The sequence below is a fragment of the Chamaea fasciata genome, unplaced genomic scaffold (genome assembly GCF_029207755.1).
Source record: "Chamaea fasciata isolate MVZ Bird 193981 ecotype frontalis unplaced genomic scaffold, bChaFas1.0.hap1 SCAF_4, whole genome shotgun sequence".
NCBI classification, from domain to species: domain Eukaryota; kingdom Metazoa; phylum Chordata; class Aves; order Passeriformes; family Sylviidae; genus Chamaea; species Chamaea fasciata.
Genome location: NW_027094089.1, coordinates 76,359,263 through 76,427,915, shown reverse-complemented (window position 1 = coordinate 76,427,915; position 68,653 = coordinate 76,359,263). Strand labels below are relative to the sequence as shown.

The 68,653-nt window shown below is 47.6% G+C and overlaps 4 protein-coding genes across 8 annotated transcripts in view; 3 read left to right on the top strand and 1 right to left on the bottom strand.

The window, feature by feature from the left end:
* Positions 1-17,285, bottom strand: part of HEPH (hephaestin) — a 19,501-nt gene extending 2,216 nt beyond the window's left edge. Inside the window, exons 1-20 of one of the 2 annotated variants that reach the window (XM_066182127.1) lie at positions 17,117-17,285; positions 14,769-15,013; positions 14,070-14,282; positions 13,313-13,492; positions 12,717-12,971; positions 12,052-12,220; positions 10,693-10,832; positions 9,772-9,903; positions 9,403-9,614; positions 7,637-7,787; positions 7,120-7,332; positions 6,594-6,804; positions 6,184-6,323; positions 5,156-5,287; positions 3,619-3,725; positions 2,649-2,874; positions 1,521-1,562; positions 1,149-1,288; positions 775-937; positions 28-60 (exon numbers count right to left, since the gene is read on the bottom strand). In XM_066182127.1, the coding sequence (XP_066038224.1) occupies positions 28-60; positions 775-937; positions 1,149-1,288; positions 1,521-1,562; positions 2,649-2,874; positions 3,619-3,725; positions 5,156-5,287; positions 6,184-6,323; positions 6,594-6,804; positions 7,120-7,332; positions 7,637-7,787; positions 9,403-9,614; positions 9,772-9,903; positions 10,693-10,832; positions 12,052-12,220; positions 12,717-12,971; positions 13,313-13,492; positions 14,070-14,282; positions 14,769-15,013; positions 17,117-17,277 (3,265 nt within the window). In that variant the 5' untranslated portion in view covers positions 17,278-17,285. The remainder of the gene's footprint in view (positions 1-27; positions 61-774; positions 938-1,148; positions 1,289-1,520; positions 1,563-2,648; positions 2,875-3,618; positions 3,726-5,155; positions 5,288-6,183; positions 6,324-6,593; positions 6,805-7,119; positions 7,333-7,636; positions 7,788-9,402; positions 9,615-9,771; positions 9,904-10,692; positions 10,833-12,051; positions 12,221-12,716; positions 12,972-13,312; positions 13,493-14,069; positions 14,283-14,768; positions 15,014-17,116) is intronic. The other variant, XM_066182128.1, reaches the window with a different exon arrangement.
* Positions 17,286-20,515: 3,230 nt separating this feature from the next.
* Positions 20,516-37,807, top strand: LOC136288669 (heat shock factor protein 3-like). Its single transcript, XM_066182125.1, has 13 exons — positions 20,516-20,857; positions 22,026-22,134; positions 23,753-23,880; positions 26,736-26,860; positions 27,722-27,797; positions 28,467-28,528; positions 28,962-29,043; positions 29,327-29,460; positions 30,258-30,503; positions 31,719-31,824; positions 32,406-32,471; positions 33,329-33,395; positions 33,972-37,807. The coding sequence occupies exons 1-13, from the start codon at positions 20,516-20,518 to the stop codon at positions 34,301-34,303; spliced, it is 1,875 nt and encodes a 624-aa protein (XP_066038222.1). The 3' UTR covers positions 34,304-37,807.
* A 3,087-nt stretch (positions 37,808-40,894) lies between these two features.
* On the top strand, positions 40,895-50,752 carry LOC136288668 (V-set and immunoglobulin domain-containing protein 4-like). Of its 2 annotated transcripts, XM_066182123.1 has the most exons (10): positions 40,895-41,036; positions 41,364-41,616; positions 42,281-42,637; positions 43,205-43,486; positions 44,404-44,472; positions 45,097-45,174; positions 45,442-45,510; positions 46,221-46,334; positions 47,532-47,553; positions 48,704-50,752. In XM_066182123.1, exons 2-10 carry the CDS (start codon positions 41,562-41,564, stop codon positions 48,885-48,887), a joined length of 1,230 nt encoding a protein of 409 aa, XP_066038220.1. In that variant the 5' UTR covers positions 40,895-41,036; positions 41,364-41,561; the 3' UTR covers positions 48,888-50,752. The 2 variants fall into 2 exon arrangements, with proteins under 2 accessions (XP_066038220.1, XP_066038221.1); XM_066182124.1 differs by lacking the exon at positions 45,097-45,174.
* A 3,585-nt stretch (positions 50,753-54,337) lies between these two features.
* On the top strand, positions 54,338-62,929 carry LOC136288988 (V-set and immunoglobulin domain-containing protein 4-like). 3 transcript variants are annotated; one of them, XR_010720686.1, is made up of 9 exons: positions 54,338-54,446; positions 55,781-56,137; positions 56,749-57,030; positions 57,948-58,055; positions 58,703-58,768; positions 59,299-59,421; positions 59,695-59,716; positions 60,525-60,936; positions 62,413-62,929. XR_010720686.1 is itself a non-coding variant. In XM_066182451.1 (8 exons), exons 1-8 carry the CDS (start codon positions 54,392-54,394, stop codon positions 60,697-60,699), a joined length of 1,188 nt encoding a protein of 395 aa, XP_066038548.1. In that variant the 5' UTR covers positions 54,338-54,391; the 3' UTR covers positions 60,700-61,144. The 3 variants fall into 3 exon arrangements, 2 of the variants coding, with proteins under 2 accessions (XP_066038548.1, XP_066038549.1); XM_066182451.1 differs by lacking the exon at positions 62,413-62,929 and having other exon boundaries at positions 60,525-61,144; XM_066182452.1 differs by lacking the exons at positions 60,525-60,936; positions 62,413-62,929 and adding an exon at positions 59,826-60,304.
* Positions 62,930-68,653: the final 5,724 nt, after the last annotated feature.

The window sequence follows — 68,653 nt, the reverse complement described above, 5'->3', positions numbered from 1 at the left end:
GGTTTGGCAATGCTGTACACACCATACCTGGGGTGGCAGTCAAGTCTTCCAGCTCTGATTCTGAAAGGAAACAAAAGGAGGGTGAGAAGGTGTTGGGCTAAGCAGGCAAAGCCCAGAACAAGGCACATCTGGCAAAGATCAGACCTAGAGGCAGCACGGTTTTACAGGACAAGCAGGCTGTCCTTTGTCCTGTCCATGTTTTCCCGTTCTACCTCAGAAAAGAGAATTATTGTATCACCTGCTTCAGAGGCAGCCCCAGTCCCAGTCCCAGTGCACTAGCCTTTCCAGCCTTCAAAAGGAAAATGCTGAGGGAGAAACAGAGATGGCCCTGACACGGGGCAGGCACTGGTCATCCACAGCTGAGACACTGGGACATTCACTGTTTTGGTAATAGATCTAAAACCACATAATCATGTGGGCTCCATTGCAGCCTAACCCAGCACTGACAGTCACTCACCTCTGAGCACCTTCCAGTTCTCAGTACAAGAGCAATTACTGGCTGAGAGCTGAACATGGCAATTCAGACACAAGCTAAAAATCAAACTCAGAATAACAACATAGCTCCGGTAAACTCCAGAAGACAATTTGTTTTTAACTCCAGCTCCAGGTTTTACCATATTTAAAGGGAACATCATAATTTAATAACACTTAAGTAGTTATCTGTTCCATTAACTGTCTTTTTGTAGTATGTAAGAGAGTTGAGATACAAACACTCAGAATTTCACAGCAGTAACAGGAAGTGCTGCTGGATGTTTTACAGTGACAGCTCCCTACCTCCTCTAGGCAGGACAGTGAAGAGGATCTCCATCCCAGCATGGATATGGTCAGACACATGACAGTGAAGCAGCCATGTCCCAGGGTTCCCAACCAGCATCTCCACCATTTCAAAGGTCCCAGGGAACAGATCCACAACATCTGCTCTGTAGCTTTTGCCATTCTGCCAGAAAAGGGAGGCCATTAGCTGCAGTGCTCAATGCATCTTCTCAGGAACAAAATTCTGCCAGTGTTGCTGGGGACCACTTCAGCTTTTTAATGTTCAAAAAATCCCAAAGCTTTCAAAAGGCAGCTCCAGGGCTGCAGCCTGGAAAGCAAACAACCTGGTAATGCCAGTGGTCAGGATCTGCTTTACCATCAGCAGGTATTCTTACCTTGTATATGAAGGTCTCAGCATGAAAATGGACTGTGTGAACATCAACCTCGTGACCCATACCCAGCAGGTACCAGTTCACCCTCTCTCCCTGGTACATGGTCAGCCCAGGCAAGGTGGCATAGAGCCTGCCATTGATTGCTGTGCAGGGAATAACACAGAGGGGAAAAGGCTGTTAGTGACATTGAATGGGTGCTGCACCTCCTCAGAGGAACGTGGCAAATTCAAGGCTACAAAGCTCATACAGCACCCAGTGTATAAGCAGCTAGTGTCCCCCACAGGACAGTCCCCCCAGTTCAGCTACTAATCCACTCTGCTCACAGTCAGGACAAGTGACTTGCACTCAAGGCCTCAAATAAATCTCAAAAACTACCTTTGTTGAAAACCTGCAGTCGGCCAGCAGAAGTGGTTGCTTCTGTAAGTCAAAATGCATAAAAATGGCATTTTCAGCCCAGTGATGGAAAAACAGGTATCTACCTACATACACATAAATGTCTGAGCAATTTCCTTGATAAACATTGTAAAGGGGTAAATCCTGCCAGTGGGCAGCCCTGTGGTGCTGGGCCTCAGGCTGGCCACACACATCACATTCCAACCACTTGTATGATCCCTGCATGGCAGGACTTTATCTCCCAATTAGCACAGCTGGAAGGAATTCTGCTGTGACTGCACATGCAGGAAAAGGATCAAAACAGTGAATGAGCTGACTGCTATGGCACACACACAGAGACTCTCATGCTCAGATGACAAGAGAGGGAATAAAACGGAAAGAGGCAGGATCTGAGGGCAGAGCACCAGGTTTTTACTCCCAGGTCTGCCCTGGACACTCTGTGTAGCCTAAGACAAGTAACCAACCTCAGCATGCTGGTTCTGCTAGCTGTAATGCTGGGTTAACAATTACACCTTCATGGACATATATTTGGAGAGTCTTTATCTCACCCATACAGAACCAGTAGTAATGACAGTACACAAAATGCTCAGTATTCTTATGTGCAAAACTGTCAAGGGACCTGTTTCACTGAGGGTATTTTAGATATAATATGGAGAGAAATTAACATAAATAACACGCTAATTTAAACAAATATATTCATCCTTCTGTGGCAGAAATACCCTAAAACAGCTAAAACAACTAAGCCACATCTTGCAGCCACATAGCTCAGCAAAATAATTTGATGTCTAACATACTCTGATGGTCCCCAAGACAAAAATAATTAAATTTGTCTGACAAGTTAATTTCATGCTTTATTTTATTTCCTTTTCTGAGTCACTCAGACACATCAGAGATTAACCTCTGGCCAGGATGTTGCTATTCCTCCTTACAGGGACAGCCACAATGATCAGCCTTCTCTGCAGATCAAGGATTTGGGCTGTAGGTGTGCTGTGATATTGAGAACAGACAGTTTAATTCTGTTTGTGCCACTGATAATGGGAAAGGATGAGGACATTCACCACAAGCCAGGCTACCTACTTAGAGAGGTTGCGGAATCAACACCAACATTACCGTGCATTTTGTTGCTTTCCACAAATTTCTCATCCAGCAAGTCGATCTCCTTGTGATTTCCCTTACTGAAACATTCCACATTCTCCTCCAAGTACCAGGACTGATTTTCATCAAAGACCAGGAAGAGCAGAGCAAACTCCCTCTTCACATCCTTCCTGGTCCCACTGGATCGCAGGGCTCCTTTCCGGCAGACCTTCAGGGGCCCGATCAGCCCACTGTACATATCCTAATGAGAAGGAAGGAGAGCTCTGAGGCAAGGACCTTCTCACCCACTTCCATGCACAGTTCTTTGCCTTTCAGGAATCATCTTCTATTCCTGCATCATCCCACCTAAAACAACCAGTGCTGCTGTAAAGTATTCTTGTTGGAGAGCATCAGCCCCTGAAGCACAGGAACAGGAACTGTGCTCTTACAAATGCAAATCCAGAAGTCATAAATATGGATGGTATCAAAGCATTTTCCACTCAGTGACTGCAAAAACATCTGCAACTTGAGATAAGAAGGCCTTTGTTTCTGGGTTGAATGCAATGGTTTATTGCAGGATCCTTCAGGTTGTTGCCCTGTGAAATCAGTGCTATGACACTTCTAGCAATGATCAAATCTGCCTGCTTTATTCATGAGGTTTATTTTGGACAATTTCTGCTTTTTTATAGATTACCCCTATGGCCCTCACCAGTAGAAACCATGACCAACTGGGACATGTTCTAATAGCCTAAAAATAACTGGAGGAAGGTTGGTAGCAAGGAGAGACAGTGGAATTGTTTTATGAAGGTTTGTTAGGAAAAAGTAAGGACAGTTATCAGGACAAATTCAGATGATTTCCTCTCCAAGGAGAAGACTGGACATGTTACCAGGTGATTCTTCCACCTCTGCACTGGGCCAATCTCTTAAATTGTACCCAACTACATTGTTTTCTAAACAGGGTAAAAAATTTATAACCAGGATTTTCTGGTTATAACTTTTATTTTACCTTTACTGGGTCCACCGCAGAGTAGTAGATCCAAGGAACACAGGCTGAATCATTTGGCCCTGGACCAGATCTCTCGGGAACTTCCCAGCGGTATGTCACAATGTCACCTGAGGGACACAATGGCACTGTACACCAGCTGACACACCCACTCACTAAGCAGCAGCAAAACAAAATGGAAAAAGGAAAAATCCTGTCTCCAAAGGCCAAATTCAATTCTGTATTTGCCAGATATTGCATCTGCCTTCCCCAAACACAAAGCAGGGTGGAAGCTCCCCTCTCAGAGCAAGACTGAGAGGTCACAGGATGCAAACACTGTCTTGGTACCAGCACAGTACAGGTTTATTTGCTGCTTTCGAGACTGGACCTGACCATGGAAATGACCATTCAGATGGAGCTTAAGATAATCTTCCTTCTCTTCGAAGTGGATTTATGATGCAGAATCAAAATGGAGTTTAAAATCACCTGTTTTTCATATTAGCAGCCATTTCACAAAGACAAGATCTGACTGACAGCCTGACTGTGCCTTGGACAGTCTGGGCCAGCTGGAGGGTGTAGGAGAAGGGAATACAGGTGACCTCACCCCTGATAAGTAACAGCTGTGTTAATTAACCAGTACAGCCTTGCCCATGATGAGTAACAGCTATATCCAGTAAGGATGAATGAGATAAAAGAGGGGGTTAAGCTGGTAAGGGCAGGATTATCATGGAGGAGAAACTCTGAGGAGCATGAAGGAGGGAATCATGAAGCAAGATCCTGGGGAGAGAGAATCACAGTTTGGGTCTGCAGTTAGAGCCTGTTGCTGGAACCTGCAAGTCGTAGTCTAGCTAGGTAAAAGCCTGCATTCAGACTCCCCAAACTAATACCTTCAGTAATAGTTTAGCAGGAAATAACCAGCAGTCAGAGGCTGCAAGGGAAACCTACAGAAGGAGCTTGCTGCAGCCAGAGTTAGCGAATAGTTGGAGTTAAGATGACTAGGCTGTGAAGAGGAAAAAAAACAGGACCCCTCTTATGCTGTGTTTAACAAGCAGTCTGTGCCTTGGCTCATTTTTACTGTCTAATGAGAGGGCTGCTGCAACAGGAGGGGACCAAAAATCAAATACATTGGCATCCAGATCATGAGACAAAGTGGCCATTTCAGTCAGGTCCCAGCAAGCACCTGTGCGTTTCTCCTATTTCATACTGTTTTCATACTATTGCACTAGTGCATCCCAAAGAAGAGGCTCCCCCATCCCAGGACAAGCTGAGCTGTCACCTGCCATCACCCTCCCCTTCCCACAGACAGACCACACTCCGTGTGGTGCGGGGATAAGGCTGCACACAGAAGAATGTCCTACACCTGTCCCAGATGGCTGCCATCCCCACACAGATAGTATCACTAAAACTGTGCTGGACCTGAAAGACCAGTTACTGTCCAGCTCCAGCACTCTACTGTAACAAAACCAGGACATCTGAGGCTGCTTAAGGAAACCAGTCTGGCTCTGGGATAAAATCAGCTGAGTGAGACCACACAGGAATGCAGCTAGAGACAGGGACCTACCAGGGTTTGCCACTTGGGGATGCCCAGACTGCTGCTCCAGCACCCCATGTGCATGCACAGAGTAGGGTCGCGAGGCGTTGTTCTTGAACACGATGTTGAGAATGTCACCCACTTCCGCCCATAGAAAAGGACCTTGAGACAGGAAGAGTGTACTCTGAGACCAGCAAAATCCATCAGCACATCTCCTGGGATATTCCCCACCACCTCACCCTCAGTATCTTTTCCCCAGAAATATTAACTTACAATATTTATTATGTTCCCCTTCCTCTTCCCTACCTCCCAAAAAGAGAACTGAATGTCAGTCCCAAAGCAAGTCTTAGGAAACTGGACTGATTTTCACAATGAGGACAATGAAGATGGTTACACATCTTAACTGGGCCCAGCACAGCTAAGGCTTTATTTCTGAATACTGTTATGCTAAACATCACATGTTGATCACCCCTTGGTATTAGTTTCAAAAAATGAGGTAATATTCAACCAAGCCTGACCGCGTTACAAATCAGAGCTGCAGCCTGTTTTGAGTGGCTGCCTCAGTGGGCCTGCCCTGACACCACTTACAGCCTTGGGTTTGTAACACAGAATTCTGTCTCCACAGACCTCAACTAGCCACACAAAATGCTCCTCCACTTCCCAAAGCTGCCTGCTTTTGCTCCAGAAGCATTTCTCACAGCTACATATTTTCCCCTCTATTTCTCAGACTGCTCTGAAGTCAGTGGTTGTTTCTGTCCCACACTCAAAGAAATGCAGCTGTGAAACATGCTTTGCCCAAGCCATGAGAGAACACTGGTGCAAAGACCAGTGAAAAAGCCCAGGCTTTCCTGCAAGCTGTGTACAGGACTTTTCCAACTGCTGTCTCCAAGGTGGCAGATGTGAGTAGGAGACAGTCCCAATCTCTGCACTTACATGCACAGCAGATGCCTAAACATTCAGTGAGCCTTCAGATTACAGCTGTGAGCCACTGCAGCTTTAGAGCCCCAGTCCCATTGCTGTGTGTGAGAAGAAGGTGAACCCCTTGCACACATCCTTACCCAGTATCCCTAGGTGCTCGTCATCACTTGTCCTGGCCTTGGGGGTTTGGAAAGTGCCATCGGTGTATTCCCTGTAAACTGCTTTCTTGTACCTGGAGCCGAGCAGTCCATTCTCGTTGTTCAAAAACACGTCAGCATAGCTGAGAAATGCAGAACAAGTGCTGAAATAACCAAAACTTCATGGGGAATGAAGAACTAACTAGTGTCAGGGGGTTCATAAGCTGAAGGGACTTCCCAGAGCCAGTTTGGGCTGCAAAGGAGAGCACAATGACATGGACGGCTGCGCTCTCATCAGCAGCACCACCAGCATATGCACCAGGTGACAGGGTAGCCAAGACACCCAACAGGCTCCACCAGGGTCTGCTGGGACACCTGGGAAGCTACAGGCTTCCCCAGAAGGTGGGCTCTACCTCTCTGCAGAGTGGTTGTGTCGTTCCCTCTCCCAGCTGCGGTCAGGCGCATAGTCCCACACCAGCTCCTCTGCCGCGATGTAGAACGTCCGCACTCCCGTGTAGTGACGGGCAGAGGCAGTGCCCGTCTTTCCACACTTGGAAACACTGTACTGTTGCCTCATCCCAGACTGGTAGTGATTGCTCGTCTGGCAGTAGATCTCAAAAGTCCCTGAGGGAGGCAGGATGAACAAGGAAATCAGTTGCTTCCCCAACCAGTGTCAGTATGTGCTTGGTGTATCTCTGTGGTGCATAGGGAGCTCGGCGGCCACACGCCAAGGTTAAAAGGAGTCACTGGAGAAATCAAGCAGGAATGGCACAACAAAGTCCTGCACAAATCATCTCAGAGGAAGCTTTCTTACACAATAAGCACCTGTGGCACAGCTCACCCTGTAAGAGTTCACACCACGCTAGAGAATCTGCCACAGGAGCAAATACCACAATGGGAGACTCTTCCATCCGCCCAGTCAGCTGTGCAGGCACTCACCGCTGTTATCAGGCTGCATGTAAGCAGTGGCAAATGTGTGGGGGAACAGACTGGCTGAATCTCTCCGCATCCCGTTCATCTGCATGGTGTTTCCCTGAAACACAGCTCCATGTACATCCGCTTCACTGCCCAAGCCCAGGAGGTGCCAGGACACTTTGTCTCCTTCACACACATCCAGCCCAGGCAAGTTACCAAACATAAGTCCATTGATGGCTGGAAAGGAGAAAGCAGTTAACTCTCTGCAGGCAGGTGTCAGCCAGGAGATTTTGAGCATACCGTCCTTGTGGGACAGGCCTGCCAATCAGAGGAAGGGTTATTTGTAATTCACCCCTGAATACACTGAGAGCACACTTCTCCAGACAGCTGTGCTGCTTGTCCATGTCTCACCTGGTGCCTCCAGCCTGGCTTGATTCCAGGCCAACATAGCCCTTCCAGCCCCCAGCTCAGCCTTTACATGAACACCAGCCTGTGCTCTGCAGGTTCATTCCTGCTGTCATAGAGCAGCTTCCAACCATACCATGCATCCTGTTGGATTCCTCAAAGCCATCATCCTTTTTCACAGATGTCTCTTCCATCCTCAAGTAGTACTTTATGTTGGCATTTAAATACCAGCTGAGGTTCTCATCAAACACGTTGAAGAGAAGATAAAATTCTTTGTCGATCCCTTTCTGTAATTAAAATGATGGCTGTTAACTTCTAAAATGCAACAATTAACTATCCTTAGTGTTAAAGCTGTTTTGCTTGGCTCTTATATTCCCCTGTATTTAAAAATGTGGCTCATTGAGGGACAGGACTCTGACTCTTTACTCATGTTGAATATTCCTCTTTTATTTCACAAAAAGCACCACTATTTTCCATATTTCCCCAGAATAAAATGAACAAAACACAGCCAAGGCTATGAAGTCAGTGCCCCCCTCCTCCCCCACACCTAAGGTGTATGTCCAAACCAGACCCAGACCAGAGCCCACACACAAGGCAGGCTGATGACCACATCACATTCCTCCTGCCTCCTATTGCAGGCCTGGATTGGGGATTTTTTAACTACCCTAAATCCTTGAGAGTGTTAATTCTCCTAAGAAATGTATGGTGTTTCCCCACCAAAAGAACGCTGTGATGGTGTCCAGACTCTCCTGACTGGTGTCACTGTCCCCAGCAGCACATAGGCAGCTAGCCTGCTGAGAAGGTGAGCAATTCCCAGGCTGCAGCACACAGGTACAGCAGAGTGGCCACACCTTCCACAATTAAGCATTCATTGAAGGTTTGCTTGACACTGTGGAGCCAGTATTGCCACCCCCGGTGATTTTTCCCTGTCTTACATTTACAAAGATCTGTCTCTTTTGCTTACACTGTTTCAAAATCTGCCCATGTTTATCTTTATCACAGCTTCTTCACCTCGAGGGTTGTATGTATTCCCAATCCTCTTTGCTCAGCAGATCCACATTTCCACCCTGGGTTGCATATTGATTTCTTCTGCACTCCTAAATCATACGGTGCCCCCACTGAATGTGAGCTCCCCCAGGAAGGCTCTGAGGGCAGCAGTCCCCAGATCTGTCACTGCTCCCTGAGCCATGCTGCAGGACAGCAGTGGGGGTTTGATTTGCCATCTGCTGTCTTTTACAACAAGGCTCTGCTCCTCTCTCTGGTACCTCCCCAGGGATATCAATTTACTGTCTCCCCTAGATTTACTGCCAGGAATAGACTACTCCTGAGGAAATTCCAAGAGGAAGTTCCGGTTTCACCTCTCTGTCAAAAGCATAAGACTGTCACGGATTTTCACATGCTCTTTTGTAGCCAGCTCTGCTTGAAAATTAACTTCTCTGGCAGAATAAATGTGGCTCACCCAAACCTCAAAGCATTGAGATTTTTACCCAAGCAGAACACCTGTAAGCAAAAGTGTCTTTTCAGTGTTTCTGGGACTGCAAGGACTATTCCATGTGCCTCTCTGAAAGCAGCCTGCTACACTAGCCTTAGGACAAGAATTACCAGTAAGGTAACTGTTCCAAGGTACAGTTGTTGGGCCAAGTTTGTCTGTGAATTAAAAGCAAAGCTCAGGAACTGTTCTGAGGGCAGCTCTTGAGAGCCCAGAACACTACTGGCCTTTCCCAGGCGAGACCTGGGCACCAGCTGTACCAGCATTAACTTAGCCAAGAACAAGGCTTTGACTTTCCTGGACTTACACTACTGCACTTCATTTGTAATATGCTCCCTAATGTCCTGCTGATGCTTCCTTTCTCTACATGAAAGCAAAAACCTGGTAGAAATGGGGCAGGAAAACCCCTTTACCTGCTTGTTGTTGTCATCCAAAGTGCCTGACTTGCAGATGAGCAGAGGCCCCACTAAGCCTGAGCTGGAGTCTTTGACAGGATTGGCAGCCGAGCTGTACATCCAGGTGAGGCAGGGAGGGTCACTGGGCGTGGGCCCCACGTGCCTTGGCACAGTCCAGCGGTATGTGAAGTTGTGCAGTGGCGCCACAGAAACCCCGCTCTGGGACAGGCCTTTAAAACAGGGATTACAGGGTTATTCCCAAGTCCCTGCACAAACTCTGTTACACCTTCTCACCAGCTACTTTCAGAGCAGGCTTTACTTCATTTGTGTCAACCAAGTACCCAGCACTTCTGATGGGGGTGTACTCAAGAAAAGGGATCCACCAACCATCATGGTACCACATCCCTTCCGATGCCTTCCCATAGGACACTCCATGTGGCTGGATGCTGAAGGGCCAGGAGGCTTTGTTAAAAAATGTCACCAGAATGGTGTCTCCAACTTCAGCTTTGATCACCGGACCTAGAATATAGCAGAGAGAGCACGTCAGCAACAGAGCATTTCTCCAGGCCATCAGGCAAACCAAAGCAGATAGGGCACCTCCCTCCAAGCTGCAGGGCCAAAGATGAGAGCCAGCAGATGGCTGGCCTTGTTGCTGCTGAAGGCAGCTCAGTGGGAGCAGGGGCTGGCAAGGATTGTCTGAAAGCAGTTTGGGTCCACAGGAGAACTCAGAGGCATCACTCCCTCACACAGAGAAGCAACAGAACAGCCAGATGTGCTGGAATGCCCTCAGGATAGGCCCATGTCTCTCCCCCACCTACGTGAGGCCACGTCAGCCACTCAAAACATGTGCCTCAGAGGTGTGACATGCTCCAAGCCCACCACAGTCTGTAAGCCCATGACCCAGCTAGCCAGAGAGGAGCTATGAGCCTGTCCCTGAGCACCCACTCAGGAAAGAAAGCTCTCTGTGAGAACACGGGGTTTGCTGCATGCCTTGAAGGGGCTCAGACAAAACATATAACCAGGAGCTACTGCTGTGACCTGTTTAGCTCTAGTCACACATACTATACTGTGCCCCTCAGCCCTTACCTCTGGAACACCTTTGGAACAACCCCTGAAGTGATTCTGTCCATTCTACCACCCTGCACCTCGGCCTGCTCCCTTTGCTCTGATGTGACTGCTGTGAAGCACCTCTCATGCCCCTCCCTGCCCTTCTAAATGAGAAGGCAGGTACAGCCACTTGGCACTCCCAGCATCATCATCCTTCTCACAGACACTGACAGAGGATTTGTGTTTCTGGACGATTCTCACCAAGTATTCCAAGGTGTTTCTCTTCTTCTGATTGCTGCTTTTCCTCGCGGAAGCTCTCATCAGTATATTCCACATACTTTGCCTTCCAATAGACACCCCCAATTCGGTAGAGGCTACGCTTGAAGTACTGCTCAGCAGGACTAAATGCAAAAAGCAAATGTCAAGTCATGTCACAGAGGAATCAGCCTTGTTCCCCTGCTCAAGGTCATCAGCATCTCCAAATCAAGCAGTACAAGAGACAGCACAAGGACAAGGACAGCACCTCTAGTTTGGAACAAGCACAGCTTTGACTCTGCAAAGCTTTTTTGCCCTTACAGGGTCATCCACCTGTGAGTTCAGGGAGCACCTGTAGCACACAGCCCTCTCCCAGGTGAACCTGCCAGGTGTGATCAGCATCCCTACACAAGATGCATGAAGGAATGAGCAAATCTGCAGTGCAGTCAGTGGAAAGGCAGTGCTAGAACTCCAACCTCTTCAGAAGCTGGGGACAGCCCCAGTCACAACTAAAATAAAACAGCTGTAAAGGTATTTATTTCCTCTACTACCACCCTCACCAAATATACGTAACAAGCCTTACAGGAGAGGCAGTGCAGTTACAAGGCCAGCTCACAGGTCTAAGGTTTGCAAGGCTTGCTGCATGGCATTGGGTAAATAATTAACCACTCTACATTTCCTCTTCTCCATCTGATTAAGGTATATCCTCCCTAACAGATTACTAGGGAAGGGAAGTAATCTCTCTGGAGGAAGAAGAATCTCTCTTTCAGTTAGCTAAAGATTGAATGGGAAGTCTCTCAACTGCTACCCCAGTCACTTCACCATGGGATGGAGGGCTGCCATCCAAGTCCTTGCATCTGATTTCCTAGAGAAATTGCTTCCTGCAGCAACACCATTCTGAGGCTCATCTGCAGGCCAGCTCTGCCACCCTGTGCCTGCTGCACCAGGGGCTTTTTGAATCATTTCTCAAATAGATCAGTCTGTTCCTAGGTTAGACAGAAATGTTCTCAAATAGATTAATCTGTTCCTAGGTTAGGCTTGTTAGGTAAGCAAGCAGAAATGAAGCCCAGACACAAATGTGGCAGGTCAGACTGTACCATCTGCTGAGACTTCTGCTGCTTGTGGGTACAGCTGTGCCACACAGCACCCCCATGGGAAGGCCCCAAGGTACTGCTCTTGGTGCAGTCCAGCTACAGCAGCCTCCCTTTCTAGATGGGGTGATCAGCCTTTCCAGGAAATGTACCCCATGTGGACAGCAGGCAGGTATTTTGAAAATAAAGAAATTCCACATTTTCCTGAGCAGCCTTCCTGATACAAGCCAGACTCCCCAAACACTGCCCAGAAGCCCAGCAGCCTCTCACTCACCTGCCTGTGTCACTGAGCTGCTTCCCACTGATCCGGTTGAGTCCCGAGGGTCCGTAGTCCCACTGCACTTCCTTGGCAGCTATGAAGTATTTCCGAACTCTCCCATCCAGGCTGGGCACCGCAGCTTGCTGAGAACAGGGCCGGACTTCATAGAGTGCCCCCATCCCAGCTGTCCAAGACAAAGGTGGACACTCCCTTAGCCCCTCCAGCCAGCTTAGTGGGCATTTCCACCTTCCCTCTGCTGTCCCAAAAGGCACATGGATGGGAGAAGGCAAGTAACTCCACAACAAGGAGTTTTGTGTCAGTCAGTGAGCAGAACTTCCAGCCTTAGATATTGGATGCTATGGAAGTATGGACAGAGAGTGACTGGAGTGTTCTGCTGTCCTTAGATCTATCATGCAAGTGCCTCTTACAGGGACCAGAGCTCTTAAGGCAGTGCCTCATCTCAGCTTTCAGCAGTACCAAACATCACACCATGGGCCAAGCCAGCCCCACCAAAGCTGCCCTGCACATTAGCCCACTTCCAGTTTTACAAGACAAGGCATCACCCAGTCATCTGGGCACATTTTTCATACCCAAGGCACTGCTCCCTACCACACTGTACATCATGTACATAAAAAAACAGAGGACATAGAGTCCAGGACATATTCCACCCTCTGCCTTACCTTGTATGTGATCATTGACCTGGCAGCTCAGCAGCCATCTCCCAGGGTTCCTGGGGATCATTTCTGCTGTCACAAAAGTGGCTGGGAAGAGGCTGGCCACATCTGTCCTGTGGCCCCGGATTTTGAGTGTCTCTCCATGGAAGTAGGCTGTGTGAACATCAATTTCATTGCCCATCCCAAAGAGGTACCATGAAACAGAATCCCCAGCACACATCTTCAGCTCAGGGAGGTTGCCAAACACATAACCATTAATAGCTGCAAAACCAAGCAAGCCAAAATTAGAGAGCAGAAAAGGGGCCTTCAGAGCTCCTGCCAGCAAGTAACAGCACAGACACAATAGAAGGATGGGACCTAACCAGAACTCCCCCTCCTCTTCTGCTTTGGAGAGCCCAGCTCCACAGCTCATTCCTAAAACATAGGGTATAAAAGCTCACTCAAGACAAAGATAAAACCAAAACAATACTTCCATTATACAGAGTCATTGCCCTGTCCCTAAAATATTATTTCCTAAGTACATGATCTCAGAGCAGATCCTGGAGCACTGACACTCCTGAGTATCTCAGCAGACACACTGGCCTCACAAAGGAGGCACTGACCATGCATTTTGTTGCTCTCCTGAAATTCCTCATCATCTTTGTCTACAGAGCCAGGATCTGTGCAGAATGATGCAATGTTGTCATCCAGGTACCAGCTTAGGTTCTCATCCACCACACTGAACATCAGAAAAAAATCAACATCCACATCCCAGCGTCTTTGCGAGCTGCCAGTCAGCACTCCTGAGGTGAAAGGAGAGAGGAATGAATGGAGAAAATCACTCATGCAGAAAATCACACATCAGGTAAAAGACTAAAACAGCAGTAGCAGAGTAAGTCTTGCCACATGAGTTGGAGACAGATGCTTTCCCACCATCCTCACAGCTCACCACAGAGCAGCAAGGCCACCCCTTTTCCAATATACCCCTGCCCATACAGTTCTCTCTCCCAAGCAGCTCTGCACTGCCTCAACTACAACACCTTCAGTCTTCTCACTCTTGCTGAAACCAACCACTCACCATGTTTTTAATACATAAACTAGATCTTGGACAGGAGTCCTGCTTTTAACAGGGATTCAAGCAACTCTCTTAGATCAGGAGGCCAGCAAGCTCATCTGCCCAACTACTAAGGGATAATGACAATGCAATGACCAGAATCCAGCCAGAATTCAGGTGCTGTCCTCTCTAACCAAGTTGCAATTCCCCCTGAAGCTGGGAGCTGCACACCAGAGCACCTTCACATCCTATCCTTTTTCATGTCACCACAAGACCTTTACATTATGGAACTGCAGGCCTCAGCTGCTTTCTCTTGGTGTTTTTACCTGTTTTACACGTGAGTAAAGGCCCAATTAATCCAGATGCAATGTCCCTTGGTGCATCAATATGAGAGTGGTAGATCCAGGTCAAGCAGTTTGGGTCATCATCAGTTGGACTGTGATCTTCAGGGACAGTCCAAGTATAGGTGTAATTCTTTCCTGGGAAAACAGCATCATCCTTCTTCTGATCCTGGGGGGACATATCAGGATACAGGGATCCTAGAACAATTGAGCAATCACAACATCCATTCAAGAAGAGCCAAGATGCCCACACATGTAACCTTTTACTGAACTGAGACTCACCATCCCAAGGCTGAAATAGTGTTTAACCATCACTTCCTCAAAGAGGCACTGAGGCACAGAGCCACTGTAAGGCAACTTGCCCAGTAAACAGGCCAGCACAGAGTCAGCAGGATTATTTCTGTTCTGCCTGGTGCTGCTTTGCCTTCAATTCCGCACCATTGCCCCCACAGTCTCTACAATCTCTAGAGTTGATCAGTGTTTTGGAGGTTCTAAAATCAAGAAACCTCGGCCCAGGTCAGGACTCCAGCCCCACGACCCTGCTAACCCTACACCTGGTGTCTTTACCAAGCACCCAAATGCAGCTGCTTTCCAGCTGGGGCTTTATGGACAGTTCTCCTCCATGTATACTCCTAAATCCCCACTGAGAAAAATCTGTCTCCATGATAGCAGTAGCTCATTTACCTTCAGAGTCCTTTTCGTAGAAAACACCATGAGGATGGATTGTATACGGTCGAGTAGCAAAATTTTTTAGGTGTACTTGAATGGTATCCCCTACTTCTGCTCGGATGACAGGCCCAAGGAACCCCAGCCAGGCAGGTTTGGGGATCTCAGTGGTGTACGTGGCGTCCGTGTATTGCTTATAGACAGATTTCTTGTAGGTGCTTCCCACCCTGTCTTGCCCAGACTGCAGGAATGCTGAGGCCTGGCTGTTGAATTCAAAGGGAAAGGCACTATGAGTCACATTATACACAACAGCTGGTCAATACTGCAGCAGGGTGATGGTGACACTCCACTTTCCAGGGTACAGCTGAAAGCTTTGGCATTAGAGGACCCTGGGATGCCCTAAGCCACCCATGCATGGCCACAACCTCAACCCCACCTCTTCACCAACAGACACAAAGTGCACCCTGAACTGTGCCCTGCAAACAAGAAATGGGAAGGACAGTGCCTCCCAGACAATCCCACGTGGGTGTCACAGGGAGAACCTTTCTCATGCCTCCTTCAGCTTTCACGGGGCTCTTCAAATCTCACTTCAATTCCTTTGTGGCATTTCCAGCTAAATCACAAGGCAGGAAGAGTGGAGTCCTGAGTGCTCTGGCCAAAATTTGAAGTCTGAAAGATGATTTTCTACTTAACAGTTTACAAATTCCTCCCAGAGTGGCAGACACTTCAGGCAGGTACATGCCCAGCACATAACCAGCTTCCAGAGTTAAAACTTCATACAGGTACTAAAGTTTAACTCACAAGCATATTTGCTCTTTATGGGTAATTCTTAATAGATAAGAGATGAATCACAGTTCAGGTATTAGTGGAACCAGCCTAAATGAGACCCAAGGTCACTCCCCTCACTTCCCCCTTTGGATTGATCACTCACAGCAATAGAGCAGCCCTGGAAGGGAGGTAAATTCTAATGCACATCTCAGAGAATGAACAGTGTGAGAGACCCAAATATTAAGCTTTGGCCCCATTATTCAAAAAAAGGCAGGGTTTGGCGCTAGCTATACAATTCAGAGTTCAGCCCTTTTTTGCCAAGTCATCCCTGCAGGCAATATCAGCGAAGATTTTAAGATATTTCACAATTTGTTTTACAGATGTGCCTCTTTTTCCCCACACAGTCGATTTCTCCCCAACAAAAAAAAACCTTCTTGAAATAATTTGCTACCTCTATCAATCATATCAACATCTCATCCCTTTCTAATTGCCAGCAGCCTCATTTCTGCAATCGTTGTACAAATAGGTCCCATTAACTGATTGTTCACAGTGACAACAGTTTTTAAACTGCTTTTAAGTTCAATGACCCTGAATTTCACTTCCTTCTCTTCATGCATTACGAGAGACACCAAACAAAATCCACTGCATTCATTATCACTTTAGGAGTCAGCAGTAATATCTTTATTAATCCTGAATTTTGGGGTGTTTCCTGTGAATTTATCTACATCTACATAGCATCTCCAGACAACAGAGAGTTTTATAAACTGACAGACCTTGATGTTTCTGCACGCCTTTCCTGTTCCCACTGTGCTGTTTCTGAAGAAGGTGTCTGAACCTGAGTGCTAGTTATTATGGAAGGTGAGAACAGGCCAAAAATACCAGCTATTTGTCATAGAAAATGAGGGCAAGGAAAAAAAGCACAAATGCCTTTAAAATGCTATGGAAACGTTTTAAAAAACAAAACAAACCACACACACAAAAAAAACACCAACCAAAGAAAAAGGCTTGATGTTTTGAAAGCTAAACCCAAAACACTGTTTGTACAGTAACTTGAACCAATTATTGCAGTTTCCAAATTTACTTTTGCAAGAAAAACAAAAGTTTTTCAAACAGCCCCTAAAACCCCATGCAGGAAGTCCCATTAACTCTAAGGCTTGAAATTCCACTGAAATGAAAACAGGCTGGCTCTGCGAAGTCATTTATATAAAGATGAAAAGTCATCATGCTTCAGGATAAACAAGCCGATGACCAGCTGGAACTAAGAAAAATTAAACTCCAGGGTAGAGCATTGCAAAATCTGGGGGATTTTAGAACAATCTGTTCTGTATCTCCTCTATTTTCTGTTCCGTGTTTGTTTTCCATACACTTCTCTCTAGTGTGTGGGCTCTGGACTCTCCAGACCAACCATCCCTTTTCCCACTGACACAGGTTTTACCACAGGAGCATAAAACAAGTTAAACATTAAGCTCATAAAGATCAGAATCTACAGGAGTGTGTCTCCTGCTTGCTGAGATGCCCCAAAATACTTGCATTAAATTACACACCAAATGACAGCTTAAAGCCAGCCCCAGACTAAATTCTGTCAGAAGCGAACGTACTGGTTACGTGCAATACTCTGGTTAGCGAGCACATTCCTCCCCGTTGGAGCGTAGTTCCAGTCCACCTCGTGAATCCCCAGGTAATAGACTCGGATGATGCCCTCAGCAAACGTGGGTGACAGCATGGGGATGCAGAGCAGCAACCACCAGACTGATCCCATCGCAGCCTGAAGAGAAGCAAAGCTTTTGGAAGCTACACCTATTTGGGAAACACAAAAAGAACAAAACAGAATATGACCATTTGGTTTGAAGGTGCTGGACATTCTGAGAGGGTATGAAGAAATCAGGTGTAAGTACTATTGAGTTCATTATTCAAATATTGAAGAAGGAAATCACTCTGTAACAAAATTGATACATAAGGTAGATGGAGATCATGCCCTCGGTAATGAGCCCCCACTACCAAATGTGCTGCTCTGATAATAGTTTAATTGACCCTTTTTTCACTACTGCTCACATTCCAAATCACCACACAGGTCCACATACAAAGCTCAAGGAAATAATCCTGAGCAGGTTATCTGTATATTTTAAACCCTCACCAAGATCTCGCTATTCTAAGTCACCTGAGGAAGTACAGTTTAGTCACTATGAAGTAACTTTAAATTTTAACTTCGTTAAAGATGATTCTTAGGGAGCAGCTATTTGTAATCCAGGGGTACATCTCAAACAGGCTGCACAAGGTTTTTCCTTTCTGTTCCATTATTTTCCCCACGATTTTGATCAGTAAGTAGCTTACTCATAAAACTTCCAGTTGACACCAAGCTTGTTGGCAATAAGCATCAGAAATACTCTAAAAAAGTTGGAACAAAGTTAGGGAAACTGCCTGAAATCATCAAAACACAGTTGTGTGAATACAGGCTCAAAAAAACTCCTATAAGAAGGAGAAACTGATGCAATATGGGGCAACACAACTACACCAAAAGATAAGGAAGGATTAAACTGCATTTAAAAATCACATGAAAGTGACTACAAAAGTTCTCACACAATGATACCCTTAACAAAGCTGCATGTAGCCAACAAACAAACTGCACCTAAATGAGATGCTGAGATACAGCTCTTGAGACATGTAACAGCAAGTCAGAATAGCAGAAACAGAAAGCAAGAGAATGAGAAACATGACTTAGCAAGAAAACTCAGAAGAAACAGTTTTCCTTTTAATACAGAAAGGGATGGTGACACAGCACCATGGCAAAGGTTTTGCATAAAGAGACTGTCATTATTTATTCTTACTGTCTTTGTAACAGCAATATGAATGTATAAGGTCTCTCTGCAGCAAAGCTGGATATTCTCTAAGCTTTCAGTCAGCACAGGATCACAGAGCTGCTTTGAAACCTCTTCTAACATCTGATACCCAACAGCCATGATTCAATCCCAGCACATAGCAGTGGACTAATCACTTTCCAAAGCTTCACTTCTTGATTTCCAAACATGCTGTGCTATTCTCAGAAGCTAATGATAATCAAGTATTCCCTTTTCCAAATAGTTCTTAAATTGGACAAAGTTTGGAGACACCTTCTTTCCGTCCTTTCTCAGAAGGGAGCTGTAAGGAACTCTAAATCTGTGTTTTGGATCCACCAACACAGTATAGCTCTGCTCCAGTGGCCCCACCGGTCAGTAACCTTCAGAAGCTCCTGGCCACACACCTGACAAAACTCAGATACTGAAGAGCCCCTTCAGAGTGGCTTCAGCAGTGTGCAAACAACAGCAGCACTCTGGCTCATGCCCACCCCTACACATCACTCAGACACTGACTTATTCCCTGCTGCTGTTCACAGGGAGGTAAAATACTTTTTGACTCGCTCTGTGCCAACGAGGACTCGAAGGCAGGAGTTTGGAAAGTCGTAACCGTGTTGTTTCACACAGTAGACCAGCAAAAGGCAGTGGTGACGGTAATGAGGAAAGAAACAGCAGCACCAGTCCTCAGCCTGAAACCTGCCACCCTGCCAACACACACCCCGAGGGAAGGGCAGCGGGATGCTCCTGAGTCAGCCCAAGCTATGGCCTTCGTGTCAGCTCAGGGCAAAGTTCGCCGGAGCTTCCTGCGCACAGGAGTGGCCTCCTCAAGGCCCGGGAGCCGCCGAGCCCAGGCAGGCGGGGCAGGCTGGTCTTTGTGTGCTCTCATCCCGATGGCTTGTGCAGGCAGTAACACACACACCACGGGAGTACAGCGGCTCTCAAAGCTGGGTGTGAAAACTGCCTATGGAGACAAACCCGCTGTGCCAGAGCCCCTGCTCACCGCACCGAACCCCCGCACCAGGGGAGTCACACACAGCCCCGAGCCGTGGCGTTCCAACTGCTCTGTGCTGTGCTGTGCTCTGCTATTGGGGAGTCAAGGACAAGTCTTTGGGACAGCCTTCCCAAGGCTTTACAAGAGCCCCACCTGGATTCTGCTTGGAGTTTGACCACATCGCACACACCTGTGGGGGAATTCTAGGGAACAGCAAAAAATATACCTGAATTGAGATGTAGCAGCAGATGGCACAAAGTCTGTGCTCACATACCCTTCACAGTAGCTAACCACCATCGAGTCACTCGACAAGTGCAAGGTGGAAGTAGCGAAATTAGTTTCAAAAGTTTTTGGTTTCAATCTTTCATTGATATTAATATTTCCCTTGATTAAAGAAAAAAAGAAAGAAAGAAAGAAAGAAAGAATACCCAAAACCAACCCAAGTTTTACATTACATTCATCCCTGAACCTTGTACTTTACAGCAGAATCCTCCCCCAGGACTGCCCTTTACCAGGTCCCCGACAGCACAAAAATCGCGAACGAACAGAAATCAGATTTCAGACGGGTAGGTGGGATCCGACTCCCATCTGATCCAGGCAGACGATACAGGGATGTTCCCCGACACCCGACTGCAGGGAAACCACAGCCCGAGGGCGAAGGGAAAGTACAGAAGGAAGGCAGGAGGACGGACGGCTCATCCCTTACGTGCGGAGCGGGAGGCGGCGCGGCGGGGCTGCAGAGCGGAACGCGGGAACGCCGGCGGGGACCAGCCCGGGAGGGACAAAAGGGCTCTGCCTCCGCGGGCTGACCGAGCCCGAGTCCGGCCCGGCCCCGCAGCACCGACCGCGCCCGCTCCCGCCCACAGGGCGGGCCGAGCTGCTCCGCCCCGCACCGACAGGAGCGCCTCGGTCCGGCCGCCGCTCAGCCGAGCCGCGCCCCGGCCGCGCACGCGGAGCCCGGACCGCGGCATGCACCTGTCCGCCCCGCCCAGGGCTCGGCCGCCGGTGCAGGGAGCCCCGGGAAGGCGGGCAGGGGCGGAGGCGCGGGCAGGGGCGGAGGCGCGGGCAGGGGCGGAGGCGCGGGCAGCGGCACCCACCTGCTGGGCGGGACCGGCGGCGGGACAGAGCGAGCCTTCCCCGGGGACCTACCGGGGCAGCGGCTGCGGTCCCTTTAAATGCGTGCGGTGGCGTCACGCGGCCGCGCGCTCCCCCGGGAGCACAACAAGAGTCACGCTCGCGGCCGCCGGGGCGAGGGGCGGGGTCTGGCGGCTCCCGCCAATCAGCGGCCGCTCCGCGCGGCGGCCCCGCCCCTGGCTGCGTCGCGCGGCCCCGCGCGGCCCGTCCCCGCTGGCGCGGCCCGTCGCTGTCCGAGGATGCGGGAGGCGCCCGCGCTGCCCCGCGGCCCCGCCGCGCCCGCCGCGCCCGCCTCGGGGCCCGTGCCCGTCCCCGGCTTCCTCGCCAAGCTCTGGGCCTTGCTGGAAGATCCGGACAGCGACGACGTCATCTGCTGGAGCAGGGTGAGGTGGCCGCTCGGGCCCGGCCCGGGGAGGCCCGCGCGAAGGACTCGAGGGTGGTGGGGACGCCGGGCCGGGGCTGCGGAGCCCTGCGGGCGGGCGGGCGGGCGGTGGCGGAGGGTCCCCGGCCTGCCGGAGCGTGCCGAACCCGCTTCCCCGCCCCGCTGGCGGTGGTGCTGGCGGACCGGCGTGCGCGGCGCCGCGCCCGGCGCCGTTCCCGGGCCCTGCCCCGCTGTCTGGGCTCTCCCCGCCTGCGGCCCGCGGCGGCGGTGCTGGGGCAGCCGGACATCCCCGGGGCAGTCCCGAATTCGCGGTCAGCACCGCTCCAGCGGTGAAAGGACACTGTCAGGAGCCATTAACTGTCCGTTTTCCTTCCGGAACGGAGACACATGTGCCCCGCGGGCTTAGGGCTCGGACGCACCGACCGGGCGCCCCAGACACGCACTGTGTTTATTTTTGTTTCCTGTCATTTTTAAATCCGGAGGGGTTTTGTACACTTTTTTTCCAGCCGTTTGCCCTTTACAAAGGCAAAGATGAAAAGAAACACAGTATTGTTGTTTTCTTCATGAGCGACATAAAGGTCGCTCACGAAGATAACATAAAAGTGATGACCTCTTCCTATTTCCAGGAATTTTGATCTTGAGCATATGATAAATCTGGCGCTGCTGGTGTCACACTTACCCCTGGTCACCGCTGGGTTGTGTTGTCTTAACTTTCGGTAACTCAGCAACGTTACGTGGTTATTTTTAGTGATGACATAGCACATACAATGGAAGAATCTTGTCAGGAGCTGGGCAGACTGATGAAGGGAGATGAAATCTCTTAAGTGGCGTGAATTCCATTTGACTTGTGCAATGCTTATGTTTCCTAGGGACAAAGGGAGCAGGTTTTTAGAACAGTTTTGTATTTGGATTGAGATTGGCGTGTCAGGGCTTTAAGAAAATTCCCTGTTCAATAGAAGTGTTCTGTGTAATTGTGTCATTGAATTCAAACTTTGTAGTCCAGTCCCAAGTACTCAGAAGTGTTCCCACAGACAGTTAGTTCACTTGGCAAAATCTTTTGCCCTTCCCTGCTCTCAGAACAGTCTCTGCTGTTTTATGAGCTTCTCTTAAGAGCAGTGCCTTAGAAAAGCTGTGCTTATTCACTAACTGTTACTCTTCTTGTTTTCTAGAATGGCGAGAATTTCTGCATTCTGGATGAGCAGAGGTTTGCCAAGGAGCTGCTTCCCAAGTACTTCAAACACAACAACATCTCCAGCTTCATACGGCAGCTCAACATGTGTAAGCAGCAGCAGTTCCTACACACTCTTGTCTGCCAAGTTCCTAGCTACTTGGCTTTGGTTTGGTTTTATTTAAACAAGCAAACGGACTTGGCAGCTCTTTCTTCCCTGAAAACCTGAGCCCTGGCCTTAAGTTTGCTTTGCAAAAGAAAAGATTGATGGTGAAGGTTGGTTTAGTGTCTGGTTTTTGTGTTTTAGCTCCAAGTCCTTTTGAGTAACAGCTGTAAGAATATATGTGCTGGTGCTTAGAGGTAGAGTGAGTTTCCCTGAGCTCCAGTGTTGCTCTTGTACCCAGGGGAGCAGAGGTTGTGTGTACACCCATACACCTAGAACATGAAAAAAAATTCCCTGTATTTTGGGGCTACCACTGCTCTTGCCTGTTTTCCTGTGTTGGAACCAGATCATTCCCACCGATGGACTGAGCTGGACTACATTTCTCATTATGTTTTGTCTGCTCTACTTGTGAGCATCGTTTGGCAGCATTGCATAGCTCATGTACAGCGTGGCCAGGCAGAGGGGTGCAGTGAGGGTGGCTCAGGGGCACAGTGCAGCAAGCAGAGCTGCAACAACCGACAGGAATAACTACAGAAGCTTCTGGGACCAGTGGAGGGGCAAACAGCACACGAGGTGCTGCCTTAGAATTTCAGACTGACAGGGAGGAGTTCTCTGTCCTTGCCCAGTAGGTTTGCGTGATCTCTAGCTGATGCCTGTGTAGGTTTTGTAACCTATAGCACAGATAGCACACCTGTTTAGTCTCTGGACAGAGGGTAGATGCTTCTGTTCTTGTCGTGTGCTTGTATTTGTAAGATGCATCACTAGAGTGACAGAGGATAATACAAAGAAACAATCATCTCTTCCCTTGTAGCCAGGATAAATGAAAAAAAAGCAAATATTCCTATGTAGATACACAATGTAGTGGCAACCTCCTTTTCCTGGTGGATCTGTCCTGGCTTACTAATAATAGTTGGAGTGCAATAATTGTGTTAAAACCTTGACTGAGGAGAGATGCGGATTGGCCTGTCAGCTGAATCATGCATCTGCCCTGTGGTGTTTGAGCAGTGACGGAAATAGAACTGGCAATATCTTACTTTGTGCAGGCAGTCTGCTATGAAGAAGGTGCTCTGCTGCAGGTGTTTGCATAGGCAGGCAAGGGACTAACTTCTCTACCTTGCTTTATTCTGTAGACCGTGGTGGTAGATGACAGCATTTGTTTTGATGTGTTGCTGTCAGGGCTAAAAGGGAAAGTACCATTACTCTGCATCCACTGGGACATGATTCTATTCAAGACATTGTAATAAATCTCATTTCTAGCTAACTGTTGTGAAGGTTTGTACGTGGCTGTGATGGTTTGGCCTTGGCTGTCCTGCCCACAGGCACACACTGGTCCCTGCTGTGGAGCTGGTACAGTGGACATATTCTCTACATGTGAGGATCACAGTAATGAAATCATGGAGCACCAAGAAAGGCTACCTTGGCTGTTCTTCACAGTTTCTGCTCCCAGTAACTGTAGAGCAGTGGGCGTTTCGGTAGCATTGGACTTTTCTTAAGCTGTATGTGTTCCAAGTGAGCTTTCAATGAAAGAAATGGAAGAAATGCCTTTGTTGATTTCCTCTCCACAGATGGTTTCAGGAAGGTGATTGCTCTGGAGAATGGTATCATTACAGCAGAGAAAAGTTCAGTCATTGAGTTCCAGCACCCTTTCTTCAAGCAAGGGAAGGCACATTTACTGGAGAACATCAAGCGCAAGGTATAGTCTAACCACATATTTACTTTACTTAGTTATGAAAAGTGGCTTATCAGGAGGACATATGGGTGTTTCAAACACAGCCAGCAAATACCATGGGAACCAAGGTAACTCCCTCATGATGCCAAGCCAGTGCTTAGACAAAACCTGCTCTGCTCTTGGTCGTGACCTGGCGTAGGACCATGTTCTGCATCATTAAAATACAGCCCTTCTCCACAGAGTCCATATCCTGATTGCAGCATAGCATGGTCTGCAGTTTTGTCAGCATCTCCAGCTCTGAGAAGGGCACAAAGTGAAAGGAGCGAAAGAAAATACATTCCCATTTGGCACACATTAAAATTTAGCGAGGTCATTAGTAACCAGTTCATTTGGATGAGTTTGCATAAATTATGTTGCTCCTTCAAAACTGTGTTGCCTCTAAACTGCATCCTTATGGGCACTTTGTGCTTTTCTTTTGTACATTCAGGCCTTGTCTGACCTGTTTCTGCACAGATATTTATTCTCTATTGGCTCATTACAGCCCACAATATCCTGAGGAAGAGAGTTACATGATACATCACGTTGACATTTGAACAGCAGAATCTTTTCTTTAGTCTGTCATCAGGTGTGGCTGCATTGCCCAGGGTAATAAAAGCCCAGGGTAGGCTGGAGAACCACAATTATGTTTGGATTGATTCTTCACTGAGCTGCCCCTGCTTGGAGCCAGAATCGATTGAGTGGCTCTGGCTCAGGCCTGTGCTCCCTGTGCTGCTGTGGCCATCGTGTCCCAGCCTGCACGCCCAGCAGGGCAGGTGCACACTGATGTCAGGTGTGGCACCATGTGTCCCAGGGGTGGTGCACTGGGTGGAGTGTTCTAGATGGAAAGACAAAAGCTCTGCTCAGTGCCAAGGACATTTTTATGAGGCGTTGAATAGGTTAGTGAAAGATACTCTTTGTTGCACAGGAAATGTTAGTGATTCTTTTGCAAAACAGTCATTAGTTTTCTTGCTCTTTTGCTGTCTGGAATGGGGCTATATTCCTGTATTTGCTACAAACTGTATTTCAAGCCTCTGTCAGAACTGAAGGTTTGAATGCAGGATTTGCTTTATTTACTCCCTTTCACTTTTAGCTCTGCTGGTGTGCAGGTGCCCTGTGTATCTTCACAGAATACCAGAATGGTTTGAGATGGAAGGCATCTTAGAGCTCATCTCATTCCACCCACTGCCGTGGGCAGGGGCACCTCCCTCTAGACCAGGTTTCTCCAAGCCCCATCCAGCCAGGGATGGGACAGCCGAGTTTCCCTGGCCAGCCTGTGCCAGTGCCTCAGCACCCAAGGAGTGGACACCCTGATTAGCCAGCTGGGGACTCTGAAGAGCAGCTGCTTGTACTTGGGCAGAATTTATATTGACGCTTGATTTTTTTTGAAGGCTGACTGGCTGCATTTGGAATTTCCACCCACTTTCTGCAACTTTTGGTTGTGTTCCCTCAGAGAGGTGGTGTGCTGAAGAGAAATCAGACATCCTTGAATTCCATTTGGGATGTACCCTGTGTACATTAGCATAAGTCATTAACTGCGGCAAGCAGCAAAGCATCTAGACTGCAGACAGGGAGAACTGTCAGACCCTTCAGTCCATCCTTTGCACCATGGGATTGTGTCAAGAAAGTAGAAAGCAGTTAGTCATGTGTGAGAAATGATTGCACGACAGCTGTGGTCTGTTCCAGCACAAAGAGATGGGATGTTAGTTTATGACACCATAAGTTCATTTCTGATTGTTCTGCTCCCCTTTGGAAGACAAAATGTGTGAACCAACCTGCACAGAAGTTACCTCACACCTCAGCAGGCCAATCCCACATTGGTGCTTTCACCTCCCCTTATAATCCACAAGAAGTGCTTTCACACCCTCCTTGGAATTTAGCAGAGTAACAAGAAAACTCACAGCAGTCTGTAGGTTGGAAGAGACACTGGTACAACTCCATGTGGCTCAATTACAGTCAGTATTTGACAAAATGATGTTCAAAATTATGCCCACAAAACCTGGATGTATCGTTCAGACATGGCTTTTTCAAAATCCTGAGTTGTGTTGCAACTAGCAATGCTTCTGCTGCAGAGAGTTGCTGGAGGAACTGGAAAATAGTTAATACAGAAGTGCAGGAAGGAGATAGTGAACTTTTTGCTCTCTGGTGGCTCTTCCGCCATCATTTAAAGTAGCAGCATTCACAGATTGTGCTGTGAGCAGAAAAGCAGTTTGGACTCTTCTTTCTGGAGACAAGTCTCTGTAACTTCGGAATGCCGCTGAGCAGAGAGGTGGTAGAGGACACACCAATAGGGGGATCTGCAATTCAACTGGTGTGGGATAAATTATCAGATTGAGTAGGATGCATCTAACTAGGCACCTTCATCTCCCAGTAACTTCGTGGAAATTTGTTACTCCTTTGCTGTCATATTTACCCACAGCTAGAATGAATATGATCATCTTGTTCTTCCACTATCAGCTGTGGGGTTCTTTTGGCTGGTGTTTGTTCTGGGACACTAGAGGGCAAACTGTCACCAGGCCTGGCAGAGAACCCCCAGGGAAAGCTTGTTGGAGTCCAGGGCATCTCTTTCCGGTCAGTGGTTTTTATTGTGAATTACAGTCATGAATCTACTGTCTCCAGGTACAAAGTGCTAATCTCATGTTTTCACTGGCATCTTGGTTTTTTCCTACAGTGCAGCCTGTGCTAAGGATTGTCACCTGTAGCAGTTGTGTTTTGTGCCGTGTAAGAACTGCAGACTTACCTGGTCTTTTGATGGGGCTTGGTCCTGCTCTGTAGGCTGACTGCACTCTCCCTGCAGCAAGGAGTATGCACTGTTGGTAGTAATGAGTGTGTACCTGTTCTAGGTGTCTGCAGTGAGGACTGAGGATCTCAAGGTCTGCACAGAAGATTTGCACAAAGTCCTGTCGGAGGTGCAGGAGATGAGAGAGCAGCAGAACAACATGGATGTCAGGCTGGCTAACATGAAGAGGTAGACTCGGCTGTTTTGGGGTGCTTATGCATTGAATGTTGCTTGTATCTGATGGAGATTGGCTAAATATGGGTTTCATTTGAACTGGAAACAGGTGAAACTATATTTTTCCTAAAAATGCCTATTCCACCCTACACAACATTCTGAATCTTGTTTGGTGTTGTAATTCAGTTACAGACTGGAGATTTAGACTGGGAGTTTGTTGGCTGCCTTGAGATTCTTCTCTGATTGCCAGCACCTGTAGTAGTTTTTTAGGTCAATGAGCATTTAATTTTTTGAAGACAAACAGGGTTAGATGCAGTGAGGTACAGCTGGTATTTTGTTTTCTTTATAACTGGAAGTGGACTTTGCACATTCTCATCTCTGTTCTCTCAGATCCCCTTCACATAGGCACTGGTAGTTCATTCAGGTCATTGGTATGCCAGCAGATACCATCCAGAGTTCAGGACATACCTTTCTCTCTGTGTTCCTTTAAAAAAAATAAACAACCAAGTCCCTTGAACACCACCGTTAGATCTGTCCCAAGGCTGTCAGTGTTTGGAAACAGGCAGAGTGAGTGTAACACAAAGTCCTTATTCAACAGCTTTGAGGCTTTGAAGGAGTACCTCAGATCAAGATTATTGGTGGAGCAGCAGAGGATGAGGGTGTCCTTATTGAGTGTTTGTTGCTGCTGATGGAAAATGGAGTTAAGTTAACCCAGAGTTTATGCTAGTGGATCAAATTAACTGAGAGTTAGTTGTCCACAGAGGGAATGTTGCCATTGGTTCTGCTAGGTACTCTAAAAGTTTGAAAGCTATAAAACTAGAGCATATAAAGTAAACTCTGTTCATCCTCTGTCTTCTGATTTATTCTGCATTGCAGAGAAAATAAGGCCCTGTGGAAAGAAGTGGCAGTTCTAAGGCAGAAGCACAGTCAACAACAGAAGCTGCTGTCTAAGGTACCATTGCAGCATCTTCAGTGCTACCATCCTTATTCCTGCCTCTGTGATACTTCATGGCATTCTTTGCTTATGTAGAATGACAAATGACACAGAGCTGAACAGGCTGTATTAATACAGCATAAAGAAAATGTTCACAGTTCCTGAGTGTCCCAGAAGTAGCACAGTAAAGAACCACGAGCAAAGCACTAAGGAAAAGTCATAGTAGGATGTCAGTGTGTGGAGACAGTGCATGGTAACAGGAGCCCAGAACTTGAGAGATTGCAGGCACGTGGAATGGAGTCTGTGAAAGATCTTGGACCAGGATACACTTAGACCATTTGAGAAGTGAACTTGGAACGCAGAAACTGTAGGAGCTTGCACGCTGGAAAAGAATTTCTCTGGTTTATTCCTCAGCTGTTTCTGGTCTGGAATCCTCTAGTGACTTGTGCTGTTATATTGCATTTCAAAAAAAAAAAAAGCCAACTGTGCAAGTGGGCTAATTTTTCTGTGCAGTTTGTAACTCTTGCTTTGTTCTTTAAGATACAATTGCAAAAGGATTTTTTAAATACCTGTTAATTTCTGTCATGTAACTATATCATTTTATAGTAAGATCTGAATTAAGAATTTTATGTTAGGATTGCTATGCTGACCACTTGGTTTTGGTTTTCTTTTATTTTTCCTTTTTAGATTCTTCAATTTATACTAAGTCTGATGCGAGGAAATTATATTGTTGGGGTCAAAAGAAAAAGGTAATTACTTGATAGGTCCCAGACCAGTGTCAGATGTGAATTGGAGGGATAAATCAGTTTCTACTGTGTGACAGGTATTTTCATCACTTGTATATTTAAGCTTGGGAAAGCTGGTGAAAGTTCAGTCAAGCACAAAATAAGTATTTCCTCCTTATCACTAAAACGGGTGGGAAGAGAATATATAAGTTTTCAATTCCAAAGGGCACAGTTATCAGAGGTGGTAAATCTCAAAACGTGTACACATCACTGAGTTCTTGCAAACCACAGTTTGTGTGTGTAGTACAGGCTGCCAGCAGGACCCTTCCTGATAGACGTTCCCAAAAGCCAGGCTTCTTGGGAGGGCAAGAATGTTTACCATTACTGCCTGTCTTTGGCACTGCTGCAGCTCTTCCCTCGGGCAGTCAGGATGTACTAAATCTGTGCTTTGTCTCAGGTCTCTCACGGATGCTGCGGGTGCCTCACCCTCCAAGTACAGTCGTCAGTATGTCCGCATCCCTGTGGAGAGTGGCCAAGCTGTAAGTCTCCCCAGGGCCAGAGGCAGTGGGTTGGTCAGGATGATACACAGTGATAACAGTCTTCATTATAGCTACAAATACCCTAACCTGGTAATCAAATGATCTCCCTTTTGTAACAGGCAGCTTTAGAGCAACACTCTGGCTGTAAAATCATACAAATCAGTGAGACTGGTCACAGATGAAACATGAACAGGAAAGAGAAGCTGCAAGCAGAATGGGGTTTCAGTATGAAAAAAAAAAAGGTCAGAGCCTGTGATTTACTCACTCTGTACTGTATCTGCAGATGGCTTTTTCTGAACATGGTGCAGATGAAGAGGATGGAAATGGTTCAGGTCTGATAATCCGAGATATCACTGACACCCTGGAAGATGCCACCAATGGCCTCCTTGCTGTGGCACACACAAGTGGCAGAGCCAGGTATGGCCAAAGTATATGAAGTATTTATGCCTGAGTTGTTAATTGGGTAGTTACGTTAATGTCGGCAATCCGTCTGGATTTTGGGAACCGGTGTCTCTCTGAATGTCCTTTTGTGACAGGCCTGTTGTAGGCTCTCCTTCAACAGCATGTAGCATTGGTCATTGTCAGATCTCAGGTCTCTTCCGGAGTCCCTGGAGGCCTGTCAGGCTGATGGGGATTGCAGGTTTAATTTGCTGAGGCTGTTCTGTCTGTTCAACAAATGGACACATACTTGACTTTTCAACTGAGCAGGGACCTGAATGCATATATATATATGTATGCTGGTTTCTAATAATCCAAAATGTATATAGATTGCTAACAAATCAAGATGTTAAGTTTTATCTCCAGTTGCAATACTGCTCTCACCAGGCATATCCTAGGGAAGGCATTCTCTGTGTGGCAACAGATTTTACTGAAAACCCATTTGGTTGTTAATACCCAGAGTGAAATGTAGACTGATTTGGAATCTTTTCTTTCCAGAGTCTGTTAGGAGTTTCCCTCCTGCCTATTTGCTATATACTATATTGCTGGTTTTTGCCTGGGAAAAAGGGGAGTTTTGCTCTAATACATAGTCTCTTTATAAGCTGTAGTAAGAGATTCTTCATCTGCCACTTTACTGCTATTTCTAAAGAATAGTTTATTACTTGAATCCTTGACTGGCCTAATCTTACAAAGATTTGGGATACTAAACCTGAAATGAATAGTAATGCAGTTGATAAATTCTCCTGTGTGTTGTTTCTGTTTGGGTCACATTTTAGAGAGCCACAGGCAGCTATGGATCCTGGCCTACCTCTTTGTCAAGTATCACAGCCAAGTGAGTTAAATTGTGCAGAACCTATCCCATCAGTTCCTATAAACGATGTCAGCAAATCCGGCGAAGTAGGCACGGCTTCTGTGGAGCTCCACACTGCACAGCCAAATGCTCCAGAGGACCCCGTGTCAGTAATTGACTCCATCTTAAATGAGAACAACTCTGGAAACCAAAATGATCCTTTGCTGGACAGGTATTTACTTGTTTCTGAAAAACGTTATGCTGTCACCTTGTTGGATCCTGTCAGTTTTGGAGGGTGCATTGTTTGGCAGAACACAGGGAATTAGCTTTTGAATTGTCATTGATGAACTGAATTCTCTGCACCTTTGTTACCAGAGCTTTAAAAAGCTGAGTGTTGGCATCACACATTGAAAAAGGGCAAATGTCCCTCCCACCTTTGTGGTAACACAAACGGTGCCTGTCTGCTGGTGCATCCATCAGTGTGTCCCATCAGCCCACTGCTGTCACTGCCAAGTGCTGCCAAGCAGCAGGTGCAGCGCACTGATCTCGGGCAGGCATTGTGGGCACTTTGTTCCTGGGACCTGGATGTGGATTGTCCTGGTGGTCATCTCACTCTTCTTTCCTTCTCTGCCCCTCATTTATACACAGCTGTTTCCTGTGTGCCCTGTCAGATCACACAGCCCTGGATCAGGGGTGCAGGCTGTGGGTTCCCACCCCACTGTGGCTGCAGGAGAGCTGTATCGAGGACAAAGCTTTAACTCTTGCTCCTACAGCTCTTCTGCTGTGGTCAGCAGCAGGTAGGAGGGTCTGGGGTGGTGTCCCAGCACTCATATGGTCTGAAGCCCTGCTCTATCTTCCTTCCAGGGCACTGCAGGGTGTGGGCAGTACCTTGGAACTGCCGGTTCCTCAGAGCTGGGAATTCAATACAGGAACACCTTATGGCATAGCCAGACATGCAGTGTGGGCACTGTGCCTGCAGCTGCCTTCTCAGGTTCTTCACTGTCAGTCATGTCCTGCCTAGTGTCCCTGGAAACATGTCCAGTTTGGGAACAAGCCAGTGCCTTAAAGCAGCTAGAGTTCCTTCAGGCCCAGATTGTTTCTAGCCCTTTGTTTATCATTTATTGTCCCAGGGCAAAGCCATCAGACCTTTGTTTAAACAGATATTGGTGTACAGGCTGGGACCTGAGAGTATTCACCAAATACTAAAATGAGGAAGGAAGTAGGTATGGAAGAGGAACTGCTTTTTGACCTGGTAGCTGTAGTTGTGTTTGCTGTTCAGGTAGTCTTCCTTATTCCTGTACCTCAGAAAGCTGGAGTGAAAGGTGAAATAGGAATGCAATTTCATCCATCTGGCTGTTCTGGATTGTAGGCAGCCTGCCCTGTGGGGAGAGAGAAGGTCCTGCCTGCCACCTGTGCTTTACAGTGCTCTGTAATTTTGTCTTTTTAGGGAGGAAATTCAGGATTTTCTGAACTGCATTGATGCCAGCCTTGAAGAGCTCCAAGCAATGCTGTCAGGGAAGCAGTACAACTTCGGTGCCGAAGCGTTCAGTGACGTGAGTGTCTTCTCACTATTTCTGATTTCTGAGAAATACTCAGAATTTGTGCTCAGGTTGTGTCATGAAATGCTGCTAGTTTATTCCATGTTGCAATGGGTAAGAGTTGGGAACATCTTGAAAAGCAAATAGTTACAAATAGAATGATTTGTAGGTATTCATAGTGTACAGGGTAATAGTGGAGCCATTCCTAGGTCATACAGGGTTCCTATTCTACAGAACTGGAAGTGGTGGGCGGGGGGGGGAAGGAAACAATTTGCCTCGCTTCTCTTTCTCAAGCCTAATCACATACCGTCACAATGTGAATGTGTATTTGATTCAAGTGTATGATATGGATAATATGGAGTGAAATTTAGCTGTATTCCTGGCATCACTGGGAAATAGGGTAACCTTTTCTCCTCCTGTGACCTCACTTTACTGCCACAGCTTGAAGCTTCCAGCTGAAGGCCCGTGGAGGTGCCACTGTCCCCATGCTTCAGTGGAAGGAGCAGCACACTGGGTCCTGCAGTCCTTTTAGGAGCTCTCTGCAGTTTTATTTCAAGAACTTTGTTAGTTGACATATGGTCTGGTTTTGTTTTCAGACATTTAATCCGGAGCTGCCAGCCCTGGATATGAGCATGATGGAAACTCCCCCTGGTATTGAAAATGTAAGAGTAAGATATATTCTGTGGTGGGGAGGGTGAATGTGATGCTGGGAGTTGAATCTTGCTTGATGCAGCTCAAGGGTGGGGGCAGGGTTGATGGCACAGTGTGACGCTCCTCGGTTATCTCATCCAGCTGACTCCAGGGTTTCAATTATCAGTGTTGGCATGTTGGAATGTAAGAGAGATCTCATGATAATTTCCAGTCTTGCATTCCTGGTGCAGTCACACAGTTGAAATGCCTGTCTGAAGACTGAAGGAAAAGTACTAAAAGAAAATTGTAATGCAATATACTGTAGTTGTTCTGAACATGGCTCTATGGGATTTCCTCAGAAGATACACAGAAGTTCAGCACAAACTTACTTCTCTTGGTCCAGTTCCTAAAATTGATTCATACTATTAAAAAAATAACCCTTGCAAGTGTTATTTTTGCTGTAGTCCTGAAATAATATTTAAACTAGGATTTCCTGGTAGGAAGAGCTTCAACTACAACTGATGTAAACTGTGTTTAAGCAGTGCCTGCAAAATTCAGTTACGTGATGAAATCATGTTTAACTGTTACCCCAACAAGACTGATGATAATAAAACTTCTGATTTGGAAGGTTTAAAACAAGTATTTGCTAGTCAAAAGCAATTTTTTTTGTTTGTTTTGTGTAGTAAGTTAAGTTTGTTTGTATTCTACTGTGCCTCCTTCTGGAAGCTCCTGTGTGCAGGCCTTCATGTGCAATGACAGACATATTGCTCAGTTGCTCCATCTCTCTTCTGTCCTCCTTTCACATCTAATTCTGTTAACCAGTCAGTAAAGACTTCCATTTTGTTGTTGTTAAACATTCTGTCTTAACTCTCTGTCTGCTTTGTTTCAGATGGCAAACTTGGCAGAGAGCACTGAAGGTCTGGGAGCAAGTGAGAGGGAAACTGCAGGAAGCAAAGGTGGGCAGGAAGGAACACAGAGCGCTGTGGCAGCTCCACACTCTGAAAACTGTATTGAAATGGAATTGTTGTAGCCTATAGTATCTCCTTCTTTGGTCTGGTCTTAAGCTTTTTGTGAAGACTGTGATGTTTCACTGATCTTGAAGCTGTGCCTGTCTTAAAAGGCTCATGCTGTGCCCTGTGGTTTTTCACATAGAAAACATGGTCCCATCCTGTGTCCCTTTTCACGTGGAAACATGACATGAGTGCCACAGTGGGAACAGAACTACAAATGCCGTTGTGGCAGTATCTCTTAGAGAGGCTGTGATCCCCCCCAAAGGCAGAGCTGCTTAGGTTACCTCTGCAGTGCTGTGATTGCATGCTGTGAGAGTCAGGGGTTGGAGTGGGCTTCAGGCACTGATGTTTCCAGGCACAGGGGCACTGGCTTCACTGTGACAGCCTTGGGTGTAGGGTTTGTCCCAGCCCAGCCTGGGCTTTCCTGTAGTGCATCAGGTTTGAAGCAACCTCTGCAGGTTTTCTTGCCTTGAATCAGAGCCTTCAGTTGGTGAAACAGTTTGAACTGTGTTTTTCTCTCAGATATGCAGCTGATCCAGTACCGGGCCAATCCTCTGCTTTCCTTATTTGAAGAGCTGCCTTCAGGTGAAGCTGCAGGGAAGGTGGACGATCCGAAAGACTTTCTGCTGCCTCCCCTGGAGGAGAAACCTGCTCTCCAACCTCCATCAGCCAGTGGAACCGTTGTGCCACTTGCAGCTCCGGCAAGCCAGGCCGAGCCTCTGGACACTCTGGGAATGGGTGATCCACCTCTCCTCCCAGAAGACGGGAATGGAGAGTATAAACTGTTTCCACTCCTGCTTCTCAGTCCTGTTGCTAACTTCATAGATGAGGCCTCTGAGATAGAAATTTCTTGAACTCATAGAATATCTGTACCCAGCTTAGTGCTATGGAATAACCACCAAAGGAATGGAGCAGCAAAAAGTGTGAGCTCGGTCCTCTCCTGCTTCCTGGGGACCCTGCTCTGCACAGACTAATGGAAGTTCTCTTGCTGCAAGCAGGGAGCACATCTGGGAGAACTGAACACAAGCTCAACAACATCAAGAGCTGGTGGAGTGAAGGCACCAGACAGAGGGGAAGAACAACAACCCTATAAACATACCACAGTGTATTCCATAACTTTTTATCCAATATTCTTATTGCAAGAGGAAATCTGTTTGTATCCTGTTTGTAAAGTTTGGCTGGGTTTTCTTTTGGTTGTTTTTTTTGTTTTGTTTTGTTTTGGGTTTTTTGTTTTTTTGTTTGTTTTTTTTTTTATTGGGGGGTGGTGTTTGTTTTTATTAGCTGGATAGTAATGTGGTGTGTAATATTTTAAACCTGGGTTATACTGTTTGGAGAGCCCGCTTCAATAGGTGGCTTGCCTACTGTTCGGAATTAAGTTGTTCTTAAATTTTATTTTTAAGCTGAGATTTCTTTTTTGATAGTTACTGGCTACAATTGTTTGCATCTGCTTAGATTACTTTCATACTCCTAGATTTGCTCCTAGGTATAGGGAACATTTTTCCTATGGAAAATGACATTTAACTGTGGAGTATTATTTTTTAACATGCTAGCACACATCCATTGCCCTGGATTGTAGGAGTTGTGGTAGGAAGTGCTTGGCCCCCTGTGTAGCGCTGATTTCTCATGCACATTGCATGGCAGTTGGGGGTAACCTCCCCCCTTTTCATGAGCTGGGGAAATGTACTCCCTCAGCATCTGGCCCATCTCATGCATCTCTTTTACCAGAACTTCAACCCAATCCTGGTGGGTCCTTTCTGAGGCAGGCTGTGGGGCAGAGTCAGGCTCTGGGGTATCATCCCTATTCTGTGGGGTAGGTATCAGGGTGGTTATCCAGGTCAATCTTCCCTTATCTCTGAATGCTAAATAGAATATGCCTATTAGCAGCACCAGCCATTGTATGATATCATGAGCATTCAGAGAGGATTTAAACTCTTCAAAAACTGGTGGGGCAGACCCCAAGAGGTGGGTAAAGGGTTGGGAAAAAAACTCCCCCAGTGTCATTTCCTCACGGTAGGTACCATTGTTAAAGTAACTCCAAAAACACACAGTTAGTGTACGATAGCCCTGAATCTATGTGCCTGCCTTCCAGAGGAAATTAAAAATCCATGAGTTCTTCACCTTATTAAGCCGTAAAATAAACTGGATGACAGTCACAGTAGCTTTAGTTATAGGGCCCATGTTTAGATAAGGGCCTGCAAATGGAAGGAATACAGCCACAACCACATGCCACCCAAACCAGGGAAAAGTGGACCACATGATGCTGTCCAACAAGGCATCTATACACAAGAACTTAGGTCACCAAAGAACTGCTATTCCTTTTTCCTCTCAATGCCCTCTAGCTGCACGTTGGGCACCAAAATCTGTCTTGGTTTAGATAGACAGGTATCTGCCAGGGAGGGTTGGAGTCTCCCTTAAAATGTAAGCCCCCCCACCCCCCCCCCCCTTTTCCAAATTATTATAAATTTGCAATTAAAAGACTCAGGCAAAGATTTTGGGAATAGGTATAGCAGTTCTTTACTAGGGATATAAAAATACAGATGTTGTAGTATAGAAGAATAAGCAAACAAACAAACAAACAAGAAATCCTAGAAAAAACCCTGACAGAGTCAGAAATACAACCTGACACCCTGTTGGTCAGGATGTTGGAAGCAGTCCACAGTAAACCCTCCTGGAGCGGCAGATGTGGTTCTGTTGGAGTAGAGATGGTCCCGTTGAAGAAAAAGGGTCCAGTAATGGTGAGATGGGTCCGGTCTTCCTCCAGGGATCCAGTAGAAAAACTGGATACCTAGGGGGACTGTGGCTCTTTTTTATCTAGGTTAAGATGGTTTGGCTCCTCCTCCCTGTGTGGATCAACTTACAATAGTACAATGTAATGTGTCATGTCATTGGTGAGCTCTTAATGGTCCGTTAGCAGAAGACATTCCCATGGAAGTAGTGAAACAATGAAGAGAGATAAGTAGCACTCCACCATCTGATAAGTGACACTGACCCATTTGGGCAAAGATAAGCAATTCTGCTCCACCCAGATGGAATATAATAATATGCTCTTTACAAAACCCATGACACCCCAGTTCACAGGTCACGTGTCCTTGGAGGTGGTCAGTAGGACTGATTTGTGTTTAGCAAAGGCCAGCAGCTGTCCCTAAAGTGAGAAGGGGGGCCCTGGGGTGCCTTGCACTGACACAGAGTGTCACATCAAGGTATCTCTGTGCTGGTAGCAGCTATTGTTCCCTGCCCCTGTGTGGACACCAGGTTTCACGCTGCAGTTTCTGCCCGTGGAATCTTAAAGCCAAATTAATCCTGATGCATCTGAGTCTTTTGACAGTGAATTACATAAACTAGTGTCTACTTCACCAAAAAATCTTTCCCCAAAGTTTCTTTTCACACTGTTTCTCAAGTTCTCTGAGCAGCTGCACTGTGGAGCTGAGCCCCAATGTCAGTGGAGCAGCAGGTTGTGTGCTAGTACCAAGCATATCACAGCTTGACTAACCCACACAAACCTGCTATGTGCTGAAGTGACAGCAAACTGCTGGGGCTGCAAGAGGCCTGGATGCAGGTAGAAACCCCCTTGGATAATATCACCTGATACTTCCTACCAGCACAGTTACTTTAATTTTTTTCTAGTTTTAGGAATTCAGGCTACCTGCAGGCTTTGTTCTCTCTAATGTTCCTGAACTAATAAGTGCTGATCTCTTTTATATGTGAGAATCCAAGGTAAATATTCTGAAGCCTGCTAGATAATGCATGTTACCTGTGCTGGCCCGACCTGATTGGATTTGTGCTTCACTGTCAAATCTCTGAGTTGCAGAGGAAGGTCCTGCTCCTGAGTGTGTAACACCTTCAGTGTCATTTCATTTCTGTGCTTCTGTACCTGTTCTTGCCTCATGACCATTCTCATTTCCATCCTTTGCATTGCCTTTTGTCAAGCTTGTCTTATTCAAGCCTTCACAGTCTTTCTTTCCCTGACTTATTGAGGCCAAGGGCTGAATAGTCTCAAGTTTTCATGAGCTGAAGGGAGAGGGGGAGGTGAGCATGTTGTGTCTGTCCCAGGTCAGGTTTGGTTTGTTAATTCTTTCCCAAAGGCCACAGTTTTGCCAAGAATGAATCAGTGAAAACCAGGATTTTCTGGTGTGCTGTTTGACAGCACCATGCAGACAGCAGAGTTCTTTGGGTGGTTGATCTGCACCTCTGACTCCCTGTGCTGGTTGGACTGTAATTTCTGTCATGGATTATTGTCATGTTCCTCTGTCTCAGAGTCCTCTCAGCGCGGCTCACTGTCAGATATTGGGTCTGAGTGCATCATGGGTTTTTAGTACACTTTCTCTCTTAAGAAGTTAAGAAACCAAGGCTTAAGAAAATTGAAAAAAAAAAAAAAAAAAAAGTTTGTGCATCTGTGTGTCTGGTTTATGTACAGGTCCGGGAAAGTATTTGTGCAACTTTTCTAAGAAAGATTGCAATGGAAAGGGGAAGACTAAATAACAAAAAAAAACAAAAAAAAAAAAACAAAAACAAAAACAAAAACAAAAAAAAAAAAAAAAAAAAAAAAAAAAAAAAAAAAAAAAACACCCAAAAAAAAAACAAACCACACCACATGCTGAAGTAATTAAACTCAAGAATTGCAAAAAGATTAATGTGTTTCTTGTACATTCTTTATGTGTGTTCCTGTCTGTGTCAATGTTTCCCAAACCTGTTCACTGATTTTTCAAGAGCTTTCATGCTTCTGGGGTGTGTTTTCATGATGGAGCTGCTGCTGGTTCATGAATAACTAGGTTCATGAGGAGAGCCTAGTGTCTGTTTCCAGAGCCCCGGAGAACAGCACCTGGGACAGTTTTTTCAAAAGGGTTGATGTGAAAGCTCAAAATACCGTGTGTGCTGAAAAATACACCAGATGTAGTGCACATGTGCACATGCTCTCCATAGAATCCAGTAGGAAAGACCCTCACCTCCATCAGGTATGGATGAAAATACTCACTGGGGGATAACAGAAAGAAATGGAACAGCCCAGATCATCTGTAGCACCAGGCAGACCCCCAATCTCACACCCCTGTGCAGACTCTGCCCAGGGTAACTGGCACCATGGGCATTAGAGTTTTTGTGGGATTTTTGTAGAAGTAAGGAACTGTTCATTTCCACTGCCAAGGAAAAGGATCTTTGTACAGAACGTGCTGCTCTTCAGGATAAGGACACGGCATGTGGAGCTATGGACAGACTCCTCTGCTGTGACCAGCTGGCTGAATCTGCAGCCCAGTGCACCTCCAGCGCAGTGCAGCTGCTGCCCAGCCTGTGCCAGAGGCCAGGGGCCAGGCAGTGAATCACCAGCCCCCGTGTGCCAGCCTGGGTGGGGAAAATGCCCCACTGCAGCCTGAGGTGTCACCAGTTTGTCACTCATGACCGCAGGGGCCTTGCTGCAGCAACAGCTTCCTAACTTCCTTCTCCAGCATCAGTGCACGTGGCTGCTGCCTGGCTCCTTGGCTTTATCACTCTGTCTGTGAAGGAAAGATTGCTCTCCCTTATCGTTCATGTGCTGGGAATTCACAGAACACTCCCAGGCATGGCAACTGCAGACTGAGAAAGTGCCAAGTGCCCCTTTCATGCTCCTTTCGGATCTGCTTTTACACTGTTCCAACACAGCCCTCCCCGCACCGACCGCGGGAGCCTTGCCAGCAGTTCATATCTCCTGTGTGCTTGCTAACAGAGCTTCTCCAGAATACAAGGAAACCTGATTTTGCTCTGTCTCTCCTGGGCTGTGTGATGCCATCTCATCCATCCATGCTCAGAATGTTTTGTTGTCTCCTAAAACAAGGTTCTTGTTTTGAAAAGCAGTATTATGGTATCACAGATGCTCAAAGCAGAAATAAGCGGTTGCTGCCACAGTCACCTTAGGTACAGGTGCCAGGTGCTGCACTGTATAAAGGACAAGACTTTTCCTGCCACTGTTCCCCCAGCTAACAGGGTAAATGTAAATATGTGAATAAATATCCACGCATCTTTTTTAGTCACACAGTTTGAGTTTTAGCTTCCTGGTTGGTCCAGATCCTGCTAGTGATACATTCCTGTTGTGTTTTCACCCCAGCCAGCAATCAAGCCCCACACAGGCACTTGCTCACTCTCCCATAAGTGGAATTGTAAAGAGATTTGGAAAGGTAAAAGCTGGAAAACTCTTGGGTTGAAACAGATTAATAGTGGAAGCAAAAGCTGGCACACAAGCAAGGAAAAACAAACGATTCATTCACTGCTTCCCTAGGGCAGACAGGTGTTCAGCCACCTCCAGGAGAGCAGAGCCCCATCACATGTAATAGTGAATTGGGAACACAAACACCATCACCCCCTATGTCCCCCCTCCTTTTTCCCCCCAGCTTTACATACTGAGCATGATATCATGTGGTATGGTCAGTTGGGGTCACCTGTCCTGGCAGTGTCCCCTTCCCATCTGCCATGTACCCCTGGCCCCCTCACCAGCGTGGCAGTACAAAAAGCAGAAAAGGCCTTGGCCCTAGGTAAACACTGATCAGCAATGACCAAAGCATTTCTATATTGGCAACCTTGTGCTCAGCACAAATTGCAATACATAACCCCATATTAGCCACTGTGAAGACAATTAATTCTACCCCAGCCAAACCATAGTCTTTGACTTAGTTCAAGACAATGTAGGCTCCTACCCTCCTCCAGCAAGCTCTGCTCCTTGCAGAGTTCCAATTATTTGACTTTAACATGGTCTGTTCCTTCCTTGAACCAAGAAGTACATGAACACTGTAGCCCACAGCAGCTTTTCCTGCTTCTTCCTATCCCAGTGGCTGCAGGCTGGAGTGGCATCTCATGGGAAATTGCTGATGAAGGAATACAGGGCCACGAGGGAGGATCCCACTGTGCCACTGCAGACCCAAACCATGTCTCACTATCACTACAGCAGGGCTGTGTCCAGAACAGGGACTGGGATTTGGCTGGCGGCATTGAATTAGTCTGATTACTTGTGTTTGAGGACAGGATGTTGAATTTGGGTGTAACAACAGCAAAGGCTCATTTCAGTTCAGCTGAATGGAACGAAGAAGAGATTCTTTCACTGGAAAAATTGAGAGCTGTAGAAAACAGCAAAAGGCAGTAACATCCCTGGAAAGGGATATTTCAGTAGAAAAAAGATACTTCTCTTAGACAGGGATAGTGCTCAATTACTGAATTATAGAGATTAACTGTAACATTTAATGAATAGTAATATATAATTACAGTTAAGAAACCATGATTTCATGGTCTCAAAGACTTCTACTTTGACAAGTTCCTCTTTTTCTCTCTGGGTGTCTCCATGTTCACCTGTTTCCCAAGTAGTTTGAGGGCACTGGAGGCATGTATGGGTCCAATTAGGGCTTGTAATTGAAAGCAATTAATCAATTAAACCAAGCAGCTAAATTGCTCTGTGAGAAGAAGGAATCCTGCTGTAAGATGCAGTGGGATTGGTGGCCTGGATGTCTGCCGCTCTCAGGAAATTTTTTGCTTTAGATTTGTATACCTGAATTCTTCCTCTCTTAAATGTGGTAGAGCGATATAGAATATTTCAGTTGGAAGAGGCCTACAACAATAGTCTGTCTTGCACTGGTAATGTAAAGATTTAAGGGGTTTCATGGACCTTAACTTAAAGCATAGTTGTGGGTGTCACAGAAGCTAGTGAGAAAGTGAATTGTGAGGAACTAGATGGTTCAACTCCTTAAGAGTTCTATCTCAGACCTGCGTGTGTGTAATTGTGTGTTAAAGCTTATTTGTCAGCGAGCAACACAAGGGAGAAAAGAAGAAGAAGAAATTGTTGCCTATGAATCAAAAGAAATAAAGGGGGGAAAAAACAGAAGGGGAAAAAATATACTCAGCTGAAAATACAAAATAGCGTAGAAGTATTTTTTAAACTTTCCTCTTCGCACCCTTCCTTAGGGTTTCCGCTCTGCCCACGCCTCTGACAGTGGTCACTGAGACACTTGTTTTCTGATAAAGAGGAAGGAAAAACCACCAGCTGTTGACCTGGACGCTCAGTGACAGTGAGCCCAGGCAGGGAAGTGTTCCTGCTTTACCCCACCTTGGGGAACGTGGGTCAGTCTGGCTGGAGAGGGAGCAGCTGTGCCCCCGGGAAGGATGGGAACAGTGCTGCAAGCAGCCGTGATCGTGAGTTCCCTTCTCCACTGCAGCGGTGAGTCTGGGCTGGGCACGGGCCCCTGCCCTGTGGTGTCTGCATGTGCTTGGCAGGGGGAGCTCTGTTTTGGGAAGAGCTTAGATCCAGTCCTCAGAGCAAGATAAACCTACCGGGACAAAAGGCAATGGTCCTCATTTTTACAGGAAAAACAGTTTTAGTTTTTTTTACCCAGTGTTTTAAGTTTCTCATGTTTGGCTTAGGCTGAGAGAGTGGTGTGTTTCAGAAAAACAAACAGGCAGAGGAGGAGGGAGGTCTTTGCTGTTCCTCAGAAGCCCCAAGGGTGATGTCAGGAGCAGACACTGGCTGAGACCAGGGAGCTGCAAGTTGGACTTTAGAACCAACTCCTTCCTTCAGGCCTAAGTTATCCAGTAACTCTGATCCTGTGCTCTACTCAGTGCTGCTGGTGGCAGGAAAGCAGCAGGCAGAGCAGGAGTGCTGGGCTTGGGAGGAGGTGGGGGTCGGTGCCTCTGGTGGCACCCATCTGCCCCATGCCACACTGATTTTAGGTTAACCCACCCCCTGAGCAGCCCAACCCTCATGCTCCCCACTTGACTGCTTGTGTTTCTCATCTGGTGGGTTCTCTTTGCAATGGCTTCACCACCTGGGCATTGCCTTCACCCTGGCTGCTCTCTGGCTTAATTTTCATCCTTTCTTCCTGCAGCTTTTCTGGACCTGAGTGGCCCCAGTGAGATCAAAGGTGTCTGGAAGGACTCTATCACTCTGCCTTGTGCCTATGTGCCTGTGGAGGACCTTGTGCAGCAAACCCTCACCTGGACTGTAGTACATGAGAAGGGCTCAGGCACCATCTTTCGAAGGGATGTCTCCGGTGACCACATTCTTCTGTCTGAGTACAGAGACAGAATCAGCGTCCCAAAGGATGCCCCAGGAAATGTGTCCTTCCTCATCCTGGACCTGGAGATCTCTGACAGAGGAACCTACACCTGCCAGGTGACCTGGAGAGACAGCAACAACAGCCTGATAGCAAAGGAGATCACCACCAAACTGGAGGTTGTTAAAGGTAAATGCAAGAAGGAGGCTGTTCAGGATGGAAAGGCTTGGCTCAGGAAGGCTTTTGGGAATTAGAGCAGGTAGTCAGTGACTGCGTGTTTCCATGCAGAAGCATTTTGCTGATCAGTGTCAGCCTCCAGCGAGAAGCAGCAAATAAATCAGAGATATTTAATAATTCTGCCCGGGACAGAGCACCCTGCTGCTCGGGGAGGACCTGTGTCTCCGCAAGTATCCATTCATCCCCGGCTCTGTCTGTACCCAATGGCTCAGTGTTTCGCCGGAGCATGCAGAAATGGGGAATGCACTATCCCAGGGATAGTGCATGGCTGCTCTTTGACTAAATTCCACCAGCATGTGCTTGTCCTCCCTCTGCCCAGTGTGGGGGGTTCACAGAGGCACAGAGACCGCAGGACACCATGTGTAGCACAGCTAAACTCATCCTGTTGCAGGGAAATGATGCAAAAGCCGAGCTGCTTCCTCTTGGTGAGGCACTGACACCAAGAGTGAGAACTGCGCAGGGACTGTCCCCACCACAGCCAGGGCTCCGTGACCTGGGCCCCTCTGCTTTGTCTTGCAGTGCCAGCCACCAAGCCCATCATCAGAGCCGGAGAGCTGGGGCTGACGGTCCCGGCCGGGGCCAGCACCAGGCTGACCTGCGAGGCCAGCGGGTCCCCTCCCATCAGCTACCGCTGGTTCCGGAGCTCCCCGGCGGGCAGAGCCGTGTTCCTGAGCAGCAGGGCTGAGCTGGTGTGGCCCAGCCTGCGGCCCTCGGACAGCGGGACGTACTTCTGCGAGGCAGAGAACAGGGCTGGGGCCGGGGCCGTGCAGCGCAGCGATGCCGTGCAGCTGAGGGTGACGGGTGAGTGCCCGCAGCCACAGCTGGCAGGACAACATCCCTCTGCAGGGCAAAGGAACAGCATCCTAATTCCCTGCCCGGAAAGAGGGAAATGCTAAATGCCTTCAGCACTATGACACGTCCCTTCCCGCTGGCTCCAGCCTGTGTCCTTCTTTATTTCCTGTATTCAATTTCCTCCTCTTTGAGGAACTGCTCTTTTCTGATGCAAAAGAGCATTTCTACTTCAAACATTTATGTGTTGATTCCTCTGCGGGTTTTTTGAAGTTCTCCCTGGCTCTGTAATGCTGCCCACTGCAATTCAGCAAGTTTAGACAAGGAGTCGGGGCTTTATTTTGGGAACAAGGAACAAGTGAGCGGTAGTTCAGTGGCAGAACAAACCAAACTGGCTTTTGCTCCCCACCACCAGCTGCGTGCCTCAGGGAGACACATTGCACTTCACACACACCAGGCTCTGACGCCTCCAGGCTCTGCAGTGCGTGACAGCTTGGACTCAATAGCCTCAGAGGCCTTTTTCAATCTAAACCATTCTGTGCCTTATTGGTGGAAAACCTGCAGCTCATCTTGGCTGGTTACTCCACCAGCAGAGCTGTGAAGCCCCTGATGGCAGAGGCAAGCACAGGAACCACACAGTGGCCTGGGAAAGAGGCAGAGCCTGCTGAGCCCCCAGGCATGAAGCTTTGGCTGAAGCCCTGGGGTGTTTTTCCCAGCAGTCACACATTGGAGGGAACAGCACAGGAACAGGGCTCAGTGCTGCAGGTGCTGGCTAATGCTGCTGCTACAGCATCCCCCTCCTGTCAGCTGGGAGGGAGCTGCTTCCTCCTGCTCCTATCCCTGCTGTGGGGAATTCTCTATCACAGCAGCATCACCATGGTGCCCAAAGCCCTATGTAAGCCTCTCTCTCCCTCCCCCTCACCTTGCAGATCTGCCCACAACAACGGCGGCCTTGTGGAGCAATGTGGGAACCATGCGGGGACACCACTCAACCACAGGTCAGGGTGACAGCTGATGGCAAGCAGGGGGTGTTGGGGCTGTGTGACACCAGTTCTTGGCAGTGGTTATATTGCTGGGGAACAGAGTCTTGTCAGTATTGATCTTCAGCCCTGTTTTCAACTCAGATGTTTCTTCCTTCCCTCAGTCTCCAATCCACAGAGGGCTAATAAGCTGTCTTTGTAGGACAGATTGTCCATGCCTTAGGATTGCTGAAAATGCCATTTCCTAAGTTGCAGAGCATATGGGACAGGATGTCCTGGGTTTGGTTCTTTTTGAAAAGGTTTTTTTTGCTTGTTTTCTGATCCTGAATGGAAGCTGCTGAGGGGAGGCAGATCTGGTGTCTCCAGTGGCAGACACAAGGGACGGAAAAGCTTCCTCTGACCCAACCGAAAACGTGCACTTGACCAAGGAACAGCACTTTTGAGGGAGGGTTTGTGATTTCCTGTTTGTTTTGTGGGATGTGAGAATTTAGGCCTGGACTAGAGCAGGTCTGCTTGTGGAAACTTTCTTTGGTTGGCTTATCTTTCTTTTGGATTTATGGTACCCCAGCAACCACATGGGGATTGTGGAAGCTGGTGTTGGTCACTGCAAGCTGAGGACCGATGTTGACGTTATTCTTGCAGAAAAAACTCAAACAGAGCTGGTGTCTGGAGGTACCTCAGGAATCTTCTGGACTCCATGGAGCCCCACCCCTACTGCAGGTTTGTGTGTACAGACATACAAGTACACACAGGTATCTGGTGTGTGTGCATATACACTATATATAGTATCCATCCAGTGACTACGTGGTACTACTCTATAGTATAGTATATACATAGTGCTCATTCCTGCAGTTTGCCTATTTTTACTGCCTTGTAAAGGGGATGGAGGCATTCTCTTCTGATCCTACAGCTCTAATCCCAGATATCCTGGTGATAAAATGAGGGCTGGAAATGCACTCTTAGACTTCACTCCTGTTTGTGTTGCAGATCTGCCCATAAGAGCGACAACTTCTGAGAGTGATGTGGGATATCCAGGGAAGAATGAAACAATTCATGGTAAGTAAGAGCAAAACCAAGCGAAGAAGAAGATTAAGGACCTAAACCAGATGCTCTGTAGTCAGGAACTTCAGCCTCAAAACTAGTATTCTGCCTTTTTACCTGCAAATTGCATTAACAGCTGTTCTCAAAGGACACAGGTAATTCCTGGTGACTCTTTAAAAGGCTCTGGATGTTTTTATAGAAGAATAATAAAAAAAAAAGTTGATATAGGAGGCACAAAGAAGTGTTGCTGTGTTCCTGAGCTGTCAGTCCATTTTTATCTTGGGCGGTCAAAGCTGAAACAGCAGAAAGGCCTCAATGTGCGTCTCATGTAGATCTACATATCCTCCAGCCCTGCAGCATTATGACAGATTTAGACAGCTTCCAGACAGAACTGAGCAGCACCCTTGAAGGGAAAGCTTGTTTTCATGATGTGCAGTGCACTTACCCTGCCCAGCTCACATCTCTAGTCACCTCAGCGTGAGATGGACATTGTCTGTACAGCTGTGGTCTCTTGGTGAGGTGTACACAGTGCTGGGTCACACCACACCCACTCAGAGCCACAGGACCAGGGTCTGTGGGGACACAGCTCTGCAGGGGCACAGTCCCATGTGCTCAGGCAGGCCTGGCTGTTGCTGTCCTTGGGAACATGGTGAATGTCATGTACCTGCTGCTGCTGTCACCCAGGAGGGCTCCCTGTCTGAAAGTCCTCTGTTGTATTGCTTTAGATTTCCAAAGGACTGGCTTGTCCCTGTACCTGGTCATCCTGATTGCTGTGGTGTGTGGTGCTGTGGTTTTCCTTGTCATCTCTCTCATCATGTGCATGAGAAAGCCCAAGGACGGTGAGTAGAATGTTCTGGAAAACGTGAATGTTTTCTGCATGCACAGCATGGTTTTACCCTTGATGGGTTTTGGGGCCTGGAGCAGTGCTTGCCGCCACCAGCTGCAGCTCTGGCACCTGCATCATGCAGGCAGCAGATGACATGCCTGGATTGACACAGATGGAGAGAGATGCAAAGAGAAGAGAAGTCCTTGCAGTCAGGAGGGTCATCCAGGCACCCGCTGTGGGGTTGGGGTAGCAGTGGCCCTGGTGCTCCTGAGCTGTACCCTCCCATCCCTGCACGGGGCAGCTCAATCCCTGCCCTGCAGCCCATCCCAAGGTCTGCGGCTTGCTCTGCCACTGAGACTTGGGATGGTTGTTTTTCACTGCTTCTCACAGGCATCCCAGGGTTCAGACTTGCCTGCTTGGCCAGGCTCATCATTCCAAATCCTTAAAGTCTCTGGCAGAGGGCTCATCCTGTCCTGCTACTAGGAAGTGTCTTTGGCATCAGTTGCTTCTCAGTAGTTCCCGTAGTTGGCACCCAGAGGGAAGAGGTCATTGTCAATTCTCCCTATTCCACATGAATTTGTTTCCTCTCTGGTCTTTAGCCACTGGATCCATTCACTGAATGCCTCTGTCTCTCGTGCACTGCCACCAGAAATGCCCTTGGCCAAATGTACCTTGGAGCCCCCTCCTCACCAGCTGTGCTTGGCTGTGCACAGAGACCACATGAGTGTGCTTTGGGGTTTGAGATGCCACGGAGTTCAGTCTCTCCTTGGTTTCTCTAATGATCTTCCTATGACTCCATGCTACCAATTAATAATAAAATTGGTAGATATTTCTTTTGCCATTTTTCTTATCTCTATCATTTCTTTTCTTAAAAGGAATCCAGAATAGCCACTTTCAAAACTGTTCTGTTTTTGAACTTCTAATCAATAGGGAAGCTGTGGACTTCTGGTTTCTAACCTCAACTTTATCTTTGACATCAGGCTGCTTATTTTGACCCAGCTGTGTGATAGCTGGGTTGTCTTTATTTTCTTGGACTGAATCCTGGAGAATTGAGACATCACTCACCTGACATGATATTCAAGGATGTTTTTTTAGTTCTGTCTTCAGAGGTCATGTTCTTAAACCACGAAGATAAACAAAGAAATTCTTTTTTTAAGAATGTAAATGCAAATGCAAATTATTGACACAAATTCTGATTTTTCTTTTCCAGCTCAAGTCTATGATGTAAAATTGTAAGTATGACCCTTTATCTGGCACACTGATGAGTCTGGGGGGGCTGTATCTGAGCAGAAAGAAAAAGCACTGCTATTAGCTGTCATAACGAAAGCCCCTGAAGCAGTCTGGGTGAACAGGTTCACCGTTAGCTCAACAGCACGTTGTAGGAGGGCTTGTGGGCTTTCCACAGCAACACAGAATGTGGGAAGAAAGATCTTTATCATGGCAATATCAGAATTGTAGAAGTGAGCAAGGGCTGCTTATTGACACCTAAGCCCAGGGAGGGCTACTGAAGATAATTGCCAAGGTTAAATTCTCTGTGTTTTTCCAAGGCTAAATTCCCAGTGTTTTTTCCAAATGCAAAGGAAAGGAACTCCCCTTCTAGAGACCGCTTATTATACTCTGATTTTTCCTCAAAACATCCCTGGCTGAATTTTCTTCTTCTAACCATAGCTGTGGCAGGAGGTTATAGCTATTTCTAAACTCAGGTTTCACATCCTGATCTACTTGTAACCTGTGGAAGTTTTACTGAAAAGCCCGATAATCTGGTCAAAACATACAAGGAGAACCACTTGTCTAGGTAGAAGGTGCTGCTGACTTGAGTGTTACAGTGGGATGTGCCAGCATCTCAGTGCTAGGCTTCCCCAGCAGTGTGTAAGACAGCAGTTTAACAGTTGAACCCTGAGCAATGGGACAAATGCTGCGCTGATATTTCTCCATAGAGGATCTATCTTCATTTTAAAAACATTAGATACCATAAGCCAGATGGTGGATGTGGGCTGCTTTCAGTTCTCAATTTACCCTTCCTCCAATAGTTGTTATAAATATTCATTTTTATAGGTATTTATTTCTCTTCAGCAATTATCTGATTGTGCCAGAGCAAGAAATGGTGGTAATCCTTCCATTGCTTGCTCACCCTTTGCTGCCTCTCCCTGGAAACTTTCTCAGGGTTGGAAGCGATGCTGCTACCATGCCCAAGGTTTTTCTGCCACCAGAAAGCAAAGGACAAAACTCTCTCCTTCAGAATATTGCCATAGTCCAGTGGCCCAAGGATTAGTCCAGTTTACGTGGGTTTGAGTCAGACCACAACACTGGTCAAAATCCTGACGGTTGGAGGTGCTTTGTTTACTCTCTTTAGTTGCTACTCTTCTTGCTTTTTGATTTCAGCCATAACGTGAGAGCGGCAGCTTTGTCAAGCACAGGTCACTATGAGGAACCCATCTCATCCACTGAAAACCACTATGTGACAGAGCTCAGGGAAAACAAAACCTCTGAAGAAGTAAATAAGAATGTGTCTGACTGCGTTGCAAACCCCCAGGAATCCGAGTATGAAATAGGGGATACTTCCTGAGAACCAACAATGCTCTGCAGATACCAGTCCTGAGGAGTGGTACAGACAAAATGAATACTTCTTTTCAGTTTTGCCCCTGACAATTAGGTCGTACAAGCAGTGGTTGCTCTCCCTTCACAATCCCTGCAGTGAAAATGCATACCTCATCAGGAACTTCGGTTACAGACTACTGTACAGAACTTCTGACTCTGTTTTCCTTGATTCCCTTTCACCACCTCTGTCCAAGAAAGCCTTTGGAATGCTGCAGCACGCATGTCCCAGGCTAGGAGCGCTGTACTGAACTTACTGCTTTATATGGCCAAAAGGACCGGTGTTTCCAGCCTTTGTGTGGTGGGAGGAGAACCAGTACTGAGGGCTGCTCAGCATCTCCATCCCTGTTAGTGAGCAGGGCAGGATGCAGCTGGCTTGGGGATTGATGGTTCTTCTCCTGCCCACATGATGCTGCACAGATTTAATACGAGAGAGATCTTATAGAAACACTGAAACACAGATTAAAGCCAAGAGAAACTCAGGAACCTGCCACCCTAGGAGAAACAGGAATATCCCATGCAGTCCTTGTCCTACCCTTGATCCCCTTACGCAGCGCTGCAGCGAGGTTTAGGCACACTGGCTACAGCTCTGGGTGCTCCCGATACTGCAACCAGGTACACTCTTTCTGTGCTTGCATTCTGTTCTCTCTTTAAATGCATGATGGAGATTTGAAAGAAATGAGATACTTTTCTACAAGTTTGTGATAGGATTGCTTACATGTGCCTCACTTGTTTTGCTGTGTGCATTTCTGCACGACTGGCTCATTTTGGAATGCCAGCAGGCCACTCACAGCCCCTCACTAGATACTCAAGAAGTACTTTCCTCCCAGCTTAAAAAGGCCTGAAGGGTAAGTTATGAATAATTTCTACTGCCCTGAGTAAATCTATCATGCAGAGTTATGGAAGAACCTTTTTATAACTAGCAGAGCAATCTTGTGTCCCATTAAAAGCCATGCAGACAGGTGTAAAACGGAGGGAGTGACGCGAGGGATAAGCAAGACATTGGTAACTCAGGCACAGGATTAATGGGCCCCCAGCTGTGCTGCTCACACTCAGAACAGCTCTGCATCTGCAGGTCTCTGAGCATGAGTTCAAAACTCAACAGAATTCAAAGGGAGTGTGAGAGGTGCTAATGGAAAGATATTGCAGTCAAAAAATGTGATTGTGGTACTGTAAAGCCCATGGAATGTTGCTACCTTATGTATGCACGTTGGCCTCATCTTGGGTTTAGCAGAGCAAGGAAAGTTACTGAGAAAGATTGTAAAGAGTAATTATTGAAAATAAAATAAAATCCCCATCTGTGAAAACAGTCTCTTGGAAAAAAGAGAAGAAAAAAATGAGCAACGTGTGCCCATGGGGGTCAGGGCTGAGAAGATGAAGGGCCTATTTGTTTACAGCTTCTCTGAAAAGGATGCAGAAATTAGTGATAATTGTCTGGTAGCACTGTCAAAGAGCAAGGAAAAGTACTTCTTTGTATGCAACAAAGAAATAAATGTGGAACACAGTGCTGCTCACCTGGGGCTGAGAGCCAGAGGTCTAATGGGAAATTAGAGTAATTAATGATTTAAAAGTTCATCAGAATGTACAGACTACCGGGCACACTTTCCAGGCACTGATCAGTGACTCTATACTTTCTCCTGTGCTACAAGTTTTATTTCTCTTTGTTAAGAATGTACTAAAAATCAAGGGCTGGGATATTTTGATTTCTGAATGAAAAGGGAATACATGGCAGCTGCTGGTGCTGTCAGAGAGAAAACTGCCAACATGTCCATGCAGCTTATTGCAGATGTGGAGAAAATAGGTGTGAGTGTGTGTTACTGTGTGGGTGAGTTCAGAGGAAGCGGGAAGGAAATGTGGCAGCTGCTGGTGCACAGCCCATCCATCTGAGCTCAGCCTGACTGCTGTGGCCACTGAAGGGGGAATATGACTCTGGCCACCTGAAAGGGCCTGCAGTGCTCTTCATCTGAGGGGTCATGATGTGGCCAGAGCTCCAGCCAAGGGAGAGAAGGGATCACTCAGAGAAGGCAGAGATGCAGAGACAAAGAGCATCCCACTGAGGGGCAGAGTGGCCTTGGTCTGAGCTCTCACTGCTGAAACCCCATGGGTAATGGCTGCCAGGAATCCCACAGCTTGCCCCAAAATCACTCAATTCCAGCTGCACTGCAGAGCCACAGGCAATGCAGCCCTAGCAATGTGGTTAAACAGTAGTGTTATCCTGGCTGGACAGCCAGCACCAGGGCTGTTGTAAGGCCAGCTCATGAAACGGAAAATAAATGCATGAATTATGGTCTCCACGTGTTTTGTGTCTGCATTCACTGTGGGACAGCCGGACGAGGTCCAGGTCCTGACTTGCTCTGGGCTGTACCTGGGCAGAAGAAGGGCAGCTGCTGCGCAGCCTGTGCAGTAGCAGGCCAGAGGAGGAGCCAAAGTAACAGCACATCATCCCAGAGCTGCAGTTTTGTTTACCAAACCCAGAGCCCAGCCAGCCTCTGCAGAGCACTGGGAGGAGGAGCTGGGTGGCCCGAAAAAAGCCAGCATCAGATAGTGCTGAGACTCCAGAGAGCACCGGCAGCTGGTGCCTGTGGTAACTGCAGGTAAATGGACATCTCCATTGTTCTGATGGCTGGGGGTGTCCAGCCCACCTGCAGCACCAGGAAAGAAACGAAAACTCAGAAAACACCATACATATGGGTCACTTTCTTGGAATCAGGAGCTGTTTACAAGGATCTGGCCAAGCTAATAGCAACCCAGAACTAATGCCGTTGACCTGGGAATTCCAAGGAAGGGAAGTGAGTTTTTGCAGAGAGAACACTTGTACATCATGTTTCTGTCACACAAGCTTTAAGGGGAAATGCTAATTTACACTATTTTCTGTTTCTTTAAGTGGAACAAGGTTATGTTTTGATGACTGACTCTATGATTATCTGATGTGACACAACTGTGGTGTGAATGGCAGGGGGGGAAGATCACACAATCAGCTCCTGTGGGACATCCAAAGACTACTTAGTAAAATACACTCGGTTGAGCCAGATGTGTGAGTTAGCTATGGTTGGACCAAACGAGAAAGTTTCAAGTAAAAATTGCTTCTTTTCTGAGTGCATATGGTTGAAAAAAAAAACCACTTTGAGACCTTTCTTCTTCGGTTATCTACTTTTTGGTTATTTGCTCATAGCTGGGTACTGAATTTCATCTCCTTGAACACTGAGGATCTTATTTATCACCAGAAAAATGGTAGAAAACTGCTCTGGCCACTGGCAATTTTTTTTTTCAGAACACGAATAGAAGATGCAGACTCAGCAGAGCTGGTCCCTGTGAACAGGGTCTGAGTGACCATCTGAGCTCAGGTTTGGGGACATGGGGGCTTTACTGTGTCACCTGTAGTTAGCCCAAGATGAGTAGCAGAAATGGCAGAACAAAGAGTGCCTGAGCTGTGGTACTTGAAGAAATGACACTGGAAAGAGTGTCCTGTGTGTGGGAGGAAGGTGGGTACATGGGGGGTCAGGCTGCAGAGCGCCGGCTCACCTGCAGCACTGTGTGGGAGAGAGCAGCAAGTTCAACCCAGAGCAGAGACACCGGAATAAAATACTGCATTTTAATAAACCAGGTAGCTAGCCACCATGTCTGAGACATTGAAGGCTTTTTCTTCTTGCGTTCAGATTCAAAATTACAAGGAGTCCTTTAAGTAAGGAAGAAATGGGCTGACTATGTGACTCAGGGAGCTATGTCTGTATCCAGGGAGAGAAAGATGTATATCACATTTGGGGAACTACAGCTATTCATGTCTGCTTAAGTTAAATAGTCCTTTTTTTTGTCCTGTATAATTAAAGCTTCAGGAAGTCTTGCATGTCCGGTTCAAAAAATAATCCTATCAGCAGTTTTAGCTTGAGTTTTCAACTTCTTCCAGGGCATGTTCCCCAAAACCCAACTTCTCTTAAACTGTTTGGTGCAGGAGACTGTTTGTTTGGGACAAGGCTCTACTGCCAGTCATGGATCAGGGTGAGGAAAAGGTTGGGGTTTAATCATCTCTATGAAAGTGGACACATTTCCCTCTTTGAGTGACAAAGCCAGCAATTTTAGTTGCTAAAACCAAGCAAACAAACAAAAAAAGGTGCTTTTTTTGTTTGCTTGCTTGATTTCAGGCAAGACTCAAACATTGCTAAAATCTTCTCAGGGGCAGCATGGGCAGATGGATACAGGCAGCGTGCACTGGTACCCCACTGGCAGCTGCAGCAAAGATGTCAAGAAGAAAAGACAGCAGAAATCAAGTTTTGATGTCTCACATAGATATGCTTTGCAAGAACAGGTGCAGCTGCCCCCACCCTCTTCCTCAGAAGGATAGCAGCTGGTGGTGGTTCTCGGCCTGGAGCCCTGGATGAATTTCTTCCTCCAGGTCTTGCAGCACAACATTTAGCTTTTTGCTCCAGACAAGATCCATCACAGTGATCAGCAGGGTGGAGCTTGCAATCGCAGTCCACAAGGGCCCTACGGGTGGGCGTGCTTCCACCTGGGACTGAAATGAGATCCACGCAGTTCTCATTAGCTTACTGACTCTGGGAAAATGATGATAATCTCCAGCTCTCATTACCCCAGCAGAGAGGGAATAAGCTGTCACTGACATGGAGCGGCACTTACAGAGATGGTTTCAGCTGCAAGGGGATTGTTGCAGCCCAAGAAGACATGTACTTGTTGTGATGGGACAAGCGTGTGGCAAAGCCATCCCATTTACCTTTCTCTCTCAGCTCCAGTATAGAAAACAGCTCTCTGTCCCTCGCACACATCTGCCTCCTGCTCAAAGATACTGTTTTCCTGGTGCAGCTGTTAGAACCATATGCTAAGGCATGGCTATAGAATAAATCCAAAAAAGCTGCTCTACTGACTATTAAATGCCTATAACAGAATTCACTAGGTCAGTAGATTTGTTTTTATACGTTTCCTACCTTTCTGTAAGTCCTTCTCGTTCTCGTAATAATTAGTAAGCATAGATCAATCCTGTGGTTCACACCTAGATAATTCTTAGAAGTACTTTGAAAGATATCCTACAAAGCACACTCAGAATATCCCTTCAGAAGTCTGCCTCTCAGAAGTCACCTCTTTGGCAAACACAGCGTGTGCTTTCAGAGCATGACTTTTGCCCATGAACTGGACTATTGCAGCAGAAATGTGAGCTGAGAGAGTCTATGGTGCTCAACATGACCTGGCAATGGGCACTTGCAGCTCAGAAGGGCAGCTGGGTCCTGGGCTGCATCAAGGGAATTGGATGGGGACAAGGGAATGGGCCTGGAAAGAGTTGTACAGCCTTTATCTCTCCTTAACCCTTCACCTAACTCAGCAGTGAAATGGACTCGTGATTTTTCAAAAAGAGGATCCTAGATGACAAAGGACAGAATAAAGGGAAGTGTTCTTCACTTGCAGTCTGGTCCCAGGAGGGTGGGGGGCCTCTTGGGGAAAGGAGGACAGACCTGAATTTCTGGGAGAATGGGAGAAGTTGGGCGGATAGTGGTGTTTGTGATGACTTTCATCAGCTGCAACGGTGAGTAAATGCGCCAATGTATAAGAAAAAAAATCAGAGTACTAAGAGTGTAGGGAAAATCTTTTGGATTATAGCATTTTTTTTTAATTGACAAGTCAATTAGAAAGTCTTTAGTTTATTGCATTAACCTCAGAGCTTGAGAATTCATGAGTCTCCTTTGGCATCAGAGACAACAAGGTGCTTTCAAGAGTGCAGCAAATGGGACAGTATGGGGCAAGTCAGCTTCCCTGCCCCAAGGCAAGAGCAGAATACAGTTTTTTGGGACACTTGGCAAGGACTCACTGTGGTGTCCAGCTCTCAGAACAGTCTTGGTGAAGCTGGAATATGCAATCTAAATGTAATAACTCATCCTCATTGTTCTATTAGCATGGTCCTGGGAAGAAGAGGAGCTGTGAGACCAGGTGCCGGCACATTTGATTCCCCTTGGTCTCTCCTACCTAGAGACTCTCTGGTTGCATCAGGAAAGCTGGGACTGGAACCTTGGCTTCAGTTTCTATGCCCCTGACTGAATATACCCTTTCTCAGGGCACGTATGACGCTGGCAGCAGCAGAGGATAGTTTTGGGAAATAGGAGAAAAGTGCTCTAACAAGTTGAAAACAAAAGCACAGCATTGCTCCTGACATTTAGAAAATTAGGTTGAAATATATTCCCCATTTCTTCATGAAAAAAACCCAGATTTCCAGATTACTGGGATCTGCCTCTCAATCAACTTCTTGTGGGTTAAAGCTGCTGAATATAACCGGTGTCTTTCAGGGGAGGGAAAAGGGGAGAAAAAATAAGGGATGTGGGGAGAGATAAGCCAAGTCAAATGAAATTCAGGTGATTTGCTACTTACAAGAGGCACTTCCCAGTGGAGATGTGGGATCCATGGGCAGACAGCTGAAGAAATCAGGAGAATGTGTGGAGAAAATCTGCCCAGTCTTCTCCTGTGCCTATCTGAATGCTTGGCAGGGTGCTGATCTGGGTCAGAGCTGAAGTTTTCCAAGGCTAAAGCTAAAGGATAGATTTTGGTCCACCATTCCTGTTTCAGGTCCAGTACCGCAGGGAATATCCGTAAATGCTCCTGTCCACAAGGAGCCTCTCTGTACCGAGAAAGAATTAGGAATTGGCAAGTGCCCAGAGAGTGACACAATAAAAACAGACATGAGGTCAAAGCTTTAAGTTGACTTCCCCATACTTTATGATGTGGGCTGGTTTAGTGCTGTGGTCTACAGCACATCTGAGACCTGGCCTCATGCTGGCATCTACTGCCCAGTGAGTCACATCCATCCAGAGGACATTTCCCTCTTCTGCTGCATTCTGATTTCTTCCCTTCCACTGCTGTTCCCTGCAGCCCTCCTGGATCTGTCTGGTGTCCACCAGGTCACAGGCACATGGATGGGATCCACCACTCTACCCTGTACCTATGTGCCTTCAGAAGGTTTCACACAGCAAAGGCTCAGCTGGAGTCTGGAGCAGGACTCCAGCACCTCTACCATCTTCCAGAGGGATGATTCTGGTGACCACATCTTCCTGTCTAAATTCCGAGGCCGAGTTAGCGTCCCAAAGAACGGCCCAGGGGATGCCTCACTCCTCATTGAGAACCTTGAAATGCCTGACAGTGGACACTACACCTGTCAAGTCGTCTGGAGGTCTACAGATAACAGCTTTATAACGAGAGAGGTGACCACTACACTCAAAGTTGTCAAAGGTAAATCCAGCAATAAAGCCCTGCTCTTGTGCAGCCAGGGGACCAGCTTTGCTTTCACACCACACTGTCTGGCCTGTCTCGGTTGGGGGTTGAAGCATCTGCCCCCCGTGCTGTGTTGGTTAGCCTTCTCAACACGTGGAGGTGTAGGAATAAACTGGGAAAGGGAGTCAGTTAGTGTAGAGCCCAAGCTGGATCTATTGATGGGCCAGTTGAACCCATGATGTCTGAGATAGTACCCAGGTCTGGTTCTGTGCACGCAGCCAATATCTCTGTGGTTCTTGAAGCAACTGGGTGTGGTGGGAGGCAAATCTGCCTTCTCCCCTTCCCAAGCATCCTCAATATGTGCTAGAAAAAAGTCTTTCTGCGAGGAGGCCACCCACTCCAGAGAACAGGACTTTGTGAAAGGGCAGCAGCAATGGTGACACAGCTGTTGTAACCTGGATTAACACACAGGTGACCTGAACTCATCCTGTGCAGGGAAGCCATGTGAGAACTGAGCAGCTTCCTCCTAGAAAGGCATCATGAGGAAGAGCAAGGACTGCTGTGGCAGAGGGACTGTCCCCACCACGGCCAGGGCTCCGTGACCTGGGCCCCTCTGCTTTGTCTTGCAGTGCCAGCCACCAAGCCCATCATCAGAGCCGGAGAGCTGGGGCTGACGGTCCCGGCCGGGGCCAGCACCAGGCTGACCTGCGAGGCCAGCGGGTCCCCTCCCATCAGCTACCGCTGGTTCCGGAGCTCCCCGGCGGGCAGAGCCGTGTTCCTGAGCAGCAGGGCTGAGCTGGTGTGGCCCAGCCTGCGGCCCTCGGACAGCGGGACGTACTTCTGCGAGGCAGAGAACAGGGCTGGGGCCGGGGCCGTGCAGCGCAGCGATGCCGTGCAGCTGAGGGTGACGGGTGAGTGCCCGCAGCCACAGCTGGCAGGACAACATCCCTCTGCAGGGCAAAGGAACAGCATCCTAATTCCCTGCCCGGAAAGAGGGAAATGCTAAATGCCTTCAGCACTATGACACGTCCCTTCCCGCTGGCTCCAGCCTGTGTCCTTCTTTATTTCCTGTATTCAATTTCCTCCTCTTTGAGGAACTGCTCTTTTCTGATGCAAAAGAGCATTTCTACTTCAAACATTTATGTGTTGATTCCTCTGCGGGTTTTTTGAAGTTCTCCCTGGCTCTGTAATGCTGCCCACTGCAATTCAGCAAGTTTAGACAAGGAGTCGGGGCTTTATTTTGGGAACAAGGAACAAGTGAGTGGTAGTTCAGTGGCAGAACAAACCAAACTGGCTTTTGCTCCCCACCACCAGCTGCGTGCCTCAGGGAGACACATTGCACTTCACACACACCAGGCTCTGACGCCTCCAGGCTCTGCAGTTCGTGACAGCTTGGACTCAATAGCCTCAGAGGCCTTTTTCAATCTAAACCATTCTGTGCCTTATTGGTGGAAAACCTGCAGCTCTCCTTGGCTGGTTACTCGACCAGCAGAGCTGTGAAGCCCCTGATGGCAGAGGCAAGCACAGGAACCACACAGTGGCCTGGGAAAGAGGCAGAGCCTGCTGAGCTCCCAGGCATGAAGCTTTGGCTGAAGCCCTGGGGTGTTTTTCCCAGCAGTCACACATTGGAGGGAACAGCACAGGAACAGGGCTCAGTGCTGCAGGTGCTGGCTAATGCTGCTGCTACAGCATCCCCCTCCTGTCAGCTGGGAGGGAGCTGCTTCCTCCTGCTCCTATCCCTGCTGTGGGGAATTCTCTATCACAGCAGCACCACCATGGTGCCCAAAGCCCTATGTAAGCCTCTCTCTCCCTCCCCCTCACCTTGCAGATCTGCCCACAACAACGGCGGCCTTGTGGAGCAATGTGGGAACCACGGGGGGACACCACTCAACCACAGGTCAGGGTGACAGCAGTGACATGGAGCACACAGTGACACGTGAGTACCCAGGCTGGGGTTATTCATCTCTGTGGCAGAAGAAGACTCAGGCAGCCAGTTGGCTCTTCCATAGCCAGATCAGTCACCTGTGCAGAATATGAATTGTGTCTTGATTGTTACCCAGAGAGGAAGGTCAGAGGCTGGCACCCTCCCTTCTTGAGAATGTGCCTGATGATGGGAGGGGACAAGAAAATGTTGTCTGTGTGCCTCTGTGACCAGAACTGTTGAGGCTGCAGAGCTTCAGAGGGACGTTGCCTAGGGCAAGAGACCTGGCACAGGACTCCACACCTCAGGGAGTTTGTGGTGTGGCTGATGGCAAAGTCCCACAGGCCAGCCAGGGAGTCACCATAGGAGAGAGGGAATGAAGGTGTCCTCCGGAAATCTAGGGAAGTGCCAGCAGGACAAAGTCAAAGCATTCCCAGGCCATGCTGTATCCAGGCATGATGCATCATATCAGCCAGGGCTGGCAGGAACCTGTGGGGCGATGGTCAGGGAGGGGACATGAGTGCCAAATGCTGCCCCAGGCCTGCTGGCAAGACACACACAGGATAATAGGTGAGTGAAGGTCAGCAGAGAACCCCCATTTTCCCGATGGTCAGGGCAGGTCCCAGTGGGGCTGCAATGCATCCAGCATTCTCCACTGACAGATCCAGTCCCAACGACACGGGTCTCCAGGATGGATACTGCTCCAGTGGGGCCTTTCACAGACACGGGTGAGTAGAGTCTCATGCTGGCAAACACCAGATTTGCACTGGGCAAGGGCAGGGCAGCAAACATCATCCCAGACCATCTCCACATCTGGCTGCTGTGCTTGTGGCAGATACGGCTGCAGGGAAAAAACCCTGGCATGCCAAATACCAGGCATCATCCGGGCAGGAGCTGCGCCACCGGCTGGTGGCGGCGTTTGCAGCCTGAAGTTTGCTGTTTGTTTCCATGCAGGGACGCCCCAGCCCTCGAAGTGTCCAAGGCCGGGTTGGATGGGGCTTGGAGCAACCTGGTTGGTGGAAAGCGTCCCTGCCCATGGCAGGGCGTGGAAAAAGATGGGCTTTAAGATCCCTTCCAAACTAAACCATCCCGACATTCTGTGACTGCCGGGAAGTGGCTGGACCGCTCAGTAGCCTCGGTCCCTTCTCGGTTGGGATTTAAAGGCCGTCCAAAGTAGCGGGGGACTGCCGGCTCCCGGCTGTGCGTCGGAGCCGGCCCCGTGTCCCCCGGAGGCAGTGACAGCGCTGTCCCCTCGCAGGTTCCCCGCGGGTCGCTCCGTCCCCGCTGCTGTACGGGCCGGCGGCCGCGCTGGGCGGCGCCGCGCTGGGCGCGCTGCTGGCCGTGGGGCTGGGCTGGTGGTGCCGCCGCAGGAGGAAGGAGGGTGAGCACTGACAAACCCAGCCGGGGGCGGGCGGCGGGGACAGCCCCGGGAGGAGGGGACGGGGCGGGCGTGCGGGCGGGACAGTCCCATCCCCGTCACTCCCATCCCCAACTGATCCCTTCCAGGGAGAGGTCTGTGCGAGCGTTCCTCCCTAAACATGGGAACGCCTGGAAGCTGGGTTTTGTTCTGTGACACATCAAACAAGGCGATGCGTATCTTAGATTCTTTTTTAAAATTCTTTTTCCTTTTTTTTTTTTTTTTCTTTCTTTTCAGCACCTCTCTATGAAGTTGCTTTGTGAGTGCAATTTTCTACTTGGGACATTGAGACTGAGGGCACTGTACTGGTATCTGCTCCTAAAAAGCCTTCTTGCTCAGTAAAAAGCAAAGGTTTCTTTGCCTTACAGGGGGAGGATCTGAACACCTTGGCAATTTAGTTAGCAACATGAGGATTTAACATGTGGTCACAGGAGATAGCCAGACTGTTCTTTAATATGGTAGAAAATCAGAAAGACACTCTGGGTGCTTTACTCTGCCTGTCACATGCCATGGGAAACCTGTTCTCTGTGGCAAATTCTCTCCATTATTTAATAAAGCAAAGGACAGAAATTCTCAGCTGTTCCTTTAAGTTTCCTTTACACTTTCCTTTCTCTATAAGAAACATGTCTTACTGTTTGGCCAAGTATTACTTTGCAGAGTTCCTATTAGCATATGATTATACAAACACATCTTCTGCTCTGTCCTCATCTCAATCTTCAACACCTTCATATTGCTTTCCTACACACAGACACACCCTAGCCATCTATAGTAATTTTTCCCAATTATTCCTGGTATTTACTTTCCAAAGGCTAGACTATCTGCTGGTAACTTTAGAGTATACCATGATAATGCCATGAGAGTTTATAGTATCAGTATTAACCAGTGCTTCTCTTGTGTAATTCTTTTAACATCACTTTCTAGTGTCTTTCGGAGCCCCCAGGCCCTCACTAGAGTAACATGAATTTTGCTGTTTCACAGATTATAGGTAGATCTTGTCTCTGACTAAGATGTAAGTGAAGTGCCATCTGCTTTAGTCATTCCTCTCACTCATGTCTCACTTGTCCCAGCCACAGCACTGCAGATGTCGCCCTGCTGCACACTGAGGTGGAAGTCCCTGTTAAGTGCCTACATGAGGAAACGTGCTCTAACACCGAAAAGACCACTGTGAAAGACAGGAAAAGTCCTGAGTATGAGAAACTTATGACTGCGATGGAATCACAATATGAAACAGAAAGAATTTAGTAACCAGCACCAGCTTTTCCACATAAGCGGCCATGCAGGGCTGCAGATACTGAATAGTAACTTAACAGAAGGAGACTTCCTCTGTTGTCCCTCTGTTTTGCTCTCACTGCTTGCTTTAACCCAGAGCCAATTGTTTGTCTACCCACTTCTATAGAGCAAGTTATTTCTGAGCAACCTGAAGGACCCAGAGCAGGAAGAGGGGATCAGAAGGAGCAAGAACATGAAATTCTTTAGCCTGTAAGTCCAGAGGCAGTTGGCACAATGCTTCCAGTCAGTAACACTAGCAAGAGGTACTCTCTAATGTGTGTTCCTGTTAAGACATCTCAGGCTCCAAGGAACCAGGATTGTGCTGAAAATGGAGATCTTCTGGCTTTTGCAGCTTAGCAAATACTGGTCGTACACCCTACCTGTCCTTGAGTCTTTCTTTTTTTGTTATAGCATGGTAAAGGGACCACAAGGGGAGGTTGATCTCCCAGAAATATAATTTTTGCTATCAGACTGGAGCTCAGTGATCAGAGAGAGAGAAAATGAGTCTCTGAACTGTCACCCACTGGTTTTCTCCTGGAAAACCAAAAATGATGTTGAAGGAAATGATGGCATTTAATTTTTACATTATGGGGGCCAGAGGCATGATAAAATAGAATTTTGAGACGTTTGGATAATGATTAAGGGACCTCTCTGACTACAACAGACTGACACCAATTTATTCTGTGGGACATAAGTCAATCTGTGTGATTACTAATGCTGACCTGTTGTGCAACATGGATGCAGTTCCTGCCTTCAGATGCAGTGCATTCCCTACAGTAAGCTGCCACTCAGCAGCCTGATTTGCCTTGTCATTGTTAATTGTTTGCATCTTGCCTGTACTGCAGTGCAGCTCTGTCCACCCTATCTGTGTCTCCAGCCAGCATCCCTTTGTCCTCCAGGCTTGGCAGGGAGGAGGAATGCCTCCTGGCTTTAGCAAACCAAATTTTTAAGGATTACTGGCTTTTTTTTATATCACTGGGTGCAGCAAGGAAAGCATGGGGAAGCAGCTCACATCACACACACCCTCCTGCTTGGTCCCCCCTCCTTCACCCACAAAGCTTATCTCTGCTGCCATGGATCGTCCTTTCTCGGGTCAGCAGCCCAACAGCAGGGTCACTTTTACCTTTACAGCTCTGAATTGCAATGGTGCTTCTTCTGCAGGACATGAGGTGGGCAAGATCAGAGATAAGAAAATTCCTGCCCATACTGTGAGGGCTTCACAAGCATGGTGACAGCCATGCAGGGAGGGCTGTGCTGGATGTCAGGCTGCACTCCAGGGAGGCAGACAGGATCCAGTCTGTCCCTGTGGGACCCGTGGCAGCCAGCCCTGGAGATCCCAGGCTGCAGAAGCTGCTGGCATCAGCAGTTCCAGGGGTGGTGCAGAACAAAGGCGTTGAGGGGAATGGGGAGCTGCAGCCACGCCCACGCAGGGCAGTAGCATGTGGTGCAAGGTCAATACTGGATGGGAAGGGAACTGAAAATTTCTCAGCTTCCCTATCCTTACCTCAGCAGATCTAGCGCAAAACACGTGACATGGCACTCTCCTTTCCCCCACCAAATATCATCCTCATTAATTTTCAATTAGCTTGGTGTTTTGTGCAAGTTTTCCTGCTATAAGTAGCTCTGAGCTCCCCATTCACTCTGACTATATAACACCATGGTTTTTCCATCTGTGATTCCTCCAAGCACTGATCTGCTCTGACAAGGTTCTGGACATCCTCCTTAGAAGACATGAAGCCTGGGAGAAGGTACAGAGGAAGAATGCAATAGGAGTTAAGAAAGGGGGAGCAGATGCCCCAGATGGACCAGTCCCCATGTACTCCATGTTGTCCCTGCCTCTAGTTAGGGCAACAAAAGGACTTTGGTCACAAGCTGCAGAACAGTGGAAACATAAGAAGCCTGTCTCCAGTGCTGAGGTGTTTTTCCCTGGGCAAGAAGTGTGTGATTATTTATTTTACTTTTAGTGTTTTTTCCATGTTTCTAGTAAAACCTGTTGGCAATGGAACATTTTCCTTCTGAAAGCCACAGAAGGGTTCTGCTGTATTGCATCACCATCAAACCAGAAAACCCCTTTTATTGCACTCGTCACTCACCCAGTGCTCATCTGCTGAGCTCTGCTCCAGAACGGAAGGAAAAGCTCACCTTCTGCCCTGAAAGGACACTGCCTCCCAAAAACACACTTATCTCGAGTGGCTGGCAAAGTGTCATGAGACTCACAGTTCCCCTTGCAGTGTCTGTCCCACAGAGGGGACCTGTTGGCTTTTACACCTGCTGGGTTTGTACCATACTCCAGAGCAGGGATGTGGGAGATAAAGTCCCAGAGAAATTTGCTCCACTGCAATTTGGTGCTTGTTCTTGTAAGAGAGGAAGGAGTTTACTTTCTTCCCCTTCAGCCCAGTCATCTGGAAGGATCTGGGAGCTAAAGGGGAGAGTTATCTAAAAAGCAGAGGGCAAGCTACTGAAAGAAAAAATTGGAAATGCATGAGAAAACAAGAATGAAGGGCATAAACAAACACTTGGCCAGCTGTGGTGCAAAGGAGGTTGGGTCTGTTAAAACCTCAAGGTCTGACAGCAGGGCTTGGGGCTGACATGGCTGTGTGCTTCATGGAGGATCCACTGGGGACAAAGCAAAGCCTGAAATCATAAACCTTGCTGTCTTTGGAAGCTAACCTCAGTGATAAAGATCAGGGTGATGTCTGTGAGTCATGAGGAGGTGCTTGAGAGACCATGGGAGTGTGAGTCATAAGGAGTAGGGCCATTTCTGGACCACTTGTGGACCGTGTTTGTCCAGAAGTGCACAAGCTATTCAAAAAGCAGAACACAATTTGCTCAGACAATGATATACATTTGTGGGTCCCAGCTTTGTACAAACTCCATCTTCTTCAAAATATTTACTAAGGAATAGTTGCAACAAAAAAGCCCAAAAGCTTACTATTCAAGTTTATTAATACTCTCAAATATCGCAAAATTTGCTGGTGTTAGTGTCCTAAAACTAGTCAGTAGGGTCTCGGGACATTTTCATTTTTGAGTTCTCCATGTCAAATGCTTGCAGAGAGTTTTATCTGTCAAACTGGGCTGGATGATGCCCCTGTCATTCCCCTACCCTGACATATCTGAAATGTTACTAGTCAGTTACTGAAAACACTTATCAATCATTACATCTTCAAGCGGGATGGTTTAGAGGAAATTACTCTAATTAAATAGCAGAATAGACAACCTTGCTGCAAGTGCTGACTAGGAATAACTGTCCACAGACAAAAAGTCTTCTCCAAACAGCAAGGCTCCCAAGAGGAGCAATGGAATCCATGGTCCAATTTAAAACAGATTGAGCAAACATGCATTTTTCACAGGCTAATGGGCCAGAGGGAAGTTAATGAGCAGCCTCACTAGTTTGTACTCCATAAAAAAAAGATTACTACATGTGCAAAGGAAAGATTCTTTATTATGGATAATGCTGCCTTTACCCATGATGTTGACATTATAGTTGCCAGGATCCTTGTTAACTGAGCTTAATTTACAGCTGGCTAGTTAATGCTGTGTAAGAGAACAGCATTGTATTTGGATGCAAAGAACAAGGACACGGGGCACAATTCCCTGTCTTCACCCCAGTGCAGAGAAGTTACAGCAGCACCACTTCTGCTCTGATTTACTGTTGGGAGGGATACACCTCCAAAACCGGGGTGGAAGGGAAACCTGGCAGCACAGGATCAGTCAGGATCCACTCTGGAACAATGGGATGGGCTGTTGAGTACCTCGGTGGGTTTCTGGAGAGGTGCCGAGCCTGGAGAGGAAGACTCCTGCCAGAGCAGGAGGAGAGGGCTGGACCCTCGGCGTGGCGTTGCTCAGCAGTGCCTCACTTGGGGTATTTGACAAACTGACACTCTGCACACTGAGTGTCGGACTCAGCTTGTCAAATACACGCAGTGCCACACTGCAGCTCCCGGCGTCACAGCGTCCTCGATGGATGCCAACCTGGGCACACAGAGGGGAAAGAAGCACAGTAGCTGTTGTTAACTTCAGAGGCTTTTTCCAGTTAGCAAAAAGCCTCATTAATCCTCCCATATTTCCCCCTCCTGCACTCTTTTTTGGGTGAGAGAGAACCACACCAGCAGACACTGCCTTCTGCTTGTGAAAATATCCACTATATTAATTCAAAAGTCAGAAAAAGAAGTACAGCTCTGCCCCTGGGCATGTACATAGGGGCTCATCACTGACTCTGTTGGAGGCTCTTCCATTTGGCAGAACACTGTAAACATTATGATGCTGAAAGAAAACCAAGCTCCACACAGGGAAACAATGAACTTCTTCAGAAGTGAAGTGAAACTTTCTCTTCCGTTGACAAACTAACCCCCTTCTGCTTCATTTCTAACAAACAGAAAAAGCCTTTCCTGCAATAAGTGGAGCTTTCCACTTCAAACACTGGCATAATCCAGCCTTTAAGGGTGACCATCATATTCACATACACATACACACACACACTTCTTGCACAAATACAAAAGATACTATTATTCTCTTGTTCTTTTAACAGGAGTGTGCAGGAAATGCAGAAGTGCACCTAAAGAAAACTGAATAACAAAACATACACAAGAGAAGATGTGCAACATCTTTTATTAATGTGCTCTGCACAGAGCAGAGTATTACTATGTTCTGTGTCCTTCTCAGATGCTGACTGTTTAGAAATTCAGTCTAAAAACAGATTTGAAAATCTTGTACTGTACAACTCGCCTAAGTCACACACCCATTTTGCACAAAACTGTTTATGTCATTCAGACTCTTTGTGGCCATGTCCAGTTACAGCTGAGTTTTTAGCATGGTGTTTTAGCTTCCTTACCAGTCCATGGATTTTAATTTCACATGACCAGCATCACCAGTTTGTAATGAAAGTAGTCATGCTATTTTTAGTATCAAAATAAAAGTGAAATGTTTTAAATTGTATTTTTTAAGGTAGACTAAAAAAGACACTAAAGTAGAATTAGATGAAGTATATTAACAGTATCATGCAGTGGACAATTCATCAACCATTTCTACCTCTAACTTCTGTGACTCTATTTTACACAGATGATCATAGATTCCATCTAATATCACAAACAGAAACAATCCTGGAAAGAAAAAGGTTTTTTCAGGTGAAAGCATAACAAATACATGTTCTCCAAACCCACAAGAGAGTGGAGTAAGACTTTAGAGCAAGATAATAGCTACATTGATAAAGGTAAAATCTGTTTCTCGACTGAGTCACTGCCCAGGCTTTGCAATTCTGACATTCCCTGTCCCACCTTCGCCTTGGGTGCAATGTAGATAGTGACCAGTTCTGTGTTCTGGCTTCTTATTCCAAATGCAGCTCAGCCATGGCAGATAAAACCATGTGGCAATGGATAAAAGCAGCATGTGCATTTCATGAAGATAAGAAAACAGTGTTACTAAGCTGATTTAAGATCATCTTACTGGAGTACATGTTAACCTGTGATCCCCCAGAGGACTCTAAGCCATACCAAAATGAGGGGAAGCCACTAGAGAAAGACTAACCAGGCTCTTGCACAGGTATCAGTGACCAGATTGCCTTCAGCTTCAGTGCTGATGTCTAACGGGGGCAGATCTGGCCTTGGAGGGGGAAGAAGACAACAAGGCAGCACTGCTTCTGCAATTGAAGCTTAAAATAATCCCGTTGTGGCTTTCTGAGGGGAAAAACAGGCACTTAAAATGTTGCTGTGAGGGACAGATAAGGGGTGGGGACACAATGGAGATAATTCTATCAGCAGATGGGAATGGAACTTTCAACTCTACCCACAGAGATCATATCTGATGTGGATGGATTTGTCATTGTCAGAGCTTCTGGTTTCAAGCTAAAGTGGGTACTTCCAAGTAAAAGCTCAGTGTTATAAAACTGAGCAATCTACTGCATACTCTGAAGGCAAAACAGAAAGAATTTTTCTTCCTGCATTCTTTAGTCAGTCCCTTACCGAATTCACAAAAAGTCCCCTCCAGCTGCACATCATCACTCAGGTATTTTTACAGGGCTGCCAGACTGTTCTGCAACTTGTAATGAAAATAAATGAAAAGTAAGATTATTGGATAGATTCAGCTCTAAACCTAATAACAGCATGCATGGAAGTGTGGCTGTGTGGTTTTCACATGCTGAGTAACAGAGCCATAAGATGCAGCCTGCAGCCATTTCAAGGCATGCATTTATTATGCAGGATTTGAACTGGAATCAAGGTCATCTCTGTTTTCCACTTGGTGAAACACAAATCACAGCCTGAATTGAAAGCAAAAGACCCCACAGATCGGTGGCAACAGCGTCTGCTGAACCCCTGGCCAGCTGAAACCCTGGGTTGTGCTTCTCCTAGGAGCTGGAAGCCTTTGTCATAACAGAGACAAACAAGGCTTTGCTCATGGCAGGCTTCCACTGGATGCTGTCCTGCTCCATATATGACCTTCCCATGCCCCCAGCCCTGCAGTGGCACTGCAAGGAGCTTTGCCAGACATATGGTTGGCTCACTTCAAAGCCCCTAGGAAAGGCCTGATAATTCCTCCATTACCTTCAGGACACCAGCCTCACATGATCCCACAGCCCCTGCACTCCCCTGAGCCCTGCAGCCCCCATCCCTGCACACTGGACTCTGTCCCCATGGCTGCTCATGTCCCAGACACCCGAAGAGGGGAAGAGGGTAAGTGCAGTAAGCTTTCACCTACTTTACTGAAACCATTGGGACTATGAGAAATGGAGCTGAAGAGCACACTTATACAGCTGGGACAGAGTCTCTCCCTAGTTACACCCTTCTCCCTCCCACACCCTCCCCTGTTCATTGTGAGCTGTCTTATCTATGACTAATTTAGATCAAAATCTCCTACAGCCAGCAGCTCACAGGCAGCATGTGTGCGTCTGTGAGCTGAGGGAGCATGCACACATGTACCCTGCTGCTGAGTAGGGCTACATATCGCTGCTAATCATAATTCACCTTCACCAAGGAGCCGTGGTCCAGAGCACAGTGCTCCCTGGCAGGGACCAGTGGCATTCCATCCCTGAGCCTGCCCTCCCCAAGCACATCCAGCCAAATGCCACCTCATCCCTGAAAGGAGGCACCAAAAAGCCCCTCTGGCTTAGGCAGACACAGCCCCAGCACTGAAGGGAGGCAGCCCAAACCCATACAGGATTAAGACCCCCCCCCAAAATCTCGAGGTGTAACATGGCAGGGGAGAGGACAGCTTTCTTCATTGCCAGGAACGTGGACACCCCTCACCTTTCGGGTGTCCCAACGCCCACGGGCCTTTCGGACCAACTGAGGGAGAAACAGGAGACGAACCCCAAAGAACACATCCTCCCCTGTCCCCAGCCACCCCTTCCACGGGCAGGACGGGGACCTGGCACCTACCATGGCTGGGCCATCCTGGCCCGCGGCAGGCGCGGCCGGCAGCGCGGGGCCGCAGCGGGGGTCGTGCAGGAGCGCGGTGGGGGCACAGCCCGGGCACACAGCTCGGTTTTGAAGGGGCTGCTCCTCCTTCAAGAGGAAGCTGCGAATGGGGAAGATAAGGCTGAGGTTAGATAACAGGAAATGTCTGGATGTGAGTGACAACACATCCAGGTTGTGAAAGCAGCTCTCCCCATCCTGCCGCGGTGCACCAGGCTCACGAGCGGGCTGAGGGCGAGCACCTCGGCCTTTGCCCGATGCAGCCACGACGCCTCCGTGGGCCGGGCACACGGGGCCTGAGGCCGACCCAGCCACTGGCAGCACAGGGAGGGGCACCAGGAGAGCTGTGAGCAGCCGCTCCCACTGTCCCAAGCCCGGCCACCTCAGGCCATCCATCTCGCAGCAGTCAGGCTCCGCTGCCCTGGCTGCTGAGGAGCCATGCAGAGAGTTGTGAAGGCACAAAGAGCCAGAAGGGCTCCGGTCTGGGGGACAGGCTCATTCCCAGGCTGTGCGCAGAGGGG

What these genes read in the sequence shown, in the direction of transcription:
- LOC136288668 (XM_066182123.1), top strand. Translation starts at nt 41,562, where the DNA reads ATGGGAACAGTGCTGCAAGCAGCCGTGATCGTGAGTTCCCTTCTCCAC. An exon ending in CGTGCAGCTGAGGGTGACGG is followed by an intron (nt 43,487 to 44,403) that starts GTGAGTGCCCGC and finishes CTCACCTTGCAG; the next exon opens with ATCTGCCCACAACAACGGCG. An exon ending in GGGACACCACTCAACCACAG is followed by an intron (nt 44,473 to 45,096) that starts GTCAGGGTGACA and finishes TTATTCTTGCAG; the next exon opens with AAAAAACTCAAACAGAGCTG.
- LOC136288669 (XM_066182125.1), top strand. Translation starts at nt 20,516, where the DNA reads ATGCGTGCGGTGGCGTCACGCGGCCGCGCGCTCCCCCGGGAGCACAAC. An exon ending in GTGCCGAAGCGTTCAGTGAC is followed by an intron (nt 31,825 to 32,405) that starts GTGAGTGTCTTC and finishes TTTTGTTTTCAG; the next exon opens with ACATTTAATCCGGAGCTGCC. An exon ending in CTCCCCCTGGTATTGAAAAT is followed by an intron (nt 32,472 to 33,328) that starts GTAAGAGTAAGA and finishes GCTTTGTTTCAG; the next exon opens with ATGGCAAACTTGGCAGAGAG.
- LOC136288988 (XM_066182451.1), top strand. Translation starts at nt 54,392, where the DNA reads ATGGGAGAAGTTGGGCGGATAGTGGTGTTTGTGATGACTTTCATCAGC. An exon ending in GACTTTCATCAGCTGCAACG is followed by an intron (nt 54,447 to 55,780) that starts GTGAGTAAATGC and finishes TGTTCCCTGCAG; the next exon opens with CCCTCCTGGATCTGTCTGGT. An exon ending in CCTCTCTATGAAGTTGCTTT is followed by an intron (nt 59,717 to 60,524) that starts GTGAGTGCAATT and finishes CACTTGTCCCAG; the next exon opens with CCACAGCACTGCAGATGTCG.